This window comes from Staurois parvus, unplaced genomic scaffold (genome assembly GCF_062004578.1).
Source record: "Staurois parvus isolate SC_StPar_1 unplaced genomic scaffold, SC_StPar_1.0 ptg000299l, whole genome shotgun sequence".
In the NCBI taxonomy this organism is placed as follows: Eukaryota; Metazoa; Chordata; class Amphibia; order Anura; family Ranidae; genus Staurois; species Staurois parvus.
The window spans coordinates 15754697-15826785 of record NW_028318095.1 but is presented as its reverse complement, the minus strand read 5'-3'; the positions used below and the strand labels follow the sequence as shown (position 1 = coordinate 15826785).

General features: G+C 42.7%; 3 protein-coding genes across 7 annotated transcripts in view; all 3 read left to right on the top strand.

Moving 5' to 3' along the window:
* Positions 1 to 2061, top strand: part of CMSS1 (cms1 ribosomal small subunit homolog) — a 487925-nt gene extending 485864 nt beyond the window's left edge. For all 4 annotated transcript variants that reach the window (XM_089682959.1, XM_089682960.1, XM_089682961.1 and 1 more), the window contains 2 exons: positions 117 to 205; positions 1866 to 2061. In XM_089682959.1, the coding sequence (XP_089539085.1) occupies positions 117 to 205; positions 1866 to 1949 (173 nt within the window). In that variant the 3' untranslated portion in view covers positions 1950 to 2061. The remainder of the gene's footprint in view (positions 1 to 116; positions 206 to 1865) is intronic.
* Positions 2062 to 18642: 16581 nt separating this feature from the next.
* On the top strand, positions 18643 to 46357 carry LOC149457914 (cell cycle control protein 50C-like). Its single transcript, XM_089682956.1, has 7 exons — positions 18643 to 18955; positions 32026 to 32136; positions 32360 to 32470; positions 36861 to 36957; positions 37524 to 37667; positions 40555 to 40764; positions 41866 to 46357. Exons 1-7 carry the CDS (start codon positions 18749 to 18751, stop codon positions 42057 to 42059), a joined length of 1074 nt encoding a protein of 357 aa, XP_089539082.1. The 5' UTR covers positions 18643 to 18748; the 3' UTR covers positions 42060 to 46357.
* Positions 46358 to 63263: 16906 nt separating this feature from the next.
* The window catches only part of LOC149457913 (uncharacterized), a 29255-nt gene continuing 20429 nt past the window's right edge, over positions 63264 to 72089 (top strand). For both annotated transcript variants that reach the window (XM_089682955.1, XM_089682954.1), the window contains exons 1-2: positions 63264 to 63328; positions 71012 to 71602. In XM_089682955.1, coding sequence (XP_089539081.1) covers positions 71015 to 71602 — 588 coding nt within the window. In that variant the 5' untranslated portion in view covers positions 63264 to 63328; positions 71012 to 71014. The remainder of the gene's footprint in view (positions 63329 to 71011; positions 71603 to 72089) is intronic.

Here is a 72089-nt window from a genome sequence, read left to right as displayed (position 1 = left end):
ATGTTGAGTATACATCTGAGGTTGGGTAGGGTGATGAGCTTAAGAATAAGTGTACTTATCCCTTATTGAGCTCTGCCATCTTTATATACTTATTAACACTCTGTTTTTGTTCATAGAGGGTCTTAGTTTGCAGTCTCTGAAATACATTGTGTTAGATTGGAACTGGAGAGATCAGAAGCTGCGGAGGATGGTGGATATTCCAGAGGTACAGATAGGTTTTATGTGCTTCTTTTGCCTAACTGTATTTTCATGACATTTGCAAGGTTTAGCATAGTTATTTCATAAGTAGTGTAATCAGACAAAGCAGTATGCACCAGGAACCGTATACTTATGGCTTTTCTTGTGTTTGTGTTGTAATCATGGAAGCTGTGGCACAGTGGTTTACACATGTTTAGGCCAGTAGATGGCAAATATTTTTTCAGGTTTGCCCATGCATATTTATGGTCAGCAATAAAAGATCTCGCAGTCAACCCTGATGGTCTAAGACAGGGATCTCCAAACTTGCTAAAGAAAGGGCCAGTTGTCTGTTCTTCAAACTTTAAGGGGGTTGGACTCTGGCCAGTGGGAGCAGAAAATGTCCTGTGTCAGTAGTAGTAAAAAAATTCCCCTTATCGTTGGTGTCAGTGTGAGGACTAGTGCCCCATCGTTGGTGTCAGTGGGATAACTAGTGCCCCATCATTGGTGTCAGTGGGAGGAATAGTGTCCCATCGTTGGTGTCAGTGGGAGGAATAGTGCCCCATCGTTGGTGTCAGTGGGAGGAATAGTGTCCCATCGTTGGTGTCAGTGGGAGGAATAGTGCCCCATCGTTGGTGTCAGTGGGAGTGCCCCATCATTGGTGTCAGTGAGGAATAGTGCCCCATTGTCGATGTCATTGGCAGAAACTATATCCCACTGTTGCTGAGAGTGGGGGCAATAATGCCCCAAGGGCCAGATAAAGGTAAGCAAAGGGCCGCAGCTTGGAGACCGCTGGTCTAGAACATCACCATCACCACAAATTTTACTGTTTCTGTGTAGCAACTACAAAAAACTCACATTTCTACTTGATTCTACAAGTATTTCTCACTTCCTTCTTTACCACACAGCCAAAATTTTGCTCTTCAGATGGGCCAGAATTCATTAAAGCATATTCATACCTCAAAATGGGCCTTTAAACTACTGAATCATGCACAGCCAGTGCAGAATTTTGGGGACTTTGGAGAAGAATGTGTCTTGTGTCCACCTTTTCAGTGAATTAAAGCAGAAGTCTTGCTAGAACACTTCTTACTGGCTCCCTTTGCATGTATAGCTATGTAAGGCATTAAAAATAAGTGCCTATACTATTTAAAATCCAGTAAGACACTGTCTCACCCTGCTCTGCAAATGCTCAGCTGCTCTCTATTTTGTGGCACTATGCTGAAAACCTAGAAGCCGATTTGCTGACAGCCTAAAGATTTACTGCTGCTCAGGGCTCTGGTAACAGCCAGGAGCGGACTGACAACTCATGGGGCCCCCGGGGATTGGGGATCGTGGGGCCCCTGTGTCCTTGCCCAAACTCAAAAAAGCCTATGAAAAATGTACCAGGGGCATCTCATGGGGCCCCCTACTGACCCCAGGCCCTCGGTCAGTCCGCCCCTGGTAACAGCAAAATGGCTGCCTACAGTAAGAAGAAACAGGAGAAATGCTGGAGGCAATTTACAGCACACACTCTTTTTAGAAGTGTTATGTGGAATGTACAATATGTTCCTTACTAAAGAATTATTTTTTTATCAGGTGTTTAAACATTGGCATACAGTGACAGCAGCCGGGTAGCTCCACATTCAGCCTGTTTGAGGTCAAATGTACTGTAGACTTGGACAGCAGTAACATGTGATCTGTTTTCTTTGCAGGTGAAGAAGGAGATGGTGGAACTCCTGGACTCAGGTGTCATCGCTGCCTGCAGAGGGGGTTCTGTGAAGATTGCGCTGTTCTAACTCCCCAATAGAATTTTCTTTTAAAGCACATCTATTTTAAAGAGTGAAATTTTGTGTACATGTCTGTGAAATGTACATGCCAAGATTTATTAATAAATCAGTCCTATTTTAAGCATGTTTAAGTAGTCATTTTGTTGATTTTTGAATTTACTGTGAAACATATGGCTGAGCTAAAAGCATACAGGTGAAACTTGAGCTGTAAGCCATAATCATCACAATTATGACAAATCACGGCTTGAACTATCTTGCTTTGCATGTAATGAGTCTATCTCATATATTAGTTTCACCTTTTAAGTTGCATTACTGAAATAAATGAACCATTTACTCCAGTTGTGTGTTCATTAAAATCACTAAATATATTTTACAGAAAAGTAGCATGTGTACCTAAATCTTTATTGATCTCAACCTGGGATCTTCAGCACAGCAGTACTCAGACTGGGAAGAGTAGGGGCATCACTCTTGTGCAATCAGGACTTGGAAAGTGTTCATTGGCCTAGCACAGAACTAGCTTACACCTCATCAGTGTGTTTCAGCAACTTCATTGTCCAATCAGAGGATGGGGGTAGAGCGGGGGCTAAGAAGGCAGAACTTCAATTACCATTTTTTCCTATAGTTATATATTGGGGGGTAGCAGGGATGCCATAGCCATGATTTCAGTAGGAGAAAGGAGAAGCAATAGATATTTGTGATTCTGAAAATAGCTGAAATTACCTGAGTGTACATCTGACAGAGGTGATGGATTCCCTATTGAATCACTTCACAATATTTCACCGTGATTGCCGTACTTCTATCTTTACGGCCAATTTATAGCTCTTACTCCACTGATATTTTATGGACTTTATATATTCTCACTTTTATGCTGCACTTTACTGTTTCACATTTATTGAATGATTTATTGAACATTTTTTATATTTGATTTTTATATGCTGTACTTGACTGTTCCGCTGATCAATTTTTTTTTTCGCTATATGTCAGATTGACTTTACATTTTTTTTTCACTATAATATTCACTTATTTTTGCACTGCATTTTCTATATATCCCCTAAGTAGTTGTTACCTATACCTTGGTGCTAGCTTCTTTATAGTTCCAGCGCTCGCCTACACTAGATATTTATATTACATTTTTGGTTTCGGGCTTTAATACTGTTTTAAGTCCCTATCAAGTAATGTTTGCTGTCTGTGTACCACTGGATATATTTCCCATCATTTTTCTGTTCTGAAGATGCAACAGGAAGGAATATGAAAAGTGAGGGGAATCCCCATCTTAAACAGCAGTCATCAGAAAATTGGTCTCCTTTAGAGGATTTCCCCTCACCACTTGCTTTAATGACAACTCTATAATTTAGGATTTCCCACTACTTTCTGTCTTGAAGACGGTGGTCACCAGGACCTTTGGAGCGGTGAATCTCCCCAGCAGGGGACACAGACTGCTATAAATATCTGATGGGGCTATAACCCTTCCCTAACCTATCCACAACTAAAAAAAAAAGTTTTGCCTTTACATTAACCAGACGTGAGCTTTGTACCAACTTTCCAGTAAAAATGATTAAGGTGGCTGTAGAGCTCATCCCTTTTATGGTGCTGAGAATATACAGCCCCCTTCCTATTTGTTCCCAGGCTCTCTTGTTCCTTCTGTGTTGAGGGAAACCGCTAATCAAGCACAATCTGTGTTTGATTTGCTTCTGTGGACATCAATAATTCTAGGGCCATGATTCAATGTTAATTCTAATATTAACTGTAACTAAATAACTAACTGTAAAGGTTTTTAACCACTTGAGCCCCAGAGGATTTACCCCCCTTAATGACCAGGCCTTTTTTTGCTGTTTGGCGCTGCACTAATTCAAATGATAAAAAAATCCCAATAAGTGTATATTGATTGCTTTGTGTGAAAGTTATAGCGTCTACAAACTATGGTATAGATACTGTAATTTATGCCTTTTTTTGCTATACAGCACTGCGCTAATTCAAATGATAATTGCACGGTCATGCAATGCTGCACCCAAACGAAATTTACGTCCTTTTTTTCACACAAATAGAGCTTTCTTTTGGTGGTATTTGATCACCTGTGCGCTTTTTATTTTTTGCGCTATAATCAAAAAAAACACGAAAATTTTGAAAAAAAAGAATATTTTCTACTTTCAGCTATAAAAAATATATCGTAAACTCAAAGTTAGTCATAAATTTAAGCCAAAATGTATTCTGCTACATGTTTTTGGTAAAAAAAATCCCGTGCATTAGCGGGCAAACTGGCACTATCTGGGAGGGGCGCTAACACTATCGGAAGTCGCCAGCGACACTGATACAGTGATCAGTAAATATTGGTTCACTGATCAGTGACACTGGTGACAGGGCAGTGAAGGGGTTAACTGGGGGGGGGGCGATCAAGGGGTTAAACGGGATTACTGGTGTACTAGCGGGCAATCTGGCGCTATCTGGAAGGGGCGCTAACACTATCGGAAGTCACCAGCGACACTGATACAGTGATCAGTAAAAATCGGTTCACTGATCAGTGACACTGGTGACAGGGCAGTGAAGGGGTTAACTGGGGGGGCACGATCAAGGGGTTAGATGGGACTACTGGTGTATTAGCGGGCAAACTGGCGCTATCTGGGAGGGGCGCTAACTCTATCGGAAGTCGCCAGCGACACTGATAGTGATCAGTAAAAATCGCTTCACTGATCAGTGACACTGGTGACAGGGCAGTGAAGGGGTTAACTGGGGGGGGGGCGATCAGGGGGTTAAATGTGACCTAGAGTGTTCTAACTGTCAGTGTGTAGTGTTTTACTCACTGTTTAGATGTCTTCTTCTCTGTCTGGAACGGAATGTGTCAATGTAAATGTGTAAATGTCAACACAGGACAGGATAGGACAGGGACCGATCATGTGATTTCAGCCAGAAATCACTGGCTGAAATCTAATGATTGATCCCTCCTGGATCGAATCGTGTCACCCGCGGGTCGGCGGGAGCGCGCGCGCGCGCCCCCTACCCGCGAATGTGTCGGGAGCGCGGAGCACGTTTTAAAACATGCTTTTGCGCTCCACTGCCGCCCTGCACACGTATATACACAGTGGCAGGGCGGCAAGCGGTTAAAAGCTAATCTGTTTGATCTGTTTTCTATGCCATTTCACAGGCACCAACATTTTAGGGCTTGGAATATTTGGAATCAATTTGCTTGAAGCGGCCCTTTTTTATTTTAAGTCAGGTATTATATTGTGTTTGTGTGCACTAAAATGAAATTGGGCAGCACAGCGGCTAAATGGTTAGCACTTCCACTTGGCAATACTAGGGGCATTGGTTTGAAACCCAGGCATTGGTTTGAAACCCAGCCATAGCACTACCTGCCTGGAGTTTGTATGTTCTCCCTGTGCCTGCGTGGGTTTCCTCCGGGTACTCCGGTTTCCTCTGACACTCCAAAGACATGCTGGTAGGTGCATTAGCTCCTGTCTAAATTGGTCCTAGTATGTGTATGTATGAATGTGAGTTAGGGACCTTAGATTGTATGCCCCTTGAGGGTTAGGGACTGATGGGAATGTACAATATATTTGTAAAAGCGCTGCATAAATTGACAGCGCTATATAAGTACCTGAAATAAATAAATAATAAATATTGTATTTTTTCCAGAAAATATGCATTTGATAAACAGCTGCGCATATGTTCTGCAGCATATAAAAAAACCAGGTCCCACTATTTTATTCTACAGGGCCTGTGCTTTCAGTAAATATATAATTGTTTGTAGGGTTTAAGTAATTTTATAAAAAAAATGCTGATTTTAATGTGTGTGAAAAATATAAAAATTGCTCTGGAGGCGAAGTAGTTAGACCATTTACCCTGAAAACAATATTTACATTGCATTAACCATATATAAAAGTATTGCCAATGTTAAAAAGATATTTCCATTCATAACATAAAAAACAGTGCAGCGCTGAAGATAGTAGTAATAAAACAGGAATAAGTCCACTGCAAGTCCAGTTCATAGTAACATATCAGGTGACAAGTGAAAATTCAATGTTGGTGATCCGTGAGGAAGTAGCTGAAAGACGCACTCACCAGAAAGAAGATATATATAAGCAGTATATGATATATCATCTCCATCATATACTGCAGCAATCCTAGTAGGTTCCAGGATATGTGAACCAAAACCGTATTAAGCCTGTATAATAGGCTTAGAAGGAGATCCTAACAGTTTGAAAGGATCCCATAAACTAAAGCCAGGTGACTTGTGGATTGTTAAGAGACATTTATACTATATACTGTATATATAGTACATGGTTGGAGACACAATACAGCTTCTATTTCATGTACAGTTTACAAAACTTGAAGGAAAACCTACCTGGATCCACACCAGACAATGCAAAAATAACTAAATGAGCACTTTGTTTGCAGAACCCTGACTTTGGAATCCAATACCAATACCAAACTGGGAGGAGGAAGATCTTTTGCTGGATCTTTTGCTGCATCCTTAGAAGAGGGACCCACTTTCTGTGACCAGACCAGCTTTGTTTCTTCTGGATTGAGGATCCATGGGCTTTTGATATATACTGCTTATATATATCTTCTTTCTGGTGAGTGCATATTTCAGCCACTTCCTCACGGATCACCAACATTGAATTTCCACTTGTCACCTGATATGTTTCTATGAACTGGACTTTCAGTGGACTTATTCCTGTTTTATTACTACTATCTTTAGCGCTGAACTGTTTTTTATGTTATTCTGTATAAGTATATATCGGTTGCTTAGAGTGCTCAGCTGCTGTTTAGGACCAGCGCTCACTGTTCTTTCCTTTTAGATTATATTTCCATTCAGTTCTAAAAAATTAAAAAAAAAAAACTAACAAGACAGTGTAAGGCCCCATGTACACGGGACACTTCTGAACGATGGAAACTGACTGCTGGAAAACGTAAGTTAAAAACATCTGTTTAGCCGCGTTTGCATAACGCGTTTATGCACATTTATGTTTGCGTTTAGAAGCGTTCTTTAAAGATAAGCACAGGAGAACCTCCCAAGTGTCCAGAATGCACTGAAAAGTGGTAAATTATTAACATTATTATTTTATTTCAGAGAAATACAGAGTAGAAGCAGAGAGAGATGTCTGTGATGAAATTAGCTTAGGTGTGAGTTGCTCATTAACATTTATTTTGTTTCCAAGGGTGGGAAAGGTGTCTGGTGGAGTCATTAAGGCCACCTGGCAGGGGGTGGCCATGAGGATTTTGAGGTGTGAATGGTCATTAACATATCTTTTGTTTCCAAAGGTGGGAGAGGTCTAAAGTGTGAATTGGTCATTACAATGCGTGACAAGCTTGGTAGGAACATCCTGTTTTCAGTGAATCAGCAAACACAAATGCTCCTGTGCTTGGGGATGGACTCCATGCAGGCTACAACCACATTAAGAATGTCCTGGAACATGCACACCTTTCTGCCCTCAATAGACCAGGGAAATCCAAATATACTGAATGAGGAAAGAACAAACAGAGGGTGCACAGGCCTAGTGCATTACCATAAAAAATGTTTAATAAGAAATAAAGTAGGTGAGGCAAGTCCTCGAAACGCGTCAGCCTATTGGATGTCTACACTCCCTATTGTGGACTGTTACTCAGCGCGGTGTTGACCCAGCTGTTCTTTTATGACGTGCCTTGACTGTATTGTCGTTTGTGAGTACAACACCTACTTTATTTCTTATTAAACATTTTTTATGGTAATGCACTAGGTCTGTGCGCCCTCTGTTTGTTCTTTCCTCATCCTGTTTTCAGTGTTTTGTCCATCTGAGTACCGTGAAATTGCTTTGCATGCACTTTTCATGATGAAAAAAGGCTCTGGACAGCATCGGGAACTGGAAGAGTTAAAAAAAAAAATTTCAGACGCAAACGCTTATAAACATGATTTGCCACGTTTAGCCGCGTTTACAAGCATTTTGCGTTTGAAACAATGATAAAAATCAACTGCTGAACGCAAGTTTTCTGCGTTCAAAAAAAAGACTGTAAACTCAAATGCCTGTAAACGAAGATGTGTACATGGACACATAGGAAAACATTAGGGTGAGTTCAGGGGCTGCTGAAAAAAAAACACTGAACAGATCCTAAACGTGAGTTTATCAGCTGCAGTGTACATGAGCCCTAAAACCATCAGAATATAAAACCCCGAATAAGAAATACAGCATAAATTGGTGAATAAAATGGCATTATAGACAAGAAGTAAGTCATCCTGAGATTCTGGCAATAAAATCTGAAACTAGATCTTCACTGGTGTAACATCACAAAGCTGGAAAAAGAAAAGTTAGGCATACTTTTCTAAGTGGGTGTGAAAATAGCATTAAAGCAGATCTGTGTAGTAATATAAGTGGAGGGAGATGAGTACATAAACCATGAACATAAAGTTAACAATTTTGTGAAGAAGCTGTCAAGAAAAGAAGCTTTATGTTATGATGTGATGCCGAACTATGAATGACATTTGCAGGCAAAACCCCAAAGAATTTCCACATTTGTACCACATCTCTTCTGGAAGGAAAAGGGATGAGATTTAATCAGCAATAAATGAAAGGTTTCTTTATAGTGAAGGCAGTAAAAGCATGACGAAATGTGTCCAGGTCTTCAACATGTGCTTAATGATTGTCAGGTTTACAGAGATGTGGCAGAGACCACCCATTCAAGGCTGACCTCAGACAAGCTCAGTTTTTACAAGTCGATTCAATTAATCCAAGGTTTATGAAATGCTTTGAGAAACCTATGTCTTTTAGGAATACAGAAGCACACACAAACTGGATTAGGAATAGTTCCTGCTATTACCCACATATTTGTCAAACCAGATCAGTCTCCTGCTCCCTACAAAGAAAATAATGCAAATGGCTCAATCAATTTAAAAGCAGTGAAAGGTACACATATGAAGGGCTAAGGCTCACATGATCATAAAATCTAAATAAAAGCAGGGGTCCTTGTTGCTAATATTTGCAAATAAGTGGTGTGACCATTTAATTCCTGGAATGCCCGCAGCATGGCACTATGGTGGCGAGTCACACAGCCATCCGCACTCTGGTGTGTTCTAACTTGCACTTGCCTGGGTCACAGACCAGCTGGCTCAGTCTTTATGGAGTAGTAAAAGAAATAACACGTGCGCATTACACTGTTGGTGGAAAAGGAGTGCCAGGAATCTGGAGCAGCAGATTAACATCAAATTTTGAGTGAAAATTGGCAAAAGTGTTAGTGGTGAACATTCCATGAAGAAATCAAGTGCTTTTGAATGGCATAGGTGGTGTAAGGAGGGGGGGGGGATGTCCATGATGGCGCAATAAATGAGCAGCTAAAAATACAAAGGATTGATGCAAATTTGGATAGAGTATGAACCCTTGTATGCTCAGATTGAAAATTGAGTGTGCAAATGATGGCAGAAGAATTGAAAACAGCACAGCAGAATCTAATGAAGGATTTGGCAATGAGAAAAATTTCCGCAAAGATGGTGTCTCAAATATTGACAGAAAATCAGAAAGAAAGTTGTCTTCAATCTTCATCTGATCTTTTGAAGAATGCAGAAGTGTTTGATAATTTTTTTATACAGTATTGTCAGGGCAGGGCTGAGGAATGGACAGGTAGGCCTAGTGGCAGGGTAACGCACTGGCTGACGACAACCACCGCCAACAGACCGAAGTCCCTCAGGGCGCGGAGTCTAAGTCCCAGGCTGCCCTTCACCAGGGTCCCTGATGGTGGGGATGGACTTGACGCAGCCAGGAACCAGGTCGCGGCCCTCGAGACACCCCGGCTGCGGTAATGGCCGCCGCCAATGGCGTGTAGCTGGTGAGAATGACAATAACGTAGTCAGGCAAGCCGGGTCGACAACAACGGGACAAAACGGTACAGAACAGTAGACAGAGAATAACAGGTCACGGGCCGGGTTCAGCAACGGAAGGTCAGATCGAAGGAAAACATAGAGAATGGTCTAGTCACAAGCCGAGTCAAATACCAGAAGAGTCACGAGCGTATACACAGAGCTGTAGCAAGACCAAGACACAAGACACAATTGCAAAGAGCATGTGCGGATCAGGCTTATATGTACTCAGCCACACCCCTCTGGGGGATGGACCTCAGAGACCTGAAGGCATAAAAGATTCCCACCATGCTCAGCAGAAATCCAAGATGGATGCCAGCACATGGAGCAACATAACCTCTGGGAAAAGGTAGGACCTTGACAGTACCTCCCCCTCAAGGGCCCCTCCCCCTCCGCGGCTCAACAAAAGGTTTCTGAGGAAAGCGGGTATGAAAAGCGCGGAGGAGGGCAGGAGCATGGACATCCGCGGAAGGAACCCAGGAACGCTCCTCAGGACCATAACCGCGCCAATGAACCAGGAACTGCAATCGACCCCGCGCCAATCGAGAGTCCAGGATCCGGCTCACCTCATACTCCTCATGACCGTCAACCCGAATATGACAGGGCCGAGGCAGAGAGGTAGTGAAGCGATTGCAGATCAGAGGTTTCAACAGTGATACATGAAAGATATTGGAGATCCGCATCCCAGATGGAAGGGCAAGGGCATAGGCCACCGGATTCACCTTGCGGAGAATGCGAAAAGGACCGACAAAACGGGGAGCTAGTTTGAGTGTGGGCACCCGAAGATTGAGGTTACGAGTAGACAACCACACCCGATCGCCGACCTGGTATGAAGGAGCGGGCAACCGTCTGCGATCAGCCTGGAACTTCTGACGCTGAGCCGACTCCCTCAAAGCCCTCTGGATCTGCCCCCATGAAGAACGCAGGGCAGCAAGATGGTTCTCCACAGCCGGAATGTCCTGTGGTGAGAACCTCTCAGGTAATACCGCGGGTTGGTACCCATAGTTGGCCATGAAGGGAGACATCCCGGAGGAGGAGTTGACTGCTGAGTTCCTGGCAAACTCTGCCCAAGGCAGGAGATCGGCCCAATCATCCTGATGGTCCGAGATATAACACCAAAGGAATTGTTCTAAGGCCTGATTGGAACGCTCTGCAGCCCCATTGGACTGCGGGTGGTAGGCTGAAGAAAAGGAGAGACTAATACCCAACTGGGAGCAGAAGGCGCGCCAGAATCTGGACACGAACTGACTCCCTCGGTCCGAGACAATCACCTTGGGCAACCCATGCAGGCGAAAAATCTCCCTGGAAAAGACCGTGGCCAGTTCTTGCGCTGTTGGTAATTTCCTGAGTGGAATATAATGGCACATTTTGGAAAAACGATCGACGACCATGAGAATGACCGTATGACCCCGAGACACAGGGAGGTCTACAATAAAGTCCATGCCCAGGTGTGACCAAGGACGCTCCCCATTGGGAATGGGTTGCAGAAGACCCATTGGAAGATGCTGTGGAGATTTATTCTGGGCACAGATCGAACATGCCGCTACATAAGAGGCGATGTCGGCACGTAGAGTTGGCCACCAGAACAACCGAGAGACGACCCAAGACAACTGGTTCCTCCCTGGATGCCCAGCAGTTTTGGAGTTATGGTAGGTACGCAGCAGACGGGTGCGTAACCCCTCGGGTACAAAACATCTACCCTCCGGTCTCTCGGGAGGAGCGTCAGTTTGAGACGCCAAAATCTGCTCCCCAAGGGGAGAAGTCAGACTGGTGCGAATGGCAGCCAGGATCTGATCCGGAGGTATGACCGAGGTTGGCTCAGAGTCCTCCCTGGACAACTCACAGTATTGCCGCGATAATGCATCAGCCCTGACATTCTTGGAACCAGGCAAATAGGAGACCACATAGTTGAACCGCGACAAGAACAAGGCCCATCTGGCCTGACGGGGTGTCAATCTTTTGGCCTCCGAAAGATAAGTCAGGTTCTTATGATCGGTAAGAATGAGGACCGGAACCGTGGAGCACTCGAGCAGGTGCCTCCATTCCTTGAGAGCCAGAATGATTGCCAACAACTCCCTATCTCCAATCTGGTAGTTGCACTCTGCAGAGGAAAGCTTCCTGGAGTAGAACCCACAGGGAAGTAGGGGTCCATCGGGCGAGCGACGTTGAGACAGGAGAGCGCCTACTCCCGTCTCGGATGCATCAACCTCAAGGACGAAGGGCAATCCAGGATTGGGATGAGACAGTATCGGAGCCGAAGCGAAGGCGGATTTCAGAGCCTTGAAAGCTACGATGGCCTAGGATGGCCACTCGTGAGGATTACTGCCCTTCTTGGTTAGGTCTGAGAGAGGCTTTGCCAGCGTGGAGAAGTTCCTGATGAACTTCCGAAAGTAGTTGGCAAAACCCAAAAAGCGCTGAATGGGCCGAAGACCATTGGGACGAGGCCACTGCAGAACCGCCGAAACCTTCTGAGGGTCCATGGAGAATCCCTCCGCAGAAATGATGTAGCCTAAAAAGGCAACTTGGGATCGATGGAATTCGCACTTCTCAAGTTTACAAAAAAGTTTGTTCTCACGTAATCGTTGCAGCACCTGCTTGACATCCTGGATATGGGACTCCATGGAGGCAGAGTAAACCAGGATGTCATCCAAGTAAACTACCACGCACTGCTGCAACAAGTCACGAAGGACATCATTTATGAATTCCTGAAAAACTGCGGGCGCGTTACACAGCCCGAAGGGCATCACCAGGTATTCGTAGTGACCAGTTCTGGTGTTAAACGCGGTCTTCCATTCATCCCCCTGTTTAATCCGTACGAGATTGTACGCCGCCCTAAGGTCAAGTTTGGTAAAGACTGTTGCCCCCTTAAGGTGGTCGAACAACTCAGTAATCAAGGGAATCGGGTAGGCATTCTTAGTGGTGATTCGATTAAGACCCCTATAATGAATGCAAGGCCTCAATTCACCACCCTTCTTCTTTACAAAGAAAAAGCCCGCTCCTGCTGGGGAAGTAGACTTACGAATGTGCCCCCGGGAAAGCGCATCTGCAACGTACTCCTCCATGGCCTTATTCTCCGCAACCGAGAGGGGATACACCCTGCCACGCGGAGGAGTGGCACCGGGTTGCAAGGATATGGCGCAGTCGTAAGGACGATGAGCAGGTAAGGCACCAGCATGTACCTTATCAAATACGTCCTGGTACTCCCCATAATCAGTGGGCAACGCAGAGTCCGAGGAGGCACACAACACCTTAACCGGCCCACGGATGCACCCGGCCCCACACTGTGGAGACCATGAGAGAATCTCGGCTGTTTGCCAATTGAAGGTTGGATTGTGCATCTGGAGCCAGGGATACCCCAAAACCACCAAATAGTGCGGAGAAGAAATCACCTGGAAACAGGCCAACTCCCTGTGAACAGCCCCAATAGCTGCTTCAACTGGCACAGTCTCGTGGGTAACCTGCGGTGGTTGCAGGGGCCTGCCATCTATCGCCTCAAGAACCAATGGGGAAACTCGAGCCTGCAGGGGAATGGAGTGCTGGGCAGCAAACGAGCTGTCCATAAACAACCCGCCGGCCCCAGAATCAACCAACGCCTGGGCCGTTACCGAGCCCTCCGCCCAAGAGAGGACAACGGTGATCAGTGGCTTATCTCTGCGGAATGCCGGGGACGAGGAGACTCCACCCAAGATCTGTCCCCGACAGGATCTCAGGTGCGAGCGTTTCCCGGACGGACCGGACAGGACTGCCGAAAGTGCCCACCAAGGCCACAGTACAGACAGCGACCCTCCTGACGCCGAGCGGCCCGCTCTCCCTTGGAAAGGCGAGCAAACCCCAGCTGCATGGGCTCACCACCAGACAATCTATCCCCAGGAGGCGTGGGAGGAGAGGGAGGAACGGGTGGGACAGAAAACGCAGGTGCCAGTCGATTGGAAGGCCTCCGCAGGCGTTCCTTGAGTGAAGGCCTCTCCCTGAGCCTGGTATCAATCAGGATCAGGAAGGAAATTAATGCTTCCAGCTCCACAGGCAATTCCTTGGCTGCGATCTCGTCCTTCAATGCATCAGAAAGACCCTGAGAAAACATAGCCACCAGAGCCTCATTGTTCCAACCCACCTCTGCTGCCAGGGTACGAAACTCTATGGCGTACTCGGCAACGGTCCGTGAACCCTGATGCATAGACATGAGCAGCTTGGCAGCCGATGCGGAGCGAGCCGGTGCGTTGAATACCCTACAGAAGGCATCGACAAAACTGGAAAACTCGTGAATCATTGGGTCATTCCTCTCCCATAAGGAATTCGCCCAGGCCAAGGCCTTGTCTGAGAGTAGCGATATTAGGAAACCCACCTTTGACCTCTCAGTCGGAAAAGCGTGGGGTATTAATTCAAAGTAAATCCCCACCTGGTTGAGAAACCCACGACACTGACTCGGCTCACCCCCAAAGCGCTGTGGAAGAGGGGCTGAACCAGTCATACCACTGGGCACGGGTGCCGCAGCAGCCGCGGTGGTGGGCGCAACAAGCGGAACAGCAGCGGGGGCGACCACCGGAGTGACAACCAGCCTAATAACACCAGGAGTAAGGTGCGCAGTGCGTGCAAGCAGAGTTTGCAACGCCTGAGCAAACTGATCCAACAGGAGATCCTGTTGATCCAGTCTGGCGACCAATATTGGAAGCAAAGGCGTACCTGCACCGTCAGGGTTCATGGCACTTGTGTAATGTCAGGGCAGGGCTGACGAACGGACAGGTAGGCCTAGTGGCAGGGTAACGCACTGGCTGACGACAACCACCACCAACAGACCGAAGTCCCTCAGGGCGCGGAGTCTAAGTCCCAGGCTGCCCTTCACCAGGGCCCCTGATGGTGGGGATGGACTTGACGCAGCCGGGAACCAGGTCGCGGCCCCCGAGACACCCCGGCTGTGGTAATGGCCACCGCCAATGGCGTATAGCTGGTGAGAATGACAATAACATAGTCAGGCAAGCCGGGTCGACAACCAACGGGACAAAACGGTACAGAACAGTAGACAGAGAATAACAGGTCACGGGCCGGGTTCAGCAACGGAAGGTCAGATCGAAGGAAAACACAGAGAGTGGTCTAGTCACAAGCCGAGTCAAATACCAGAAGAGTCACGAGCGTATACACAGAGCTGTAGCAAGACCAAGACACAAGTGCAAAGAGCATGTGCGGATCACAGGCTTATATGTACTCAGCCACACCCCTCTGGGGGATGGACCTCAGAGACCTGAAGGCATAAAAGATTCCCACCATGCTCAGCAGAAATCCAAGATGGATGCCAGCACATGGAGTAACATAACCTCTGGGAAAAGTTAGGACCTTGACAAGTATATTCCGGGAATTAAATTGTCGCACCTTGTGTACTGTTTATAAGGTATATAATATTATCAAAGCACATAGAACATATATTCTTTTGTAGATTCCCATATCCATGGAGGTTTCAGCTGGCTTTAAAACACTTGGCATATACCATACCGACCTTTGTAACATTCAGCTTAAAGTCCCCACTGTGCTCCAGCTTCAGAATGACTGATTCCTTCCTTGCCTGCCAATGTACTTACATATCCTATCACTGATTATCTGATTGACAGTGTCAGCTGTCAGGCCCACTTCCCCCCTTAACACCAATATACAACTTTCCGTCTACTGCCCATCCTCACCCTTTGCACCTTGCACTGTCATTGCTTTTACATGCCACTTGTCTTCATATGCCAAAACGTCTCACATTTCATTCAGGTCCCACTGCCTTCTGTGTCCCTCATCACTTCATGATCTGGTTCCATTGCCTTCACTACCATTCCCCCCTACCCTTCCAAAGAACTAGGCTAGAGTAGAATATCTCAGAGCATTGAGTACATAGCATACATATTAACAGGTCCATAGTTTTGTCTTTCTGTGTCCAAATCACTTCTCCAGACTCTGATCCCAATGCCTTATGGGCTCCCAACACATGATCCACTGACACAGCCTCCTCTTCTGCCATCATCCATAGGTTCTGCTTTCTCACCTCTCTGACACATACCGTATAAGGAGCATCCTTGGGTCCATCGTTCTGCTGGATCACATGTCACTAGAAGCATATGTTTGAGCCTGTGGAATGCCAACCAATTGTGAAGTTGCACACCACATTAAACTTGACCACGTCGCTGGCTTTAACATTTAGACTCGGTATACACTACTGTAATGCAATTTTGACTCGATTTGCAGATCGATTATGTAGTGCTACTTTGTTTGCATTTTGGATGTGGTTTGCGTATTCTATGGGGCCAAGTCGCAATGTAAATTGCACCAAAGTACAGGAACCTTTTCCAAAATTGCACCACACAGAGTCACATTGATGTGAATGAGCACCATTGAAAGTACGATTTCTCTTATGCAATTCTGTGAAACTTAAGTCGCATCTGAAATCACACTAGTGTGAACCAGGCCTAACTGTTCATTAATAGGTCAGTGTATATTAACCATTTTTCACATGATGCAAATATTCATTTCCTCCAGACCAGTGGATTATTCCCATCCTTGTTTTAGGGCTCCTTCACACTAGCTCAAGGGTGTCAAACTGGCGGGCCTCCAGCTGTTGTCAAACTACAAGTCCCAGGAGGCACTGCAAGGCTGACAGTTACAAGCATGACTCCCAAAGGCAGAGGGACTTGTAGTTTCACAACAGCTGGAGGGCCACCAGTTTGACACCACTGCACTAGTTGTTGCAAGTTGATAAATCCTCGTGGTTGAGCCACCCCCACTTCTTTTAGCTGTACAACCACATCAGTTCCTGCCCTCGAGAGCTTACAATCTAAGTTTTCTACATGTATACATACAAATAACTAGTTCAGTCAGCAGCCAATTAACCTACCAGCATGTCTTTGGAGTATGGAAGGAAATACTCAGAGGAAACCCACACATGCACAGGGAGAACATGAAAACTCCATGCAGGTTGTTTCCTGGTTGAGATTTAAACAGAGGATCCTAGTGCTTCATAGTGCCATAGAGCTTCCCGGTACATTCCTTAATTTCTCAATAGGTCTTGCTCAACTATGACAGACATTTGTTGCTAGGGAAGGGTTGTAAAAAATAATCCATCCAAGCTGATCAGTATTGTTTTGCCCTGTGAGATGGCCTCAACGCACCATAGGCACATGCATATCTGTTTACTTGATCGGAACATATATTTATACTTCCATCTTTTGTTAAAAGCCTATGGGGGTAAGGCAAATAGACTGTGCACTTTGCAAAGTACAGTTGTACTCTGCAAGTGCAGTTGCTCCTGAGCTTAGTAAATGAGCAGAAGCTCTGTTGACTTTCATCATCCAATCATGTGCAAGAAAAAAATTCTGTTTTTTTTATTTTCATTGCATGTGATTAGGTATTCTATGCAAAGTGAAGCTTTACTACATTTACTAAGCAACTGCACTTGCAGAGTGCAACTGCATTTGCCTTTAGTAAATCAACCCCTATGTGTGCAAGGACACAGGTTTTATTGAGTTGAGTTCAGTGGCTTTGGCAAAAAAAAACACCAAAATCTCCTAGGAGCAGCAGTGTGCATGAGGCCCTAATAATCTAACGACTAGATCTTGAATGTCTGTAGCTTGGTAGTGATTTTTTTTTTTACTGAAATATATACCACAATAATGATAGCAAAACTTTGAAATTATATAGTCAGCCAGTCAGTTTTATTCACATACTTTTTGTGCTTTTGCTGCTTCTATTCTACTCTTACTGCTCATCACTGTGATTATATGCACCTCCCTGTGAATATTATTTACATTGCATTAACTTAAAGAATTTTTTTACTTTCAAGTAGAAAATGGAAAGTCATCCATGTGGTGTGCTGCAGCTGACCAGTGGGAATCTCTTTGCTTGGGCCAATCAGCTGCTTCAAATGACCCACCAACACTCTCTAAGACTACTAGGTGACACTCAGGCATTTTCCAGTGAAATGTAACCTAAACTCTGAAAACAATCAAAGGAAAATAGGATTCAACATTTGCAGACATGTATTTTCAGACTATGGGGTTGATTTACTAAAGCTGGAAAGTGCATAATCTGATGCAACTCTGCATAGAAACCAATCAATTTTCAGGTTTTCTTGTGAAATTTTAATTGAACATGCTGAAGTTAGAAACTGATTGGTTGCCATTAGTGCTGGGACAAGGTCATCCAGCGCCCAGGGCAAATATGCCAAACTGCCCAGCCTTGTAACAGAAAGAAGGCACCCTCATCCTTACAATAAACCATTGTGCCCAGGGCAGCTGCCCTTCCCACCTATCTCCTGTCATGGCCCTGGCTACCATGCACAACAGCACCAGATTTTGCACTCTTCAGTTTTAGTAAATCTCCCCCTATATGTCTTGACACCATTGACATTGAAGGAAAGTAGGAGTTGTTGGTCAACTGAAAAATCCAACCTGTCCATTAAACTTTTAAAGGTCTACTTAGGTTTTTTTTCTTTGAAGATAATTTAATGTCTATTGGCGGTTTACGATTCCCAGTAAACTGCTTTAAAAGGGGTGTCAGATATGGTTATAAAGGAAATCAAGTGCAGTTCATAGTGGTGTTCTGTAATGGTGTCTGTTATTTCTAGATAACAGGCTTTGAAAAAAATGATCCCATACCTGTATGTTTTTAAACAAGTATGTGCTTCTTTTTTTTTTAGCTACAGTATAATTGGATGTACAGAATGTAAAGTAACAATCATAAATAGCTTTATAAAACAAACACACACACAGTGGTATAGCCTATTGATTGGCCTACACATGAGCAAAGTTCACCAAGCCAGACTGACAATGACTAATAAAGTGTACAGGTAATCTATGCATACAGTGAGAGCACTGCCTGGCCATTGGAGTTAATCAGTAATTCCAGGAAGTTCAGTAAAGATTCACTCCACTTGCATCAAGACAGTGACAGGGACTGAAGAGTAAGCACAGTGTATGATTTTCTCATTTGGGAAATACAAAACCTCAGGAGCTGGTAAAGCATGGGAAAAAAGAAAAAGGAGGAGAAGGATGGCCTCCCAATATCCAGATGTCCAGATAATTCAGCCTTCAAACAGCAGAGGCTACCAGCCTGGAGACCTCTACTAACTGCCGAGTCTGTGCTGAGCACTTTCTTCATCATTGGACTCTTTTGTCTGGCTGTGGGGATCAGCTGGGTTGTAGCAACGGCCAATGTTAAAGAAATATGGGTGAGTGAAATATTCAAATAATTATTATATAAAGACATAATACAGCCAAAGTGAAAATGGGGCTTGTGAAATGCGTAGGGTTTGTTCTCTCAAGAATAAGTATAATGCATGAGGTCATCTTCACCTTGCTATATAAAACTCCATTGTTGCTGATAAACTAGTATACAGGGAACACAAGGTGCTGAGCCATGTGAACACGAAGGTCTAGTATTTGAAGTCTTGCGTATTGTAGAGTATGTGCTGGCTCTCAGACAAGGGAATTTCACAGTAATCACATTTTAGGAAGTCGTAGTACTGCCCAGCAGCACATCTGAACATCTTGTAGAATCAAGGAAGCAATGGATTTATTATAACTCAACCAGTGGGCTTTCTGATGTTCCAATAGTAGAGATATTATTAGATACCCTTAGCACCTCATTAACTGATACCACTTAACACTCACTAAGTGACCAGTACACATTTATTTTTCTGCTAAATTTTTTAGATCATCCAATGACTATAATGGGGTTTTTTTTTAACCCCCTTGGTGCCAGCTCTTTAAGGGGTTTGTGACACCAGGAGGTGGGGTGGGTTTAGGGTTATATGAATGCCATGATTGGCTGTCACAGCGATCACATGATTGGGACTACTTGTGATCCTGACTTTTCTGCGAGGCACCTCTGCCGAGAGGCTGCATATTTGCATACTGTCAGCGTGAACAGGTTAAATAAAATGAAACTTTGTTCATCTATGCCATCAATTTGGATAAAACAGTAGAGTCCTTAGCGGTAAAGAAATACAAAATGTTTAAAAAATGTGGTCAATTTCAGACTGAATTCACAGAATGTTCTCATTTCATATGCATTACAGCCAATCTCTTTATGATAGCTAATGCAGGTTCCTACTGGAATTTGCTTTGTCACTGGTAGAACATTTTGCTTACATGCAAGGCTGGATCTAGCATCTGTGGGTGCAGTAAAAAGAGAGAATTTTTTTTTTTTTTTTAAGTCCGCAAACGTGCAACTATAAACGTAAAAACCCGTAAGTGTTCACAAAAAATGTGCAAGTGCAAAACACCACACGAAAAAGTGCACTTAGGGGTGTGCTGTGTCCTACCCCTAAAGGGGCTTGGACCGCTTACCCTGATCCCCCGGGGCACAAAGCTCCTGACGGGGACAAGGTTCCCAATTGGTCCTCCTGGCCAAAAGGCCTGGTGGACCACCGTTCCTTGTGTCCAGCCGAAGCCAGACACACAGTACTTGGTCAGGGGGCTCTCCCGAAGAAAAGCCCCCTAGGGATCAGGGGAGGAAGGAACCAAAAGGCCACACATCCTCCCCCTAGACTTTAGGGTAGGCCCGAGGACCCACACCCTCCATCCGTGAAAACACACACATAAGCGAAAGAAAAAAGTGACAAACGTGGGAGGTGAAATAAATTAAATAAATAGAAAATAAAAAAGTGGTACCGTGCCAAATTGTGCACAGACCAGGCCCTGAGGCCCGTAGCAAAAATTGCCCTGGTCCTAGCCAAAAGGCCTGGTCCTTAGGGCGCTGTGCAAAAAGAATGTAAAAACAGTGACCATGTGCCATGTTCACACAGTGGGGTCCCACACCCAGGTGTTACTAGTAAAAAGAGAGAATGTCCAACATCATTTTATCCTCTGCTCTACATTTCCATATGGCTGCAATGAAAAGCATATGAATTAGGCCACCGTTTCTCAACCTTTTTTTCAGTTATAGCACCCTTTAAAAGTGTGCAAAATCCAGAGAAACCCAAGTCCTGAACTGCATTTATTGAAGAACATCTGCACTGGATGATGATGTCACCCACTCCTTGGTGTCACATGGGGGAGTTCCCCCTTCACATCAGATTCAACCAATCATTTCAGAGTCAGCTCCTTTTACATCACAGTCCCCCCATTACATCACCACCTGCATATCAGACTTCCCCCCCCCCCCTTCAGAATCTCCCCCTTCCACTGACTCTAGCCGACCCCTCAAGCCTTCTGCACCTCCCTATTGGTTAGTGAGGGCATCCAACTAAGCAATAAGGCAATAGTGAGGTGCAGGAGGGGAGCAGTTTAAACAAGTGCCCAAAAGAGGTCACGGACCACTATTTTATATATCTGAACACATCAATGTTTGGGAATACTAAAATGAACAACACATGCAAGAACCTCGAGGTGCCCAATATGCCATGTAAGTTGCAGTTTTATAGGTTATTAGCAACTGCAGGTTTATTTTAAGATAATGTCACTTAAAGAAAAAAAGCAGTCAGGAAGAATAAAGCGCACGCACCTAGAGGTGAACGCACATTCAGCAGCCTGTAGTTCCTCCATTGCCCTTTTATCCCCAGGACAATATGACTAGGCAAAGCTCCTGCTAGTGTCCAAGCTTGCCCGCACCCTCCCACAGGGCATATATTTCTAATGGCCTATCATTATAAAAGGCTGCCTCAGTGGTCAATAGAAATGTAAAAAACCCTGGATGGAGATTAAAATGTGGAGTTAGCCATAACTTACATAGGGGCAGGTTCTGGGTCTGCCAGTCTCATTCTGGTTTCACTAATCTCTGTCATGGACTAGTGTGCATGCTGTGAGATAAAACATTTCAACTTCACTGGCTGCATGCTTGTTCCAGGTAAGTGACTCACAAAGTAATAAGGCCAGGATCAGGATGACAATCCCATAGACTGAACTCTAGGCAGATGTAAAGACACAAATGAATTTATCCCTGTAATAAATAACATACAAATAAACATACTTATTCACCTCCATGCTGCAGCATCGGTCTGGTGCTGCCGCTGTCCTCCACCAGCTCTAACCCTGAGAATTGAGCGAACTGGAGCAACTCTGTGACTTCAGCAAATGTAATATACCCATCACATATAAAAGGTCATAACCCCTGCTTAACCCTTTAGGATACAAGGAAGAGAATTTTTGGATCCGCCAAACTTTACATTTATTTTCAAGTTAAGAATATGATTGCCTCTTTTTCAAATCTTGGCTCAGATTCCTTGTGTTTTTTTTTCTGTAAGGTTTCTCAAGACTGGTAATAAGGGCTGCTCCTAGCGTATTGATAAATGATGCTGAGCAGACCTCTTTTTTTTTTCTTCTATGTTCAGTCAATGTCTGAAATGAATGGGTTAAATGTGAACTTCAAACACCAACCTCTACTAAGGAGTTTTCAACCACCAAGAAAAGAATTGAAAGAAAGATTGTTTCATGAGTAATTAGAACAGCAGAAGTGTTTCAAAATTTGATGCAGAAGTTTACACCAAACAAATTTAGAGGTGATTCTGTCTCTCCACAAGAGGAGCACTCACCAAAGCAGCAAGAGAGACAACCTTGGATTCCGCTGATTCCAGTGCCTCTGATACAGATTCACCTACAATCTTTTAGAACAGGCGCATAGGGAACAGGAATTGTCAGGAGCGTCCACCGCTCCTGCTCCATCAAAGCTGCTGGTCTCATTCCAGCATCCTGGTTTTGGCTGTTATACATTCTCCCTGTCTGCCTGTCAACTTGCAAGGTGATTTATGCAGCTAGTCTCTAGGTGAAGGCCAAACCTGATTTAGGACAGCCAAGCCTGCAGTCTCTTGCTTGTGATAGCATGTGTAATACATGCTCAAACTCTCTGTCTGTCTGTCCTACTCTGCTGTTTGGATTCCTGTTTTTATGACCTTGGATCGGATATCGACTATTCTCTGAACTCTGCCTACATTTGACTACAGATTGGACCTTGTCTACTCTGAACCTCGTCTGCCTTATCTACACTGTCATTGAAACATTCTGAGAAGAGATAGCATAGGTATGACCTCTAGGAGAAAAGTATCCTGGGCATCAAGTTTGGGGAAGGAAGACCAGATGACATGGGAGCACAGAGAGCACTGGAGCAGCTCTTCAAGAGTAGAAGCAGGCTCTAGTAACAGTAAACAGCAAGGAAGGCGCTTCTAAGTGTAATATGCAGCAGTTTATTGGATCATAAAAGGTAAAAAGCACTTACGAGATAGCAGTCAGATAAAGGCTCATCAGGTGTAATGCCAAGAAAGCACACTAAGCCCACCAGCGGTATTAAGTGTAGTGGAACGCACGGGCAAGATGGCTGCCGTACTTCCAGGAGAGGTGTGGAACGTACACGCCAGACGTAGCGTAAAGGGGGCTGTAATGCGTTTCGGAGCAAGTGCAGACATTTCTTCTTCAGACAAGTCTGCGCATGCTACGAAACACATTAGCGCCACCTTGACGTCACATCCAGCGTGTGCGTTAAAAAATATTGCCATAATTTATCAAAAGCTTATTGTAACACTCCGAACTTTGCAGTATGTTCCCATTCAAATGTTTAGATGGAACTGGGGTTTAAGACACTGGCATGTGAAGGCAGAGTTTAAATAACACCTTCATTTCGAGACCCATTTTTTGGGGGACAAAAATGTGTGATTCCCATGTCTGGGATGCATTCAATATCCATTTACAGTTGTGTTCAAAATAATAGCAGTCAGACATCACTAACCTGATCAATCACTGTTTTTGGTAGAAATGATATTTCTACATGGCAAATAATTTACTAGCAGGTGTAGTAGAGTAATAGAAATCCAACAGACCCAACAGTCATGACATGCATGCTGCTGATTCTGTGTAATTGAATCACTAATTGAAAGGGGCATGTTCAAAATAATAGCAGTGTGGAGTTCTATTAGTGAGGTCATTCATTCTTTGAAAAACAGGTGGCAATTATTGCCCTTATTTAGGGAAGGAAGGCAGCAAATGTTGTACATGCTGGTTACATTTCTCTCTGAAATTCTGAGGAAAATGGGTTGTTCCAGACATTGTTCAGAAGAACAGCGTACCTTGATTAAAAAGTTGATTGGAGAGGGAAAAACATATAAAGAAGTGCAGAAAATGATAGGCTGCTCAGCTAAAATGATCGCAAATGCTTTAAAATGGCAACCAAAACCTGAAAGACGTGGAAGAAAGCGAAAAACTACCATTCGAATGGATAGAATAGCCAAAATGTCAAGGATTCAGCCAACAATCAGATCCAGGAAGATCAAAGAAGGTGTAAAGTTACCTGTGAGTACTGTTACAATTAGAAGATGCCTATGTGAAGCCAAGCTATCTGCAAGAAGCCCCCGCAAAGTCCCACTGTTGAAAAAAAGACATGTGCTGAAGAGGTTACAATTTGCCAAAGAGCACATTGACTGGCCTAAAGAGAAATGGCGCAACATATTGTGGACTGATGAAAGTAAGATTGTTCTTTTTGGGTCTAGTGGCCGGAGACAGTTTGTCAGGCGACCCCCAAACACTGAATTCAGGCCACAGTACACTGTGAAGACAGTGAAGCATGGCTGCGCAAGCATCATGATATGGGGATGTTTCTCATACTACGGTGTTGGGCCTATTTATCGCATACCAGGGATCATGGATCAGTTTGAATACATCAGAATACTTGAAGAGGTCATGCTGCCTTATGCTGAAGAGGAAATGTCTTTGAAATGGGTGTTCCAACAAGACAATGACCCCAAACAAACCAGTAAACGTGCAACACCTTGGTTCCAGACCAACAAGATTGACGTTATGGAGTGGCCAGCCCAATCCCTGGATCTTAATCCAATAGAAAACTTGTGGGGTGACATAAAAAATGCCGTTTCTGAGGCAAAACCAAGAAATAGAGAAGAACTGTGGAATGTAGTCCAATCATCCTGGGCTGGAATACCTGTTCACAGGTGCCAGAAGTTGGTTGATTCCATGCAACACAGATGTACAGCAGTTCTCAGAAACAGTGCTTATACAACTAAATATTAATTAAGTGATTCAAAGGAAAGCAAAATCTTCAAACATTTTTCAGTTTATATAGTGAATGTTTGAGTTTGTAAAGAAGAATACAAACACTGCTATTTTTTTGAACAGTCTAATATTCACTTTTCTTCAATTTTTTTAGAGGAACAACACAAATTTGATATATTTTTCTTCATGTTTTGATTTGGAATAGAATGTGTCGTGTTCCCAATGCATTTGTGTGTATGGAAATAAAAGTTATTAGAAGGATTTTGAGCTTTATTCACTTTTTTCAACACACTGCTATTATTGTGAACACAACTGTATGTTTAAAGGTAACAATTGTAGACATTCTGGTTCTGGGGCAAAATACAATCTCAAGAACCACTCACATGTACTTGATATACTTGATTTATGTCTTGGTTGTCACAAGTTAGCCTGCAGCCTCTTGTGTGTTTATTCTTACCTCCTTGCTGCTCCTGATTCCTTTTACATGTGTGGTTTGTCTGTGTTCACCTATGGGCATCGTCTGCTATCCTCTGGGTTTTATTTCCTTCCCTTCCATCACTTCCTGGCCCGCCTCCTAGTTTGCTTGTCTATATAAGACATGCTCAGTCAAGCCCACTTTGCGTGAGCAACTTCCTAGTTGCTGGAGCTCCTGTGTGTTACTACTGTCTGAATCCTGCATTGACTACTCGTGTACTGACCCTGGCTTCTTTCTCTGACCTTGCTTGTTTTCCACCTGTCCTGACCTCGGCTTGCCTATCTGATTCCATTTGTCTCCTCCCTTTATACTCTGCTCCCGCGAGTGGTCTCCTCAACCTCAGCTGGGCGTACTTTGGGGCCTCGACCTGGTCCCAGCTTGCTGCAAGTCCATTCCCACCATCAGGGGCCCTGGTGAACAAGCAGGCTGGGGCTTAGACTCCGCGCCCTGGGGAACCCCAAGTTGAGGATCAATAAGAGCAGGTGCTGACAGTTTGCTCAGGCCCTGAGCTCCTCGGAGACACCGCAGCCTCTCCTGAAGCAAGTCTATCAAGAACAAATTATGCACTGTCTGCAAGAACTCTCCTCCCGGTTGGATCAGCTGCAGGTTGTGTCCACTTCCTCACCCTCTGGTTTCGGTTCCTGCTCCGGTTCCTGCTGCTCCAACCCCCGCTGTTCCTCCAGTGGAACACAGTCGTTCAAAACTCCAGCTGCCTCCACTGCCTCGCTTCTCTGGTGATCCCAAAGTTTGTCAGGGCTTCATCAATCAGTGCTCAATTCACTTCGAGCTAGCAGCCCACCATTTTTCTACTGACCGTTCCAAGGTGGCGTACATGATTTCCCTCCTTTCTGGTGAAGCACTGGCTTGGGCCTCGCCACTGTGGGAGTGTCAAGATCCAACTGTTTTCAGCCTCTCAGCCATCCTGCAACCTTTCCGTAAAACCTTTGATGTGCCCGGCAGGACTTCATCTGCCGCAGGAGCTCTTCTTCAGCTTGGTCAAGGTAGCATGTCTGTTGGACAATATACAGTTCAGTTTTGCACCTTCGCTTCGGAATTGGCATGGAATAATGAGGCCCTCTCTGCAACCTTTTGGCAGGGTCTAGCAGACAGTATTAAGGACGAACTAGCTGCAAGAACCATACCCACCTCCCTGGATGACTTGATTGCTCTTAGCATCCAAATCGATATCCACTTCCAGGAGCAAGATCAGGAAAGGGCTCGTCCACATCACCCCCCAGTGGGTTCTTTTGCTCCTGTTTTCCAGAAAGTCCCTGATCAACTTACCTCTGCAACTGTACCGACATCAGAAGAGCCTATGCAGTTAGTCCGAACACGCCTCACTCCACAAGAGCGATCGCATCGCCTAAGATTTGGTCTATGCCTTTACTGTGGGGCTGAAGGTCATATAATTAAGTCCTGTTCTGTCCGTCCGGGAAACTCGGGTCTAGGTCACTCTGAGGGAGGTGATCTAGACCAGAACCTGAATTCCGCCATGTTCCCTCGATTTGTCGTACCTGTCTCCATTCAATGGGCTCTGAACTTGTACCAGGTTTCTGCTTATGTGGACTCTGGGGCAGCCGGGAACTTCATCGAGCAATCTTTGGCCACTGAATTGGGCATTCCTCTTGTCCCCTTGATGACACCCCAATCAGTACTCTACCTTGGCCTTAGGACCTCTACGCTTTCGAACCACTTCCATAACTATGCATGTTGGCGCTCTTCATCGTGAGGAAATCTCTTTCATGATCCTCCCTAAGTCTTCTAGTCCCATCATTCTTGAACTTCCATAGTTGCAGAAAGACTCACCCAATCTTGACTGGAACTCTGGCCAAGTATTGTCTTGGGGGTCAAAATGCAATCGGACTTGTCTCCTTAAGGTGCTCCCACCTTGCACTGTACCTGTGACTGAGGCCACCATCTCTCCAATCCTCCCTCAACATTGCCAGGTCTTACAAGATGTTTCTTGTAGTAAAGCTGGTCCCCTGCCTACTCTTATTGCGGGCCACCTTCTAGTGCTGTCCACCTCTAGTCCCTTGCCCTCTTTGCTGCCCAAACCATCGGTCCCTTTACATTCTGTGCAGCTCGAAGCTCCTATTTCACTACTTTCTGGATGGGTGGAGACCCCAACATCTGTGACCTCTGTACCATCTGAGTTCCGAGCTTCATGTGCCCTGACTGTTGAGACCCCAAAACTCCCTTCAGCTGCTTTGGACCCAGCCGTGGTTTCCACATTAGTAGCTACTGTGCCTTCTGTCCCCTGTCCCACCCCTATACACCCTACTGTGTCCTCTGTCCCCTGTACTGCCCCCATACACCCTACAGTGCCCTCTGTCCCCTGTATTACCTCAGGTTCTGGTTCTGCACAACCTGTCTTGCCACTGTACAAATCAAAGCCTTCACGCCTACTCCTCTGTGCTTCCTGGCAGCCTCCTCACCAGACCCTTCATCCTGGTTATTGGTGTCTGCTCCAGCCCAGCTTCCTGTCTTATGTTCTCCCATTCTTGCCCCTTCTGAGGCAAATATTTGCATGAATTTACATCTGTCAGCTTCCAAGTACAAGGTAGCTGCAGACTGTCATCGCTGGGTGAGTCCCAAATTTTTCCCTGGTGACAAGGTTTGGCTCTCTACCAAGAATATCCGTCTACGAGTACCATCTATGAAAGTTGCTCCTTGTTTTATTGGTCCATTTACCATCCTCTGCCAGGTCAATCCTGTTGCTTTCTGTTTCAATATTTTTATTAAGAGAGTTTTGTTTTAAGAATACAACAAGCTCAAGATACGCCCACGCAGGGGCAGAGCAGAACAATAACACATAATTAGATACATCCTGCTGACTTGTATTAGCCAAATAGCGGAATGTCCAATGACATCAAGGAGGGACGGCAAAAAGCAGAACCAAATAATAGCAGCAGCAATCCATCACATTACTGGAAAAAGAAGAGGAAAGAAGAAGAGAAAAAAAAAAGAATCAGAAAGAAAACATGGCGGAAAGGAAAACTAGAAGAGTCACGGATCCAGGGCTAGCACAGGCAGCGACTATAAGAGGCCATAACTGGTAGGAGGCAGGGATGGCAAGGAATAACGTATCCAAGGTTCCCAAACCTTAAGGAGTCTTGGATGAGAATCATGAAGAATGCTAGACATCTGTTCATTGATCAACATAGCATTTATCCGGGTCTTCACCCCCTGGAAGACAACCAAAGGGGTTCTCCAAGCTTAAGCTATAGCACGTTTGGCTGAAATAAATAGGTAGGATGTCAATTTCTGCTGAGACCTGGACAGACCCAAAATTGGGCAGTGCAGGAGTGCCACCCTTGCATCCCTATGGAACGTAGTATGAAATAGCGTTTGTAGCAAACCAAAAACCCTAGACCAGAAGCCTATCAATCGCAGGCATGACCACCAAATGTGCAATACGTCCCCATGTAGACCACAGTTCCGGAAACACTTATCTCCGCCAGTCGGATTAAAGTGAGCAGTCTGAGCCGGGACCCAGTACCACCGCAGGAGAACTTTGTAGGCTACCTCCAGAGTGACTGTATTGAATGAACATTTTTCCACCATCCCCCAGGCCCTACGCCAATCCTCCGCCGCAATCGAGACACCCAGATCTCGCTCCCATTGAGAGACATAAGACAGGGGTGGTGAGGAGGACCTACTGTTAAGGGAGGCATAAATTACAGAAATGAGACCAGGGGACCCTGGGGAATGCTGACAGACGTGTTCAAAGGGCGTTTTGCGGTAAGGATATGTAGAGGTACGACAGAAGAATATGACCCAGTGGCGCAACTGCAAATATCGATAATATTCCCGTGGTGGGACCCCCCTTGATTCTCGAAGAGATTCCCATGATGGAAACATACGAGCGTTCAGAAAATCATGTACAATGACAAAGCCATGGGAGGTCCACCAAGAGAAAGAAGAGGGATGTTCTAGGCCTGGCAGAAATAGAGGATTATGTGTAATCAGCAAAAGAGGTAGAAACGATGATATCAAATTACCCGAATATTTAACAGAATCCCAGGTTCGTAAACTGTGAAGCATGATAGGGCTCAAATCCGGAGGGCGCAACTTAGGTGGGAGCAAAAGCAATGTAGTTAAAGAAAGGGGAGCACAGTTGGGTAATTCCAAGAGTACCCATTTTGGGATATCTGTCTTGGCATGAAGCATAGACAGCTGGGAAATCTGAGCCGCCAAGTAGTATCTAGAAACATGCGGTACTCCCAAACCTCCCTGTAATCTATGAGTATACAGAGTGTCTCTAAGCACTCTGGGATGTTTATGAGCCCAAATGACATGGAGAATCTGGCTTTGCAGTACACAAAGAAAAGACGCAGGAACCTGAATAGGGACAGTGCAGAAAAAGTACAGGATCTTTGGCAAGATAGTCATCTTGAGAGCATGTATCCGGCCAATCCAAGATAAAGACGGAAACTGCCAAGAATGAAGCAGGGAAGTAACAGAGCGCAATAAGGGGAGATAATTGGCTGAAAATAAGGCAGAGTAGGAGGAAGTAAGTGTAACGCCAAGATAAACCAGGAAATGGGATGCCCAATGGTAGGGAAATTGTGTCTGCAACCGTTCAACCAGGTTGGCAGGGAGCGTAATATTCAATGCCGTGGTTTTAAACAAAGTAATGCGAAGGCCAGATATAGTCGAAAAACGGTCCAATATGACCTGGTGGTTGGGGAGAGTGATGAGAGGATTGGTTAAAATCCTGTTGCTTTCAAACTTCACCTCCCTTCACATTTGATAATCCCTAATGTTTTCCATGATTCTCTTCTAAGACTGTATATCATCAACAGGTTTTCCCATCATCATCGTCACCCTTCCCCAATAGCGAGTACTTCGGATCAGTATGAAGTCAAGTAAATCTTGGATTCTAAATTCATCAGAGGGAAGCTCTTGTATCTAATTGACTGGAAGGGATATGGTCCTGAGGAGAGGTGTTGGATTTCTCTTACTGATGTTTCTGTACCCCGTCTGCTGGAAATTTTTCATCAGAAGTTTCCCCTTAAGCCTGGCCCTAGGAAAGTGGGGAGACCTCGTAAGATGGGGGGGTACTGTCACAAGTTAGCCTGCAGCCTCTTGTGTGTTTATTCTTACCTCCTGTCTGCTCCTGATTCCTTTTTCATGTGTGGTTTGTCTGTGCTCACCTATGGGCGTCGTCTGCTATCCTCTGGGTTTTATTTTTTTCCCTTCCATCACTTCCTGGCCAACCTCCTAGTTTGCTTGTCTATATAACACATGCTCAGTCCAGCCCACTTTGCCTCAGCAACTTCCTAGTTGCTGGAGCTCCTGTGTGTTACTACTGTCTGAATCCTACATTGACTACTCGTGTACCGACCCCGGCTTCGTACTCTGACCTGCTGACTTGCTTGTTTTCCACCTGTCCTGACCTCAGCTTGCCTATCGGATTCCATTTGTCTCCTCCCTTTATACTCTGCTCCTGCGAGCGGTCTCCTCAAACTCAACTGGGCGTACCTGGGTGCCGCAACCTGGTCCCAGCTTGCTGCAAGTCCATTCCCACCATCAGGGGCCCTGGTGAACAAACAGGCTGGGGCTTAGACTCCACGCCCTGGAGAACCCCAAGTTGAGGATCAATAAGAGCTCACTACCACAGGTGCTGACATTGGTCTGTCCTTTTGGTTTAATCTACAAAGTGAAAACCGCACAGAAGATAAAAGGTAGGATTGCCTACCATCATTTCTCAATATATCAGAAACAGCCATTATTACCAGTCTTGATACACACAACAAAATACACAGGGAACCTGTGCTAAGCCATTCTTGCCTTGAGGAGAGTATGGAAAGAGACCTATGTAAGTACAGGGAGAACATACAAACTCCTTGCAGATAGTGTCTTGGTTGGAATTTGAACTGAGGACCTCAGTGGTGCAAGGCAGAAGTACTAACCACTATGCTTGATAACCTGGATACTTTGCACATTCTTTGTGACACAGATACTGATGTTTGCACCTTGAAGTAGTACTTGATAGCTCATATACTCCAGGGTTACATTTTATTCTAGAATTACTCAATATTTCTGTGAATTTTTTAAAATGATTTTTTCTTTAACCTCCTTAGTGGTATTCCCGAGTGTAGCTCGGGGTAAAATTTCAGTACCAAGAGCGGTAACCCCGAGCTACACTCAGGCTTACCATGTGGCGTTGCTCAAGGAGTCCCTGCAGCACTTACCTTGTCCTTCGCTCCCGCAATGTGTCCCTACTGCTTTGTCCTGTCCCCTGTCTGCATTTTGACTGTTCTTTCTGCCTGGAAACTTAGAAAAGTCCATGGCGTCCAAAAAGCGTCCCTTTATGTCAAAAGCGGTTGTAGACCAGCTAGAGAACAGCGATAGTAAATCAGAACTACTTGCAGAATTGAGTGATAATGATTTGTGGGGAAATTCGTCATCAGACACTGAAAACGATTTTGCGACTTTGCTCAGCGATGTGCGAATTTGCCTCTGTATTTCAAATTTCAGTGTTTTTGGTTTGATTATATTATTGAATTAAATATATTATTATTATATTATTATTTTTTATGATTATTAAATTATAATTTATGATTTCGTGTTTCAAGTTTTATCATATCCGGAATGTTTACTAGACTCTTGTTCGGACAGATTTCAGTGAGTTATTCCTAAAAATTACAGCCTACAATAAAAAACTACATATTTCCATGCAAAAAAATGGTACCGCTTTCAGCACAAAAAATCGGAAAGAATCATACCGCCAAGGAGGTTAAGAAATTAAAAATATTTTTGCTTATGATGTAAGGTTAAACTTGACATCAGTCTATTGGTTAAGCCTCTGCTATTCTCTGTTCACAGATAAATTATTCAGATTATTGTTCAGAATGTACAACACTAAGAATTAATTCCTCTAATTCAGAGAAGCCATGCAGCTGTACTGTCAACTTCAGTGTGAAAGAGAACTTCAAGGTAAGTAAATACAGCATATCTGGCACAGAAAGCATAATACAGCACAAAAAAAAGATAATTAGCAAAGAGCAAAGAAAACAGAGATTGCAAATGTAATTGGTATATATTTCTACTTTCACTCACATATATAATTACCCACAATCAGACATAGAAGCAAGGCTTTAATGCCAAAGTCCAATGCAAATGTTCATCATTTTAACATAGGATGTTTCTTTTTCTGCAGGGGGATGTCTTCATGTACTACGGACTCAGCAATTTTTTCCAGAATCATCGCCGATATGTAATATCCAAATATGATACCCAATTACTTGGGAGAAATGTAACCAATTCTGAGGTTGGTTTCCTTATAAGGATTGTTTATCATCTGAAGACGTATAAAAAGAAAAGGCACATAGTGTAGTAGTAGTTTTCAGACCTCAAACCAGCCCCCCTAAAACTGCCCTTCAGACCACAGTTTAGCACCCTCTTTTCACCTCTTTTTAGACATCAAATTCTCCCTCCTTAAAGGGCTGATCCTAAGGGGAAGTTCTGCTTTACTCCCTTCTCCTCTTTTATTTTTGGCACTTTTTAAGTGGGGGGGTTGACAGGTACCCACATCCACTTTCTGTTGAATTGCTTTGATGGATCCAACCGGAAGTGGGTCTCCTCCCCCTCCTCCTTGGCCGTAACCTTCAGCGACACATCACAGGTCCCAGGAGGCTTCAGAACCTTTCACAAAGTGCTGCAGGAAGTCAGCTGTGAGGCCACAAGAAACCAAAGTGAACATGCAGGCACTGGAAACCCGAAGACCGGCAAATGATCAGTCCGGGTAAGGACGGCACTGGATCCCTGGACAGGTGAGTATTCTTTTACAGTATTTGTGTCTGATGACTTTTAATTTTTTTTAAACAGAACAAAGACCCTTAGACTCCTGATAAGCACCCCATTTAAAAACATTGTAACCCCCAGATCAGCACCCCCTTTAAACTTCTCTTCAGACCCCAGATCAGTCCCAGTATCAGTCCCAGTTTAAACTTATGACCAGTGAACTTCTGACCAGCCCCCTAAACTTTACTTTAAACCCAGATTAGCCCCTCTTCAGACCCCATATTACCCCTCCACAACCCCTTCAAACCTCAGACCAGAACAACAACTCAAAGTACACTGAGGAAGTCGATACCCAGACTCCCTTGCTGGTTCTGTGTCACCTGATAGTTTTGTTTACATGACCAGAAACAGGAAGTAAGACTCATAAAAAAAAGGTCCACTTCATTGAATAAATGAACATCCAATCTTCACTCAGTGTGCTGTGTGATTTTCCACACGTTCAATATGTGCTTGAAAGGTGCTCTGTGACCCACTACCTTCAACAGGCAAACTTACCAAATCACATAGCATCTCTATACATCTCTTTAGATCAGCATATAAAGCTCAAGATTTCTGTTAAGTGGTTATCAATTCATTTCTTCCAGCTCCCTCCAATCCGATGACCAGCTCCATTCAAAGTTCCAAATTATAGCTTGCAAAGAAAAAACACTGAATAGTGTAATACCATACACACAATTATATTTATTAAAACATAAAGTCACTCATAAACTCAGAAGGGCAAATAGCATATCTCAAAAGTGATTGGATCTCCACTGCCCCCAACACATGCCATTGCCATTTAATACGTAGATCAAAGCGGTTCTCGTAGACAGGGTTTTCCTTCAAACTTGGCTTCTCTGAAAGCTTGCACACACACTGTTTAGGCCACTCCTTGACATTTTTTGTCCAGCAGGAACTTTCTCAAGAGGATGGGTAAACGGTCATCTGTGCTATCTTGTGTAGAGCTCCAAGCCTTTCTTCTCTAATCGGGGAGTTGAATGTTAGAATAAACCTTCTAAAAATTAACACCATCAATAATTACTAATAAAACAATATAAATCCAATTCTATGTTTAATCTGTAGGGATTCCGGGGGTTAGGTTTATAAATCCACTCCTTTTTTGGACACTTCCCTCACGCTATTGGATCCTCTCAAATGTAGCAGGACCATATCCACTGCCCAAAACTGTAATCCTGTAGGATCTTTATTATGTGCCTTCTTAAAGTGCAAGGAAACACTATGATGCTTATAACATTTAATATATTATTAATGTGCATGGCCAGTCTCTTCTTACGAGGTCTCTTGGTCCATCCTACATACTTAAACCACATGGGCATTGTAGAACATACATTACATATGTGGTGTTACAACTTACAGTATACAATGCTAATCATTGATGCCTTCCTACTGTCGTGGCTGCGATCCTGCAAAAAGCCCCTGCTCTTTCCCGGGCTTTCTAATTTATATGGCTCCTTGCAGACTCCTTCTGCCTCCAGCTGCATTGGAACTTGTAGTTTTCTCTCTATGCAGATATATTGGCACTATTTATATTACAAACTACATATCCCAGCATTAATTTTTCTCCCTTTGTAATTCAGAAGCACAGTATGTCAACAAACTTCATCTTGTGGCAGAAAGAAGGAAACTTTCTCAGGCAACTTTCACAGTAACAACTCAATGTTCTACATAACTCAGTAACAGCATACCTGGTTACATATACAACATTTTAAAAAAATGCTTTTGGCTGCAGTTAAACTTCAAGAAGTAACTCATAAAGCTGTTTGTGCAATGACATCTACAGGAGCAACACGCTGTAAAAGTGTGATTATTACTCAGCACTCCTCGCCTCACATCCTGAGTCACGTTATAGTGATATCTATTAATAGACACGCTGAAGATAAGTTTTCTTGGAAAATGATATACTGGAAATCGCAATACCAGAGATTTTACATTTGGACAGCTTAAAGTGATATCAAAGGCTGTTTTTATGTTAAAGGGTCACCTTTAGTAACATGTTACATGTTACACCCATATGTAGGGTGTTACATGTTACTAGACAGCACCTGCCCACACCACCCGATGATCCCCTGCTTCACACCCGATCTGCCCACACAGCCAGGTCATTCATTTACACATATCTGTGAATGAATGAACTACAAGTCCTGTTTTCCACCACGGAAGATGACTTGTAGTTCTCAATGAACTGCAAGGGCATAATCCATTGACACTTCCAACAGCTTTCAAACAGAGATACGGGCTGAAAGTTGTAGGCAGTGTCTGCAGGAGCCTTGCATTGCACCTGCAATCTGCTGATTGACATCCATTATCTCCAATCACATGTTAAACAGGTTTCAGAATATAGTTATATTAAGAATACAGCTGATGAAATGTAAAGCTTGACCTTTTTTAAGTATTAAAATTGCTTCTGTGAAAACTGAATATTCAGATGGAGTCTGCAAATTTAAATAAATGCGGACTCCTAGCCCAATCAGAGGACGATGTGTCCACGTAAAACCCTCCCGCGACCACTTTATACTCACCTTTCCAGCGCTTCCCTGCAGGGCTTTTCTCTGTTGCAGTCAACAATAAAATACCTAGTGTCAGTTGGTGTTGGAGCTCAGAGGAAGGGCTAACATCATCCATCATGTAGGAGTACTGAATGGAGCACTGATGGGCAGAAATAAAGAAAGGTATATGCAGCTGAAAAGAAGATGGAGGCAACCGATCTTTTTACTTTGCCCTGCATGAAAAAAGGAGAAGGTCACTTAAAATTAAAATAAATTAAAACACAATTGCTTTGTTGCCATGAAGGCACCTCTGCCCCAGGCTATCCATTGCCTGGCACTGTTTGGACCCAATGTCCACTGTATAAATAGCTTTGACTGGAAGCTCCAATTTGTGACTGCCAAGTTCTCAAGGCCAATTGTGTGCTCTGTGCACTGGAAGATCATACTATAAAGTTATATAGCTACATGACAATACTAATATGTTAGGGTGGTGACATTGGGAGTTTGCCCCCTAGATGTCAGGGACTACCAGCCATTAAAGTAGTTCTCCACATTTCGGTTCCCAAACAATAACCATTTTATTCTCGGTACAAACAGACACTGATGGCCCAGTCTCTCTCCTCTGAATGCATTAGCATTTTAAGATAGGAATGCAGAACATGGTTCATTTCTCACCAGCCACTCGTGTACATACCTCCCTAACATATGACATTTGAACATTAGTACTACTCTGCATTCATAATTCATTTAATTCCATAGCCATACATCATAGTAAGCCATCACACTCCTCGGAATGCAAGGCCTTGCCCTTGCAACTCCCTGGGCCAGGTCACTAATCTAACCCCGAGTTAGCAAACTCTAATATGGAGACAAGCCACAAAGTGAGGGACACGAAGTGCATCTGTCCTCCCACCTTCCAGAACTGCCGTCTCTCACCACAGTCATCTGCTTCCTACCCCGGCGGGTCTCCATACAGCATACTAAAAGAGTGTCCCAATCTTGAAGATTAAAATGTGTGTTTTTCCAAATGTACTGAACCACAAAGGTTAATATAATAGAAATGTCTGCTACAGCACAAGGTTGTTTAACCCAGAGAGTTGAATGTCTTCACTCCCAAAATTAAGGTTGTTCTGATGCACCAAGGTTACACTTGCTCATGACTGCCTACATGTTTGCCACATTAAAATAGTTGGTATAAAAATACATCTATTACAGTTTTCAGTCATTTATTTTAGATGAGTAAAAGTGTGAAAACACATAGATATAGAAACCTAAACTGTAGACTGGAACTTTTTCATAAAATAAAACTGATTTGTAATTTAATGCCAATAGGAATCATTTTAGACAAACCTTTGTATTTATTTTTTTCAGAGCATCAAGAAACTCAGTTATTGTGCTCCATTTACAGTTTACACTAATGGAACCCCAATGGCTCCCTGTGGTGCTATTGCAAACAGTATGTTTAATGGTGAGCTGAAACATTATTAGAAAATATACTTAGATCAGCCTTTCTCAACCTTTTTACCCCAGAGAAGCCCTTGAAATAATTTTCAGTTTTCAGGGAACCCCTGCTCAAATTAATTTATTGGGAATCAGTGGGAATAATGCCCCCTTACATTCAAAGTAAAAATGCTATCCTTACAGATGGCTACAAAGATCATTGGTGTCATGTCACTGGCTCTGCCAAGTGGGTTTAAATCCAAAACTTTGCAGGCACCATCAGTTGGGAGATCAAGGAACTCCTAGCAACTCCTAGAGGAGCCCTAAGATTTCATGGAACCCTGGTTGAGAATGGCTGATTTAGATCAGGTCAATTATTTGTTTGTTATACTGATATAGTACACACTACTGGCACTAACCCAGGAAAATCTGTACCTATTTCAATGGCCATCTCATAGTGTTTCCATCTCTCTCTCTCTCTTTCTCTCGTACACGCACCACATTCTTTCTATCTCCATCCACTTGACACTTTCACACTTTATATTTTTGAGAGTGTTTGCACATGTTTCAGCACATGCTGTTTATCATCCTCAGACACAATATCACTATTGTATCATCCTGATTCTTCTACCAAGATCACAGTCCCTCTGTTCAGGACAGGAAACACATGGTGGTCTGATAAAAATGTGAAGTTCAGTAACCCCAAACCAACAGACAACCTAATACAGGCATTTGCAGGTAAAGTATACAAACCACACAGCAGAGCCACTGGATCTATTCAGGAATGTCTAAGAAGCTGAGAAGACCAAAGATGAGTTGTTACCATAACCTTGAGCATGTGGAACTTCCCTTTTTCAGTCAGCATTGACTACTTTTAATCCTTTTGCTGCTATCTTAGTAAAAAGATTGGAAAGCATATCATATTTACTTGTTTTAAACTAATTTTGTACATTTGTTTAATCACTTCATGATTTCCATGCCTAAGCAAATGATGTCATATACCCCAGGAGTCTACAGGAGGGGCTTTCTCAGCTAAGCACACCCTCCTGCTTGTAGGCTTGAACTAAGGGCAGATGGATTCCAGGAACTACTTGAATCATCTGCCCTTACTCAAGATGGCCATGGCCAGAAATGCTAGGGGGTCTTTTTCTCATTTTTTCTGCAAAATAAAGCATGGAGACATGGATGAATGGGGGAGTTTGCTTTGAATATTAAAAATGAATGAAATAGCACTTTTGGTTTGTAATGCTCAGATACAGTGAAGTTATACTATAAATACTAAGACTTCAGCCTAGCACTCTATTGTATAAAAATATTATATTTCCCCCATCCCCCTTACACAATAGCAGATAGTTTATTGTAGGCAGAATAAATACTGTTAATTGTGGTGTGGCCTGCCACTTCCTGATTCTTCTCTTAGGTGGGGGTGACAAAGGGATCGGCCACCCGCTGCTTTCTGGGATGTCCACATCACACATCTCAGGAGCCAGTGTTTTAATGAGGGATGATGTATTGTGCGATTTTCATCTATTATGGATGAAGTATTTGGGACCTGGCAGAAACTTGTTATTATATCTGCTCATGTGCGAGATCCAGTGGTGTGCATGGACATGGAAATCAGGAAGACAAACATGTCAAGATGTCTGCACAGAAGCAGAGCGCCATGACGCAAGGGGAACTACAGAAGGAAAGACAATGCTGGACTCCATGGACTTATAATTAACATAGAATTATATATATATATATATATAATAATATATAGATATATTATATAATTAACATAGAGAGATAGAATTTAGTTTCACCTAGGTAGTTAGTTTCTCTTTAAATGATTTAGCAGTTCTTTAAAAGGTGATTGTAACTGGTTCCAGAATAAGTTCTCCAGCTACAAAGCGTAGTCCTCCTTTGGGACCATGTTTTATGTTACACCTATATTTTGTGGTTGCATTCTCAAAATCCTTCCATCCTCAAACCACCCCCCACTTACCTACATCTGATATTTGAATTTAACACAATTGTGCGTGGCTCCACCTGGACAGCCGTATCAATCATTGAACGGGATCTGTGAATGGGAAGTCTACAGGTTCCATCTGCCTCTGTGGAGACAGCTCACACCAGCACAAGTAGAGTGACATCACCACACTTGTAGTTCATTGCCTACTTATTTTAGCCGTATTACAGAAGGTCCATTTTTCTGTTTTGACCTGGAGCTGGGAGTAAACCGTGCAGGAGCCTACACACTGCACCCACAATGCACTGATCATTGTTGAAATACTCGGCAGGCTTGAACACAAAAATGTAATAAATGCAAGTTTTGTTGTTTTTTTATTAACGTGGGTGCAATTATTACATTTTTGCAAAAGGTGGACTTTATTACACCAGCATCTCTTTCTGTATTCCTAAACCCAGAATGAGCTTGAACTTAAAATGTATCTCTAGCCAAAAAAGTCTTCGGTAGAGTGAAAAAGGGTTCAAGCCTCTGTCAGTTTTGCTGCTCTCTGTGGCCCTGTTGTGGTCTGCTCAAGTGCTGTGAGAGAACCATACACAATATGGCACAGAGTGCCTCCTCACTGCGCATGCAGCCACAAGGATGGAAGAATGCAGGAGGTGGGATTTGCAGCGTTGCAAAAAAAAGTGTTGTCTGGCTCCCTATGATAGGCAGTGATATACAGCAGCAAGAATGGGTGGATTACAATAGTTTATGCATTACTTACAAATAAACAAACACTCTTGGCAGGTATATAGTTCTCCATTCATTTAAGTTTCCAGCAGTGTATTTAAATATTTCTGAGATGAGGTTGCTGTATTAGAGAAAATGTTGTAAGAAAGATATGTAAAGCCAAAGCCCCTTTTCTCTGTTCTTGCTGGAATAGTTGCCCATCTGGAAGACTTCCCTTAACTTACTGTTCCAAAGAAAGGAGATCTTTTCAAGGTAAGGGGATATACCCTCTTAGGCCTAGTATACATGGGTGGCCAGGGGGTAGTAGAAACAGGCGGCTGAACTACCCCTTGACTATCTGCCTAAAAACATGCAGCACTCAGGGCTGTACACATTAACCCCCCTGTAGTGTTCGGCTGACAATACTTCCAGTCAATGCAACCCATTCACGTTGTGTTGCAACTGTGTATACTGCATTTGGCTGTGGCATGGTTGTTCAGCCTCTTTAGGGTTAAAAAAGGCGGTGAGGAGGTGACATATCACCCGCAGCCACCTATTACCAGCCCCTCAACCGTGGATCACTTTTCAGAGGGGCGGCAAGGGTTGCCGCACATGTGAGTAAGGTCTTAGACAGGTGTCATCAGAAAGTGTGTTTCCATCTGAAGCTTTTCACTTGCCTTCTGTTCCAGTTTCAACTAAAAACGATTTTGGATTTCCCATCACTTTCTGTACCAGAGAGAGTGGCTATTAAGACAAACACAGTCAATCTCTCCAGACACAGACTGCCAAAAATAAAACATTAAAAAGGATTTGGCTTCACATAAACTTCAAAATGTTACAGTTGTGACATTTGTGCAGAATGTGCAAATCATTACACCAAATGGCAAAAAAATGATTTGCAAGAAACCTCTGCCTAGGTACATTGTTATTGGTATAGTTGGTTTAATTACTTTTCTTTTATTGCAGGAAGTGCCAGGCCTCCCTACTGGCAAAAGCCTGCTTACGAACTTGATCCCTCTGACCCCAACAACAACGCGTACAAAAATGATGACTTTATAAACTGGATGAGAGTGGCCGCATTCCCGTCCTTCAGAAAACTCTATGGTCGTCTTTCCCGTGTACAAACGTTTTCTAATGGCCTCCCTGCTGGGAATTATACCTACGTCGTAGAATATAGTATCCTTTCTTTGAATGACTCTTAGGTGTGAGCTTTATAAAATAACACTGCAGGAAAAGAGCCGCTGTACCAATATGCAGTTACATTCTTTCTTTGAACACGTATGAACTTGTTAGCTGTAGGTTATTGGTAGAAAAATCATCTAGTGATTTTTCTTTAAATAAAAACAAACAGCTGATATCTGTGCTGGCTCCCGGCCTGCTACACCCAAAGAGAGTGAAGCCCAAGGAAATTCATTAAAATCAATTTCTGTGAAAGAGGTTAAAGCGCTTGAAGGGTTTTCCTCTGATCATTAGAGGACCTTTAAAGCAGTTGTTCAAAAACAGTGTACAGAAACAGTTATGGTAGAACAGTTGTGTCGTGGAGGAGCATGTGCGCTCTTTAATCCAGCCCCCCCCCATGGTGAACTATCCTATTCTCTCTCATGTGTATGGGGACCCCATCCTGGCTTAACTGTTACTTGTTGACAGTCTTCTGCACACCTGCTTTAGGCCCTGAACCAATGGACCCTGCTTTGTCCCTTGGTCAGCCATTCCTTGAAGATAGCTTGAAGGTAGTAGTGGGGTGGGCATGTTTGCTATAAAGATCATTATTGTGGTGTGTGATGTCAAGTCTGGAACAGTGGGTACAGGTTTGAACCTCCAGTCCTTGGCTTATATTTTAGGGACCCAGGTGTGTCAATTTTCAGTGCTGCTTCACAGACTGTTATCCTTTCCACCTAATAAATCAGCCATTTTCAGCTAGGGTTCCTCCAGAGGTTGCTAGTGGTTCCTTGAGCTGTGGCTGATGACCTGGATAATTTCAGAACCAAAGCCACTTGCCAATGTCAGCAGCATGGCATCAATTAACTTTTCAGCTGACTGTAAGGGTGGCATTCATCCTAAATACCACCATTGTAAAGGGTATATTTGCTACTAACCTCCCATGAAATTATTTCAGTAAGGCTTCCCCCAGACCTGAAAATTAATTGTTAATCTGGGGTAAAAAAGGTTGAGAAAGGCTGTGATAGATGTTACTTTGCTACAGCTCTAGAATGGAGGTGCTGCTTTCTCTTACTAGCATAACTTGGAATAAATTATGTTCTTAACCTGCACTCTTAGATTTTCCAGTGTCAAAGTTTGGTGGAAGAAAATACGCAATTCTTTCAACACTCTCTTGGTGTGGAGGAAGCAACATGTTCCTGGGAATTGCATACACAGTGACTGGAGCTGCCATCATTTTAACAGCCTTTGTCATGCTGGCTTTGCATTTGAAGCAAAGACCAAAGAAGAAAAAGCCATTTTTTGAGAGATAGAACTGTGCAAAACAATTATAACACCAGTCATTATGCCATTTTATACATATGTTTTAAGGGAACCCACAGTTAGAAAGATGCATGGCTGCCATTGCTGACCTCCTTCTGAAAATGGTAATTGGCTAGTTATCTGCAACTTTAATGCATTTTTACAGTGTGAGACTTTTCTAGCCAGTATGAAGGCAGAAATCCTGATATGACTTGTTATGAGTTAGTCACTAAAAGTATCAAGGCCAAAGGGTGAACGTAACAGCCAGGCAACTAGTTATTTCAGAATAGAGAAAGAAAAGTAATGCAGCCTCCTTATGTTTCTCATTACATGTTTTCGCTAAAGTAAAATACACCCAAAATCAATTAAAGGTGGACACCAGAAGGCTGCCAGCTTCATATTTTTCCTGGGAACTGAACTGGTAATATTGGTCCAAAGTAGTTTGTGTCTACACCCCTAATAACGAGGCCATACTTAATTATTTTTTCTAGTTAAATGGAGGATCCATTAGGAAGGTGTTTCACTGTCATTTATAGTGGCAATCAGGCAAAATCAGTTATAGTGAGGTGGAGATATTATCTTACCCAAGTCCCCAAGAGATGTCTGAAACCAGCATGTGATTCATCTTGTCAAAAATCACTTGAATCTCAAATCAATTGAAATGTCACTTTTTGTTAGAATTGGCCTTTTGGCATCATTTTCAGTATGTATTGCAAGAAAAGACATGGGACCTTCCATAAATAGTATAGTTTAAAGCTGAATGTATAGTGAGAATGAGATTATGAATTTTAGATATTGAAAATGGACCAATATTTTTAAAAGGTTATCAGCCGAATAGACATGATGGCATGACTGTTTCCTTCTGATGTTTTATTTATTTTCATGAAAATAAAAGGAATAAAAAATGTAAAAAGGACATTCAACATGCAGAACGCAGCTGTAGCTTGCTGCTGGATGGAAGGTGACACTGTCCACCGTCAGCAACTGACAATTTAATCTTCTTCCTGACAACTAGTGTGCAATGAATTGCCAGATATTTTATAGCAAAGTGCAGAAGTTGTTTTTATTAGCGGTCACATTCAGTTAAAGCCTGCACAATTCAGGGGATCAACAGGTGTCCATTCATCAGGGCTACAAGACAACATTAATATAATATTCAGATCATAATTTATGTTGGTGTGCAATCATCATGCTGGATGGAGTTGAAAATATGGATAGTGAATAAAGTATACAGGTAAAAAATGTCTACATCTTAATCATACTGGAATTATCCTTATGAAATTTGAATATTCTCATACAAATGCGCTGTGCACCAATCTTATAGTGGGCCCCAATGGACTGGTGGGCCTGGGGCAGCTGCCTCTTTTGCCTATATTGTTAATGGAGTTCTATTGTGCCCCACCTAGATATGCTCATTACCCCCATTAACCCCTTCGTGCCTAAGGGTAATGCAAATCTTAACGCCTAAGGACAATTTTGCAACTCTGATATGTGTTAGCAAAACTGTACACAACTACTTTGTAAATCGAGGTGAATTATTCCTTGTTTTATTCAGGACATATTAGGCTTTCATTTGGTGTAAATGGTAATGGATATCTCCTGATTTTTTTTTTTTATTACCAAAGGAAAACTGTCCCAAAATAGTAAAAAAAAAATTTTTTTTAAATTTAGCTGTATATTTCTTGCTACTGCCATCACATACCACTAAAGAACCCAATATAATTTCTCCCGCTCCTGATGATCGCAGTGATACCACATGTGTGTATGTTCATTGTTGTTTGTACCTATAGTACAGCCTAGAAACAATAGTGCACAATTTGTTTTTGTTTTTTTTTTTATCCTGCCACTAACTGATACTAATTTAAAAGAAAAACCCTGACCCAAAAACTAAACCTGGCACAGACCTAGATCAAACCTTGATCTAGGAATTTTTATTTATTTTTTTAATTTATTTATTTTGTACACACACTTGTTTTTTTTCTCTCTCTGAAAGGACAGAGAGAGATTCAATGTATCTCTCTCCTCCAGTCAGAGAGAGAAACAAGGGGGGTGGACTTTACAGTGACTGATCACTGCGATAACCAATCAGAGGCTATCACAGCAATCAGTTGACCCCGAATCGGGAATTCTGGGTCCCGATCTTTAGAACGGGACCCGAAGCTCTCAGTGACACCCCGATATTTGTGCTAGGAGCACATGGCACACTCCCAGCAAAAAGACAAGTACGCAAATTACGAGCACCAAGGAGAAAAAAAACCAGTTCTGTGAGGCTGCTAATTTGCATGCGGTCAAAGTAAAGGCGTTAAAATTATATAATTAGGGAGCCTCCATCTTATTGCCTTTGTTTTGCATCATAAACATACTCCTATAAAATGCCCTATCCCTCTAAAATGCACTGTTGTATAAACACGTAAAATGTCCTGGGGCATTTTACAGAAGGTGAGATGAAACTGCTTTGACAGAATAAACTCCTGCTTTTTTATGTCTAGAACAGATATAATGAATTCTTCACTTTTAAATGAAGGTTTTACTTTTTATTCATTTATTATAAATGCAGGTTTTGAAGATGATCAACCTGAGCACACACAATATAGCGTTAGGGCTCATTCTTACCTTTCTTTAGCTTAAGTTGTATTAAGGCAAGCCAATTGATTTGAATGCTTCCTGCAGCTAATCTTCCCCGCATTACTGATTTATCATACCTTTTTCTGCACTGTGTCTTTGTGGATGGCAGCCATATTGGTGAAGCAGCTTTGCATCCTCATGGTAGAGTTATCCTATTGATGAGTGGTGAACTGATGGCTGGTGGACTAATGATCAGGCAGAGGAGGTGGAGGAAGCACAGATCTGTAAGATGGCAGAAGCAGGAAGATTTTTGCACTACTGGTCTTCAGGTACAGGTTCCTCTCCAGCAAGGAGAGCCTTCAGCATCACATTAATGACACCACCAAATTACACTCCAACCTTTGTGAGATTAGCAGTCATAGATCTCACACTGCGGATATGGAACTATGAAGGTTCAGGAGAGCCTAGATACAGTGAGTGCATGAATTCAGAGCAAAGTAAATATTTTTCAGGGTAAATCTTAGTCACAATTAACATTTTTATAAGATAGCAAGTCTTTATTTAGTAAACGCAGGTCCATTTTTTTAAGGGTGCAGATGATCATTTTGGAAAAATATTGTATATAAATGTCTTTATTGTAAAGATGGTTGAAAGTTGTTTACATTAAGATCATATCAAAAGACAACAAACAACCTTTGTGCCTGGAAGAAAAGAGGTTTATTTTTGTATGATGTACAAGGGTTCTCTGCAGTAAAAGCTGTAGAATAGCTTTCCCCAGGAGCTAATGTTCGCTACCTCCGTAGATTGCTTCAAACAATGGATGGATTTGTTTCCAAATGCACCTACTTGTAACTGGCTGCAAATAGTCAAAATAAATAACACTGTAGGGTGTTGATCCAGGGGAATGGCCTTTGGGGATCAGTAAGGGATTTTTTTCCCTGATACCACAAATTGTACAACACTTTTCCCTAACTCTGAATGAACTGTGGTTTTAGGGTTCTGAGATTGCAAGGTGTTTTTATTTTAATTAATTTATAGCTTTTGCTTGAACTCAATAGCCATGTGTATTTTTTCAATCTAACATAAAATGCCCCTTCATGGACCTTTGCTTTTCAGATAAAATCAAATTGCATGGCCGAATGGATTCTGACATCATTACAAACCAGTGAGTGAGGATGAATAAATGCTGTGTAGCATGTACTGCCCCAGCAGAAAACCAGGTGTAGTTTATCATACCTAATTAACCTTTACAATGAAGCAGATCCTGGGAAGAAGACAACTGTTTTCTTAACAGAGCATACAATTGTCCCTGACAGGAGAGCTTTGTGTTACACACTTTATTAACTTTTTATGATCTGTACAAATTGTAACAGCTGTGCGCTGCCCAGGGTTTAAAGATCATTGCTGAATTTTGATCCACGTTGTTTACTTATGCTGGTAACTGTATACTACTAGGTCACCATCAACATACTGTATCCACTTGACCTCCACAAGATTTTACCCCCTTCATGACCAGGGCATTTTTTTTGCTATTCAGCATTGCGCTACTTTAACTGCATGGTCATGCAACACTGTAGTCACATGAAATTTCTATAATTTTTTTCATAGAAATATAGAACCTTCTTTTGGTGGTCTTTGGTCACCACTGTTTTTTTATTTTCTATTATATAAATGAAAATAACTATATTTTCTGCTTTCTATTATAAGACATAAAAAAAATCAATAAAATGTCTTCATAAAATTAGGCCAAAATGTATTCTGTTACATATCTTTGGTAAAAAAAAAGAATCCCAAAAAGTGTATAGTAATTGGTATGTGTGAAAGTTATAGCGTCTACAAACAATGGTATACGTACTGGAATTTTATGCAGCTATGACACTATACTGGTAATGGAGGTGATCAGTGACTTATAGTGGGACTGTGATAGTGTGGTGGACAATCTGGCGCTAGCTGACACTGGCTGGGAGATACACTAACTGACACTGACATCAATAGTGACACTAATACAATGAACAGTGCTAATAATGTACATTGTCATTGTACTAGTGACACTGGCTGTGAAGGGGTTAACATCTAGGGGCAATCAAAGGGTTAACTGTTTGCTTAACAATATGTAATAGGTGTAATATGTGCTGCTTTTACTAATAGACATGGCTGTTTTTTTTCTCCCTGCTTTGCAGGAAGAAGAAACAGCCACATCACTGTTCTGTGCACAGAGCCATGTGTTGTTTGTAAACATATTGTATTTCAAAATTTTTCAAACATTTTTGTAGATTAATTTTGTTGATCTGGAGAAATAAGGCTACATTCACACAGCGCCATGGGTGCAGATAGTTTGCAGCAATCAGAAACAGCTAAACACTGCCTCTGGATGCAGCATACTCTGTGCTATTGCACCATAGAAATTGGTCAGTTAGCTGCAGCCAGAACTCCAATAAAACACCAACTCCAAACGCAGGCGGGTTTATTTGAGGCTTTGGTCGTATATAACTACTTATCTGAGCAGCAGCAGCGGTGTCAGCCATTACCGTAATTTGCACAAGTATTAATCTGACAGCTGCTGCTGTTCACACACAGTATGTTCAGGCTGCAATTAGAACCTGTTGATTCTCACCGATGGATACCCCTGTGTGACCATGTGAATGTAACCTGTATCACTGTCCTTTCTCAGAACCATTTCTGAATAGGAGGGTCAGACTTAAAGTGGTTCTAAATCCCAAACGTTTTTTACCCTAATGCATTCCCTGCATTGAAGTGTCACTAAACCCACAACAGGAAAATCAGTCTGTATATGCAGGAAAGCATGCTTGTTATACTCACTGTGGAACCTAAGGGGTTAATCCTCTGCATTGTGTAAAAATGCTGTTTGATCCTGACTTCTCCGATCCTCCTCTTCTTCCACTGTCCCCCTGTTATCTCCTGATAAGACATATCACGTCTTATCAGGAGATAAGACACATGCTGCACATGCTCAGTTTGGTGTGTATTGCTAGAGAGGTTTTACTTTCCTTGGGAGAGTGCATGTGATCAGCGCAGGGCCAATCAGCACTGTCCAGACAGAGGTCAGGGGTTCTGCATCCTCCTAGAGAAAATTGAAAACTCTTCCTACAAGCTTTACATGTGCTCAGCTGGACACTGATAGAAGTCACAAGACTGCTATATACTTCTGATGAGAAAAGGTATTTAGCAGTTTATATTTACTAATATAATTGCATTTCCATGTTCTTTGTACTGTGGGAGACCAGATATAGTGAATGCAGGTTCCGGGGTTTGGTAACTCTTTAATCTTTAGTGTTTCGGGCAATATTATCTGCTCATATTCAGCCAAATGCTTCAGAACTCATTGGACGCCGCTTCACAGTGCAGATGGACAATGACCCAAAGCATACTGCAAAAGCAACCAAATAATTGTTTAAGGGAAAGAAGTGGAATGTTATGCAAAGTCAATCACCTGACCTGAATCCGATTGAGCATGCATTTCACTTGCTGAAGACAAAAGTGAATGGAAAATGCCCCAAGAACAAGCAGCAACTGAAGACAGTTGCAGTAGAGGCCTGGCAGAGCATCACCAGGGATGAAACCAACGTCTGGTGATGTCTTTGCGTTCCAGACTTCAGGCTGTAATTGACTGCAAAGGATTTGCAACCAAGTATTAAAAAGTGAAACTTTGATTTATGAATATTATTCTGTCCCATTACTTTTGGTCCCTTAACAAGTGGGAGGCACATATGCAAACTGTTGCAATTCCTACACCGTTCACCTGATTTGGATGTAAATACTCTCAAATTAAAGCTGACAGTCTGCAGTTAAAGCACATCTTGTTCGTTTCATTTCAAAGCCATTGTGGGGGTGTACAGAGCCAAAAATGTTAGAATTGTGTCCATGTCCCAATATTTATGGACCTAACTGTATATACTGCTATTTGTAAACGCTATAACTTTCACGTAAACCAGTTAATTTACACGTATTAGGATTTTTTTTTAGCAAAGACATGTAACAGAATACATTTTGGCCTAAATTTATGAATAAATTAGATTTTTCAAATTTTTTTTCTGAACATGTTTAATAGCAAAAAGTACAAAATATTGTTCTTTTCTCAAAAAATTAAAAATGCAGAGGCGATCAAATACCACCGAAAGAAAGCTCAATTCATGGGAAAAAAAGGACATAAATTTAATTTGGGTGCAGCGTTGCATGATCACGCAATTCTCAGGTAAAATAACGCAGTGCCATAACGCAAAAAATGGCCTGGTCAGGAAGGAGGGTAAGTCTTCTGGAGGGCAACTGGTTATTTTGATTTACATGAAAGTTATAGCATCTACAAATGGTGGTGTATATATACTGGAATTTTTTTTTTCCCTGTTTTTTTAATACTAGTAATGGCGGCGGTCAGCGACTTATAGTGGGACTGTGGTGGGCATTTTGACACTGCATGGGAACTGACTGCCACTGACATCCCAATGATACTAATACAGTGATCAGTGCTAATTTAAAAGAACTGATACTGTATTAATAACAATGGCCAGGAAGGGGTTAATATCTGGGGCGATAAAAGGGTTAACAGTGTGCTGTGTGCTGTTTTACTAGGGAGACATGCTGCTGTGTATTTCTCTGCTGTGCAGTGAAATACACAGCAGCATGTCCTTGCTGGCAGGAGAGAGACCTGTGTTGTTTACACACAGGTCTCTCCCCTGTCAGCTTTGCCCGACAACCGCTGGGTGCCGGCAGAGAATCTCCGTCTGGAACCCGATGATTGAATGATTGACATCCCTAGCCACCAATGGCGGCACGCCCCCTACCTGGAAATGCAATCACACACACACACACACACACACATATATATAATTATATATATACAGGTGAAATGCGAAAAATTAGAATATCGTACAAAAGTTAGTTAGCCGTTATTTGTCATAAATGTGATGATTATGGCTTACAGCTCATGAAAACCCCAAATCCACAATCTCAGAAAATTTGAATATTGTGAAAAGGTGCAATATTCTCGGCTCAAAGTGTCCCACTCTAATCAGCTAATTAAGCCATAACACCTGCAAAGGGTTCCTGAGCCTTTAAATGGTCTCTCAGTCTGGTTCAGTAGGAATCACAATCATGGGAAAGACTGCTGACCTGACAGTTGTGCAGAAAACCATAATTGACACCCTCCATAAGGAGGGAAAGCCTCAAATGGTAATTGCAAAAGAAGTTGGATGTTCCCAAAGTGCTGTATCAAAGCACATTAATAGAAAGTTATGTGGAAGGGAAAAGTGTGGAAGAAAAAGGTGCACAAGCAGCAGGGATGACCGCAGCCTGGAGAGGATTGTCAGAAAAAGGCCATTCAAAAATGTTGGGGACTTTCACAAGGAGTGGACTGAGGCTGGAGTCAGTGCATCAAGAGCCACCACACACAGATGGATCCTGGACTTGGGCTTCAAATGTCGTATTCCTCTTGTCAAGCCGCTTCTGAACAACAAACAACGTCAGAAGCATCTTAGCTGGGATAAAGAAAAACAGACCTGGTCTGTTGCTCAGTGGTCCAAAGTCCTCTTTTCTGATGAAAGCAACATTTGTATCTCATTTGGAAACCAAGGACCCAGAGTATGGAGGAAGAATGGAGAGGCACACACTGCAAGATGCTTGAAGTCCAGTGTGAAGTTTCCACAGTCTGTGTTGATTTGGGGAGCCATGTCATCTGCTGGTGTTGGTCCACTGTGCTTCATTAAGTCCATGGTCAACGCAGCCGTCTACCAGGAGATTTTGGAGCACTTCATGCTTCCTTCCGCAGACGAGCTTTATGGGGATGCTGACTTTATTTTCCAGCAGGACTTGGCACCTGCCCACACTGCCAAAAGCACCAAAACCTGGTTCAATGCCCGTGGGATTACTGTGCTTGATTGGCCAGCAAACTCGCCTGACCTGAACCCCATAGAGAATCTATGGGGCATTGCCAAGAGAAAGATGAGAGACATGAGACTGAACAATGCAGAAGAGCTGAAGGCCTCTATTGAAGCATCCTGGTCTTCCATAACACCTCAGCAGTGCCACAGGCTGATAGCTTCTATGCCACGCCGCATTGAGGCAGTAATTGCTGCAAAAGGGGCCCAAACCAAGTACTGAGTACATATGCATGCTTATACTTTTCAGAGGTCCGATATTGTTCTATGTACAATCCTTGTTTTATTGATTGCATGTAATATTCAAATTTTCTGAGATTGTGGATTTTGGGTTTTCATGATCTGTAAGCCATAATCATCACAATTATGACAAATCACGGCTTGAACTATCTTGCTTTGCATGTAATGAGTCTATCTCATACATTAGTTTCACCTTTTAAGTTGCATTACTGAAATAAATGAACTTTTGCACGATATTCTAATGTTTCGAGTTTCACCTGTGTATATATATATATATATATATATATATATATATATATACACACTTGATTTTATGCAGCCCTGCCACTATAAGGCATCAGGATAGAGGTTAAGCAGACTGAGAGCCACAGAGAAGGCATAGGGCCAAAATAAACACAATATATAAATGCCTGCTTTAGAAAATATCTGTGCGCAAATCAACCACCTTATGCTAGGGATACATGACATTTGACTTGTATGTTAGTATGCAATGCCTCCAGGCTTTAATTTTTACTGTTTCAGAGAGTTAAACCGGCTGCATATTGAAATCAGCAGTTTTTAATATCATTAATTTACAAGAGTACAAAAAGAACTGGTGTTGCAACTATATAATATACAATATATTACATTATTTTATTGCTAAAGGGTGGAGTATTCCTGTAATGATTCTTGATTCCATTTAAGTCACCATATAGCCTCTGATTCCAGTTTATTTATATGAGGACATTTGTTGATAGCCATGAGCAGTTTTCTTAAATGTGTATATATGGTGGATGAGGCCATAGCAGCTCATACTGTTTTGCCTCATTTGCACACTTTTGGTAAATGCCTTTGATGTGTTCCAGTCCTCCAGAGGGCTCTCCCACCTTCAGCAGCAGTCAGCCAACAAGGATGATGTGGTTTGGCATTTCTCATACATAAACATAGCATCTAGCTGGAGCTGTCAATTTCATTGTGTTGGAAGGAGAGGAGAGAGAACAGGGCTAAAACACAATTGAAAAAAAGAATTTCTGCTTAATAGCTCTGCTTAGAAGTGGGATCCTTTACTCTGATTAGTACAGTCCGACCACTGATATAGTAGACTAGCAGTTGTCTATTTGGGAATGTGTGTTTTCCGGGACAATTTACCAGTGTCACCACAGGGAATGACAGTTTAGGCAGGGATAAGATTAGGGACTGTAAATAAGGAGAGAGAAGAAAGAAAAGTACAGGGACAAAGGATAGCTCCTTGAGACATACCGGCCTTTGTGTATTGAATCCCCCCAAAAAATGCAGCTGGAGGGGATGCTGAGAATATGCCCAGGTCTAGTCTAGTCTTGGTATGGAGGCTTCCCGTCACACGCACAGTTCCCTGCACACTAATAATTCAGGGTCAGTCTAGGGGATGACTTTATTTTTGTATTTTTTTTTAGAATTCATTGACAAATAAGTAGAAAAAGAGAGGGGTTTAGGGTCAAAGGATACTATAAAATGGAATTAGCACTCAATGGGAGTACAAACCTCTTAGTAGAAAAAATAAACAATTCTTTCAAGAGCAGGTGCATGCTACATAACTAAATCAGGTCTTACTTACAATGTCCTGGGAGCTGTCTGCCACCCAGCATCCACAGGTAAGTCCTCAGTGAGGGAGATTAAAGATCCTTCTCCAGACCAGGACTTCAGGACAATACCTTCCAGGAAAAAAGTCCATTAGACATCTCCTCCAGGCCCTCAGTCCAGCTCCTGCTGAGGCCAGACTGCAATGTCTTTTCAGTAGCTCTCTCCCAGGGGCAGCAGCCCCAGGGGTACTGGAGCCTTCCTTGGAGTGGAAACAACACTCTGCTCAGGCCATTCTAACATTTTCCACCTCCCCATCCACCTTCTGGACTCATCCTTTCTGGGAGTATCTGGAGCATCATAAATATTCATGCTGGCTATATGACTTTCCCTGCCCTGCATTCTGGAAGCTTCTTTCGTAAGCAGATGAGAGAAATCAAAGTCCCAGCTCAGGAAACCCTGAACAGACAAAACCCATAGATCACTGCTCCATGCACAACAGTGAAACGAAAAACTAAATTTATCCTAGCAGCCTAAATAGAGGAGGACGCTACAAAAACAAAATAAGTGCCCAACCATTTTAGAAGTACACATATACATTATAGTACAGCAACGATGGTAAGCACACAAGAAAAATGAACAGACTTACTAAACTACATGGTATCTCTGTTCTGTTTCAAATGCCACTTTATGCATTGACATACCTTCTTAGACCTTGTCTGTCCGGACAGTATGGTCACCTGCTGACTTGGCACCATCCACAGACATCTCAACCTCTAAAAAAAAAAAACAAAACAGAAGTAGAATCCCCACCCAACTATTTTATTTCACATAATTGCTGTACAGAGGATTTTTTTCTAGTCTTTTTAAGTGTAAGAAGACAATGGGGTTGATTTACTAAAACTGGAGAGTGCAAAATCTGGTGCAGCTGTACATGGTAGCCAATCAGCTTCTAACTTCAGCTTGTTCAATTAACCTCCTTGGCGGTGTTCCCGAGTGTAGCTCGGGGTAGAATTTCTATACCAAGAACGGTAACCCCGAGCTACACTCGGGCTTACCATGCAGCGTTCTCTGGGGGTCCCTGCAGCACTTACCTTGTCCTTCGCTCCCACGATGGGTCCCCTGCAGTGTCCCCGTCCATCTCCTCCGGCGGATGCCGGCATCTGGCTTCCGTGTTCCGGTCCCCGTGACGTCGGAACGTTCGGGCGGCGGAACCGGCGGGAAATTTGAAATTTTTAAAAAATGACATTTTTGCTGTCATTGCTGTTTCACTGCATTTCACATACATTTTGTCCCCACTGCTTTGTCCTGCGCCCTGCCTGCATTTTGACTGTTCTTTCTTCCTGGAAACTTAGAAAAGTCCATGGCGGCCAAAAAGCATCCCTTTACGTCAAAAGCGGTTTTAGAAGAGCGATAGTAAATTAGAACCACTTGCAGAATTGAGTGATAATGATTTGTGGGGAAATTCGTCATCAGACACTGAAAACGATTTTGCGACTTTGCTCAGCGATGTGCGAATTTGCCTCTGTATTTCAAATTTCAGTGTTTTTGATTTGATTATATTATTGAATTAAATTTATTATTATATTATTATTTTTTATGATTATTTATTAAATTATAATTTATGATTTCGTGTTTCAAGTTTTATCATATCCGGAATGTTTAATAGACTCTTTTTCGGATAGATTTCAGTGAGTTATTCCTAAAAATTACAGCCTACAATTAAAAACTACATATTTCCATGCAAAAAAATGGTACCGCTTTCAGCACAAAATTCCTGACATGATCATACCGCCAGGGAGGTTAAGCTTTGACAATAAATCCTGGAACCTGATTGGTTTCCATGCAGAGCTGCACTAGAACTAACACCTGAGGGAACTTGGAAGAAACAGGGAGGGTCTAACTAGGATGGAACTAACTAGCATTAAACAGGAGGGAAGGACAGAGGCATATACCAAACAACATAGTAAATAAAATGTAGTGGCTCAAAACCTCCTCTAGATATCAGCATCCTATAGAACAATAGTAACCGGATGATGCAATTCAGTACAATACAGACAAAATGTAAATAAGTGAGACAGAACAATCTCAGTGTGTGCTATTACAAAGCAACTAAATTGTTGAACGCAAACATTTTTATGTTACAGATACTTGTGTTGCAATTTAGGCCAATGTACAATATTACCCAACATTTGTTGCAAGCTGCATATTTTGTGTTCTGTTGTAATGACCCAAATAATTAAAGTAGAATTCCAGCTAAGTCTTAACTAACCTGATGCTCTTTCATACATGCAGAATTTGTATATATCTTTTGGACGTGTCCTGATAGAGTATGCTGGTCCCAGATCCTTCAATTTATATTCGAGATAACAGCTACTTGAGTGCCCCAAGTTATGCTGTATTACTTTGTGGGACTTGTGGAACCCCTGGCCCCAAGAAGGACCGCTAAAATATTGCTTGGAGTAGTACTGATTTATGGAAGGAAAACAGCTGTATTAAAATAGAAATCTTCTTTACCCCCAACTTTAGCCACTTGGAAATCTTTGGTGAATTCTGCTCTTCCATTATACAGGGTCACTTACAAAAGTAGAGGGTGTCCATCAAAATTCAATAAAGTTTGGTCAATGTGGCTGGAAATCCCCAACACAGTAGCTTAATTGTTGTTGGTACATAGTCTTTCTGTATTCTGTACAACAACTACATCAGTATTTAGTAGAGATACATTCTTCAACCAGTAGATGGCAGTGTTTAGAAATTTGTATCTGCATCTATGGTACAGTATACTCCATGACTTTTCTCTAATATAAAGTTTCCTGTTTGCAGTGAAGTTGAAAAGCACATGTGGACTGTGCACTGCCTGTTCTGTAGGGCTTTATACAGAATTTCTAACAGTTGTTCATATACCTGTTAGCCTGGAAATAGTTTTTCAGACTTGGTGAACCCCCAACTCGGATTTATTCCTGATATGTGGAGTGCGCCTCTTGCTGTTCTAAGGCCTCATACTTAACAATTGTATATATCACCTGCGTTATTGACCTGGGCCTACATATGGGTCCGTCCACTGCTGTAATCTCTATACATATTGCTGATTGATAGTTTATTTGGTTTTATGAACAACTCTTAATTTTTTTTTAGAGTTTTTATTTTGTGGGTGCTTTTGCACTGAATTGTTTTGTGCATTTTATAAAACTCAATAAAATACAAATTGTGAAAAAAACACGTAACTAGCCATAAAATGTCTCCTCTCCTGTGAAGACTGAGATTGAGTTCTGAAGTCACTTTTGCAGCAGTTGTTTTCTTATTCCGGTCACAATCCTGCAGAATGTTCTTTTGTATCTTTCGGTCAGCTGACCAATTCGACCGCACTTATACTTATCAGGCGACGTTTTCCCGGAAACTATATGTTGTCATACCCTTTATTACTGTACCTCGTGTCACGGGCACCAGCTAAGCAGCACCAACATTTTGCCCTCTTTGAAGCTCAGTAAGTTCTGACATGGCTCCATATTAAAAGCAGCGCACACAATGAATGACGAAAGTGAGGCTTTTCCCCTCTTAGCTAGGTGTCTCATCACACAGCGGAAGCAAAATAATGTTACATAATTTCCACTTTGGCGACATGTTTCATGTTCACTTTGTCACCTGCTGATCATGTAGTGTTTCCATATTTTTGTGCAGTCCTTGCAGGGAACAGGAGTCCTATACAAGATAATCTGGAACATCCCTTTTACTGAAAGAGTAAAGACAGGCACTGTGGGGTTGATTTACTAAAGGCTGTGCACTTTGCAAGTGCAGTGTGCTCCAGAGCTTAGTAAATGAGGGGAAACTCTGATGACTGGCATCACCTAATCATGTGCAAGCAAAAATGCTATAATTTTCCTTGCATGTGATTGGCTATCCTTTGCTAAGTGAACCTTCATCTCATTTACTAAGCTCTGGAGCAAATGCCCTACAAAGTTCAACTACACTTGCAAAGTGCACAGTCTATTTGCTTTTAGTAAATCAACCCCTTTGATTCTTACAGTGCTGGATGTATTCCCTTATAGGAAAGCCCACAAATTGGGCTTCGGCTTGGGGTACAGCCAGATTTAAAAAGAACACAGAATGGGACTGAGTGCTTTATGCAATTGGTCAACTGGGGGATTTGAAAACTTTTTTTTAATGTTTTGGTGATATTTTATCTGCTTCCCCCCTGCTCTATAGTAGAAATACTGCTACAGGGTGGCAGGGGTGCGCAAAAACACGTATATATACATGATTTTGCGTTTCCGGGTAGGGGGCGCGTGCACTTTAGCCGCTATTTGCAGCCTTTCAATCACCGGGTCCCGGCCGGTGGTTACTTGCTTCCGGTGATCGAGGAACATTACCGACGGAGGGAGAGAACTATATGTAAACAATACAGATCTCTCCCGTCCGCTCCTGCACACTGCTTTGTATGGCTGTGCATAGCACAGCCATATAAAGCAGTGTGCTTACAGTTGAAAGCACTAACACAACCCACAGTACAACGGCACGCAGTTAACCCTTTGATCGCCCCACGTTAACCCCTTCCTACCCAGTGCCATTAGTATAGTGTCAGTGCTTTTTATTAGTCGCTAGTAAAAATAAAATTAAAAAAACCCCAGTATATATACTGCCATTTGTAAACGCTATAACTTTCACGTAAACCAATTAATTTACACATATTGGGATTTTTTTTGGGATTTGTTTTAGCAAAGATGTAGCAGAATACATTTTGGCCTAAATTATATCGAAATTAGATTTTTAAAATAAAAAATCAATAAAATCAATAAAAACTTTTAAATAAAAGTCAAAAATATTGTTTTTATTCTCAAAGTTCTTTTTTTTTATAGCGCAAAAAATAAAAAACCGCAAAGGTGATCAAATCCCTCCAAAAGAAAGCTCTATTTGCCATTCGCGGCCACGGCTGTCAATCACTGGGTTGATTGCCAAGCATCTCAGACAGGGAGAACTGTTTGTAAACAAGACAGTTCTCCTCCTTGTCAGCTTGTGCACACTGCTTTGCATGGCTGTGCTTACAGTAAAGCACGCGGACACGGCACATAGTAAAGCAGCACACAGTTAACCCTTTGATCACCCTCATGTTAACCCCCTTCCTGCCCAGTGTCATTAGTACAGTGTCAGTGCTTTTTTTTTAGCACTGATTCCTGTATTGGTCTCACTGGGGATGTCAGTGACACCAAGTCAGTTCCCCCCAGGGTCAGAATGCCCGCCACAATCCCGCAGTCCCGCTATAGTCACTGATCGCCGTCATTACTAGTAAATGTTTTTTTTAAATCCCAGTATATATACCGTCTTTTGTAAACGCTATAAAATTAAACTTAAACCAATTAATTTACACATATTGGGATTTTTTCTTAGCAAAGACATGTCGCAGAATACATTTTGGCCTAAATTTATGAAGAAATTTGATTTGTTAATTTTTTTTACTAGACATGTTTAATAGCAAAAAGTAAATATATTGTTATTTTTTTCTCAAAATTGTCGGTCTTTTTTTTTATAGCGCAAGGAATTAAAACGCAGAGGCAATCAAATACCACCAAAAGAAAGCTCAATTCGTGGGAAAAAAAGGACATAATTTCATTTGGGTGCAGTGTTGCATGACCGCGCAATTGTCAGTTAAAGTAATGCAGCACCGTAACGCAAAAAATGGCCTATTCATGAAGGGGGGTAAATCCTCAGGAGGGCAAGTGGTTAAAATAAGTAATATAGATACACAAGTGCTATATATTTTTTTTTTAAAAGATAGTTGCTGCTTTATTTACAGTATAAACCCTGCAGAATGAATAGGAATGTGACACTTCTAGGAGTGTTGGATCCTAATATCCTCCAGCCCACGCAGTTGTCACACTGCTTCTGCTTTCAGCCCCTGGGGTCAGTGTGGCTTGGATGGGAGCTGTGGACACTCCCAAGTCTCTCTGCTTGCACACACTCCCTGCAAAGTTGTACACTATTAATGATTAAGCTGAAGTCTCTCTTAGTGGCATATTACGTGGCATACGTGTGCTGTGTGTAAAGCATGTAGGCTTAGGTCCTGCTAACTATAGCCCTGTCCCACTATTTGCAGTGTGCAATCTCAAGACATGCTAAGTGCACGACCAGATCTTTTACAATCCTAGCAACACCCTGCCAATGGTCACTAGAACAAAAAAAAAGGCCAATCTTCCCAACAGAGACACAGACAGCAACAGGGTACTCCGGTTTCCTCCCACACTCCAAAGACAGGAAGGTAGGCTAATTGGCTCCTGTCTAAATTGTCCCTAGTATGTGTATGTATGAATGTGAGTTAGGGACCTTAGATTGTACTCCCCTTGAGGGTTAGGGACTGATGTGAATGTACAATATATATGTAAAGTGCTGCATAAATTGACGGCGCTATATAAGTACCTGAAATAAATAAATATTAAAAGCCTATCAGAGGTTCCTAACTGTTACGCACACAATTTTAAAAAAATGTGTGGACTGACCCTAAAGAATGGTGGAATTTGTTTCTAACTCCCATTTATGAAGCTATATTATGTGTAATGCAGCTCTGGTTATAAAGCACACATGAAGGGACATATAAAGCTAACAGAATGTAAAGTCATTTTCTATACCAGTAAGGCATACTGCCATCCTCAGAGATGCAACTACAGTGACATCTAGTGAAAAAATGAGGAACTACTTCGCTAACAAAAAGCACCAAAGCTGCATCACTAATGTGGGGGTGCATTTATTTTCTTTATTATTGGTACTTGTATAGTGCCATGAATTTACGCAGCACTTTACATATATTTTGTTCATTCACATCAGTCCCTGCCCTCAGTGAGCTTACAATCTAAGGTCCCTAATTCACTCTAAGGCCCCTAAACTACCAGCATGCCTTCTGCCATAAGCTTTACTTAACCGTTTCCCCATAACCCTAAAGCAGAACTACTGCTACATGGCGGCAGGGCTGCACAAAATCACGTATATATACGTGACTTTGCATTTCCGGGTAGGAGGCGCACACGCCATTGGCAGCTACAGCTGTCGATCACCGGGTCCCGGACGGAGATTCCTCTCCGGCACCTAGCAATCGCCGAGGAACAGTGACGAGAGAGGTTTGTATGTAAACAATACAGATCTCTCCTATCAGCACCAGCATGCTGCTTTGTAGTGCTCTGCATAGCAGAGCACTACAAAGCAGTGTGCTTACACAGTAAAAAATACACAGCACAGTTAACCCTTTGATCGCCCCACATGTTAACCTCTTCCTGCTCAGTGCCATTAGTACAGTGTCATTGCTTTTTATTAACACTGATCACTGTATTAGTGTCAGTGGCAGTTAGTCAGTTCCACCCCAGTGTCAGAATGCCCCCCACAGTCCCGCTATAAGTCGCTGATCGCCACCATTACTAGTATAAAAATAAATAAATAAAAATCCCAGTATATATATACTGCCAGTTGTAGATGATAGAACTTTCACGTAAACTAATTTACACATATTGGAATTTATTTTTTAGCAAAGACATGTAGCAGAATACACTTTGGCTTAAATTTATGAAGAAATTTAATTTTTTTAATTTTTGTATTTGACATGTTTTATAACAAAAAGTCAAAAATATTTTTTTTTTCAAAATTGTCGGTCTTTTTTTGTTTATAGCGCACAAAATAAAAACCACAGAGGTGATCAAATACCACCAAAAGAAAGCTCCATTTGTGGGAAACAGAGGACATAAATTTCATTTGGGTGCAGCATTGTATGACCGCGCAATTGTCAGTTAAAATAACACAGCGCCATATCGTAAAAAAAGGCCTGGTTAAGAAGGGGGTGTCATGTAAAACACATGACTGTCATATGCTTTTAAGTGTTCTTTGTATATTGTCTCTGCTCCTCCCTTTCCTCTGGTTTAGTTCATGCTGTATAGCTAGCCCACCCCTTTTCTCAGTAAGGTATTTCAGCTTCAAACCTCATGTCATGAAGCAGATCACACTATGATCTTTTGACCTATCCGATGTTCATTGTTGTAAGATTCTCTCCGTTTATGGAATAAACTTCACAAGATCTATAAGATGTCTTCTGGATTGAGTCACTGCCTGTGTTATTCAACTAAGATTGGAGTTATCACTATCTTATCACAACTGTAAATTACAGAGATCACACTATCAATGCTTAGATTGGAGAGACAGAACAGGGGGTAAATCCTCTGGAGGGCAAGTGGTTAAATTAGAACTAAAAAAAAAAACCCTTTTTCCCATTTTGGATAGGGTAAGGGAGGGTTATACCTCTGACAGTTTTTTTTTGTGCCATTGGGGTGATTTCCATTCACTTCTTGTCCCATACCCAAAACAGGAAGTGAGAGGAAGTTCCTCCAAAGTTAGGGAATCCCAAGGTGTCACCAGAACTAGTGTCAATTGGAAGATTTCCCCTCTATGATTCTTCTGGTGTCAATCCAAAGTTTAGGATTTTCTTTTACTTTTGTTATTCTGACTCAGATTGTTGTGATAGCGATTTATCCCTTGTGAGACCTCTCTGCCTAGCCTGTATAAGCGGATATAATCACTGTGGACAATCCTTATCAGATAGCTTGAACTCACCAATACTGTGTTCATCCAGAAGTTGCTTTATTCTGTACATGTGACAACAGGATACAGCAGAATGAATGGTTTCCAGTATTATGCGGTCAAAAGATGATACTTTCTGTAGCGTACTATGCAGAATACATGTCTCCCTGTTACATGTGGTCTGTTAGCTGCCTCCATGACACAGGAAGTGCTGAACTCAAGAAGAAGGGAGGAGCTTCATATACAAAGGAATTGTGTCATAGATCTCAGGGAGGCAACATGAAAAACAAATGCATTACCAAATAAGACCACTGGATGGCAGCATTAGTAATTATAGAAATGTCCATAGGAAATGGTACAAAAAAATAAACTATATGAATTCTCATGAACATTAACATAAATATTAACTGTGTAACAGCATATTTGTTCAATGTTAAACAGGACAAATAGGGTGATATTGCAGCAATTAAAACTGACAAGGGTTCGAATCCCTCTCCATTCTATCCAAAGCAAAAACGTTTTGCTTTTAGTTCTACTGTAAAAGCAAATCACAAGGAGCAAAAATTGCAATCACCCAGCTAGAATGAGTAAGCTGTGCTAAAACAGCCCTGAAATGTTTAAATTGTGATGGTCAGATGAATGTGCTGTCAGAGTCAGTGTTACTTATGGGAAAAGAAGAATATTATAAATCTGAAAGCAAAAGATTGAGTTGCTAAAATAGTCCATCCAATACTGTTTTATTGCTCCAGAATGTAACCCAGTTCATCCATTTTAGTTTCCCATCATCAGCTTGTGAAACAACATACGCTTTGGGAGTAAATTTACTAAAACTGGAGAGTGCAAAATCTGGTGCAGCTGCGTATGGTAGCCAATCAGCTTCTAACTTCAACTTGTTCAATTAAGCTTTGACAATAAAACCCGGATGCTGATTGGTTTCTATGCAGAGCTGCATCAGATTTTGCAACTCCCCGGTTTTAGTAAATCATCCCCTGTAAGTCAAAGCTCAGGTCCCTCTACCTTTGGAGCCTAGGGGAATCTACATTCAATGCGGCTTGCATAGAACTTACATCCGTTGTTGGTGCTCAGAAAGCTAAATGTCCATATAGTTCAGTGGTCCAGAATGAAACTTTGCCTCTGTGCAGGGTACGTGCTAAGGGTTTATTGTCAGGGTTCTGTTAAATTTGAATATACTATAAAATTAAAGCTGAACTCTGGCATCAGCAAATATTGACTAATACAAGAGTCATGTGTATCCTTCCTTGAATCTTTGTATTTATTCCAGATCTATGCAGTAATTCAGTGTTCAACTTTGTCTCTGCACAGGAGCTTCCTGTAATATAGACTGGTCACTGCTACTCTCTCTCCTGCATTGTGACTGGTCTTGTCTCCGCCCCCTCCCATTGTTTTTTGCAGGCAGCCTATAGTGGGTGGAGACTGGGGGTCCAATCCTACATCTCTCTTCTGTGTACAGCACTGTGATGGTATCATTGCTACTTTTACAAGGTAATATATGGGTTTGCAAAGGCATTTGGTGCACACAGAGTGGATTTATATCCTTTTTGGCTATTATTGAATATATTCAAATAAAAGCTTTTCTGCCCAGTGTTCAAAGAATATTTGTTCTAGGCAAAAACAAAACATTGTAATTCTTATTTTTTTTTAGGATATAGTACAGATAGGTTAAATCGCTGTCAGTTTGATGTTTTGCTATCCATGTAACAGCAGGGAAATGTATCTGCCACCCAGTCTATTTCACTATTCCAATGCTCGTGTGTGTGAAGAAGGTTCGATGGGTCTGTAAAGAAAATGGAAAAAAAAATTATTTTAGTGCTTCGAAGAAAAAAAGCTGAATTTTCAGCTGTTAGTGAACTCAGCTTTTGGTTGCTAGGGATGTGGCATCCTTAGCAACGGCGTCCTTAGTAACCAATGCCACGCCCCCTGCAGCACTCGTCTGCTAGCTCGTGCCAGGGTTCTGGCCGCAGACTGGAGCTCCATATTTGACATAAAACATGTGACCTCCAGTCCACTTTTTTTTACATGAACTTTAATGTAACAAAAAAAAACAATGGCCGCAGGCTGGAGCTCCACTCTACAGGAAACATGTGACCTCCACTGCACTTTTTAAAAAATAAACTTTAATGTTACAAACAACCAATGGCTGCAGACTGGAGCTCCACTCGACAGGAAACATGTGACCTTCACGTCCTCGAGATGTGTTTATTGGTTGTTACACATCTTTTTCAAAAATGGTGGAGTGGAGGTCACATGTTTCCTATCGCGTGGAGCTCCAGTCTGCGGCAATTGGTTATTTGTAATATTAAAGTTCTTTTTTGAAAAAAAAAGGTGGAGTGGAGGTCACATGTTTCCTGTCGAAGTGGAGCTCCAGTCTGCAACCAGACGCTCTTGCTAACCAGTGAAGTGATTGTGTCATGTGACCTCCTGGAGCGGAAGGGGAAGGTACGCGGGAGGATTCAACTGGGAGCTGGACATTTTTTAAACGGGTGAGGAGTGTGATGGTGTACGTGTCCCGATTGTTTACGTTCTTTCTCCCGGCTTTGTCTGACGTTCAGTAGTCTGGGGTCATTCATTTGCTGACAATGGACTGAAGAGTAGTAGGAGGATACAGCCGACACCAAGTGTATTCTGTCTTGGGTGTGTGACCCCACTGGGGAAGAATGTTCCCTCACTTCCTGTCCCTGTGACACCCCTTTCCAGAGATGTGGTTGTCCCCTGTACAGGATGGCACACAGCCATAAAGACACTGTCAGGAGCTTTACATTGCCTCAGAAATGTCATATATTGCACCTTACTGGTCCCCAGATGTGATGGCTGCATTAGTTTTCTTTTAACAGGTTTATCCTGATCCTTTATTATCCCTGGGAATATCACCCCTCTCACCCTGCCTACATGCCCTGCTTCATGAGATGTATAGACAGCAATGGTTGTCACCCAGGCTGGACTTCAAACAAGTCTGCCCCTGTATCTGCCTATGACACGGTGGAATGATGGGATCAGTAGTTCACACAATGAAGACAAGCTTTGTGCATTCTAGGCTCCATTCACATGTCTGTGTTGCAGTGATGTGTGCTCTGTGTTAGTGCTCTGCAGTGTGCTATTCATTTTAAAATTGCATCACAAAAAAGCTCTGACGTGTCGCAGTGCGCTATGACCCACGGGAACACCCTGACGTGTCGCAGTGCACTATGACCCACGGGAACACCCTGACGTGTCGCAGTGCACTATGACCCACGGGAACACCCTGACGTGTCGCAGTGCACTATGACCCACGGGAACACCCTGACGTGTCGCAGTGCACTATGACCCACGGGAACACCCTGACGTGTCGCAGTGCACTATGACCCACTGGAACACCCTGACGTGTCGCAGTGCGCTATGACCCACGGGAACACCCTGACGTGTCGCAGTGCACTATGACCCACGGGGACACCCTGACGTGTCGCAGGAAAAGGTGTACGTTCATCTTCTGATGTTTTGTTGTGTCACCAGCTCTTTGCATCCGAATGGACGGAGGCTTAAAGTGCTTCTAAAGGCTCAAGGTGTTTTACCTTCATGCATTCTATACAGATGACATTCTATATCCTTCTATGCATGAAGGTAAAACACCTTCTGTGTGTAGCTGCCCTCAACACTTAGCTGAGCCCCATCCAGATCCAGCCATGTCCATGAGAGCCTCAGTTCTCCGGGTACGCTCACTCTGATTGGTTGAGGCATCAGTGGGAGCTATTGGTGGGGAAGTGGCGGACCTGCATGAAGCCATGGGATGACCATCATTTAAAAGCTCCTGGCTGTTCTAGCCCTGGAGGGTCTAGAGTAGGGTTTCTCAACCCTTTGTCAGTCAAGGCACCCTTTAAAATGGACAGTCCCAAGGCACCCTATTCTAAAATGTGAAAAATGATTCTAATAGTGTTATATAACGCAGCAACATCCATACACGTAGGACACCAAACATTAGAGGTGACTTATTCTTCCAAAGCAAATACACTTTTGCACAATGGTACTGACTAGTATTCCAATGTTTCTCTTCTCCCTCAGTTTTTCTCCATCACTGTGCTAATGTGACCCCAGCACTGATGGAGAGGGGCAGGGGGAGGGTCAAACTAGGATGCTGTGCAGACAGGTGACATCCTTCTTATCAACTGATGATGTCATTGGTTGTCAGGAGGCCGGTGACTAGAAGGTCGTAATGGTGCACAATGAAAACCTGTGGCTTTGTATAACTAAAAGGCAGGATTGTTTCACCCGCTGGCTTGTATACAAGTTTAGGACAATTTTTGGACATTTTGCCAAGGCACCCCTGAAGAAACCTCAAGGCCCCCTGGTTGAGAAAGGCCGGTATAGAGGATTGCTGAAAAGCAGAAGAAGAGGTAGAAAAGGGGACATAAGGTTGACAGAATAGCGGACTGAGTCCCAGATTTGTAACCCTAAGTTCACACCTATGCGGCCGTGCGGGCCACGTTTTCCTCGGACACGAGAGCCCATTCATTTGAATGGACTCCCATGCCCATGACACGCAAGGAAATACAGTTGTGTCCAAAATTATTCAACCCCCACTGAAATTGAGTGTTTTGGCCAGTTTGACATTGCTTTTGATCATTCAGTCATCTTGCTTACATTTACATTAAAGAGGCACTTGTAGGTCAGACAAATATAACATAACAGTTATAATGAAATAACCACAAATGTCTTTTCTGTGCTCACAGCATTATCAGTTTTATTCAACCCCCAAGTGACATTCAATCTTAGTACTTAGTACAGCATCCTTTTACAGTTATAACAGCTTTTAAACGTGAAGCATAGCTTGACACAAGTGTCTTGCAGCGATCTACGGGTATCTTCGCCCATTCTTCATGGGCAAAGGCCTCCAGTTCAGTCACATTCTTAGGCTTGCGCACTGCAACTGCTTTCTTTAAGTCCCACCAGAGGTTCTCAATCGGATTTAAGTCTGGTGACTGCGATGGCCACTCCAAAATGTTCCAGCCTTTCCTCTGCAACCATGCTCTAGTGGACTTGGAGGTATGCTTGGGATCATTGTCCTGTTGAAAGGTCCAACGTCTCCCAAGCCTCAGGTGTGTGACGGACTGCATCACGTTTCCATCCAATATCTCCTGGTACTGAAGAGAATTCATGGTACCTTGCACACGCTGAAGCTTCCCTGTACCTGCAGAAGCAAAACAGCCCCAAAGCATGATTGACCCTCCACCATGCTTCACAGTAGGCAAGGTGTTCTTTTCATCATAGGCCTTGTTCTTCCTCCTCCAAACATAGCGTTGATCCATGGGCCCAAACAGTTCTAATTTTGTTTCATCAGTCCACAGAACACTATCCCACAACTTTTGTGGTTTGTCCACATGGCTTTTGGCATACTGCAGTCGACTCTTCTTATTCTTTGGAGACAGCAAGGGGGTACGCCTGGGAGTTCTGGCACGGAGGCCTTCATTACGCAGTGTGCGTCTTATTGTCTGGGCTGAAACTTCTGTACCCACATCTGACAAATCTTTTCTCAGTTCCTCAGCAGTCACACGGGGACTTCTCTCCACTCTACGCTTCAGGTAGCGCACAGCAGTCGAAGTCAGCATCTTCTTTCTGCCACGACCAGGTAGCGTTTCAACAGTGCCCTTTGCCTTGAATTTGCGAATGATGCTTCCTAAGGTGTCTCTTGGTATGTTTAACATCTTTGCAATCTTCTTATAGCCATTGCCCTTCCTGTGAAGAGAAATCACCTCTTCTCTTGTCTTCCTGGACCATTCTCTTGCCTTCACCATGTTTGTAACCACACCAGTAAATGTCTAGAAGGAGCTGAGTATCACAGTCATTTTAAAGCTGCCTAATTGGTGCTTATTATGCTTGATTGCTGCTCGGTGACATCCACAGGTGTTTTCAATACCTGATGGAAAGCACCTGTATGAACCTCTGTTCTTCAGAGTGGTAGTCTTTAAGGGGTTGAATAATTGTGGCAATGAAGAAACCACATAAGAACCATTTACTACTGTATTACATAAACAATTGATGTCATTTTAGTTGCATTTGGGTAGTTACAACGTCCTTGTAGGATTTGATTCTGAATACAATTCCAAATGTACACTATAGTCCCTAAACCCCTTTACAGCATTGGGGGTTGAATAATTTTGGACACAACTGTAAGTCCCTGCACTACTTTGGAAAATGCAGTCCGCACGGCAATCTCGGTTCCCAATACGGTTGTGTTTCCCAGTGCGGGCGGAGTGCCATTAGAACTAATGGCACCCACCCGCAGGTCCACATGTCTCTGCGGGTGGTGCGGCTGCACGGATTTTTGTGTGGATCCGCAGCGGCACACTCGTAGATGTGAACTGGAGGTAAGCTATGAATCATAAGGGGGTTGAGGTATGAGGGGCAGAGCCACAAAAGAGCCGTCATGGGGATTGGTACACAACTGGGAAGCTCCAAGAGTACCCAAAGGGGACATCTTTGGTGGCACAAAGCAGGGTGAGTTGGGAAATTGGTGCCGCTATGTAGCATTTTGACATATTGGGGACCTCCAAGTCTACCCCACGGTCTTGTGGGTATATAAGGTAAGATGTGATACTCTGGGGCGCTTCTAGGCCCAAATAAAGGAGAGGATTGTATTCTGCATAAGACACAAAAGATGTCCTGCAGTGATATAAGACTTTATGCGGTATGGTTATTTTAACTGCTTGAATGCAACCGATCCACGATGAAGAGGGGAGTGTGGTCAGCTTTTAATAGGAAAGCAGAGGCACTGGCAGGTACACCAGTTATTTCACACAAAGGGAGCAATACAAAGAGAACAGAATACCTTTTCATACAGGTAAATGGTACTTATCACAAATATGAAATGTTGCGTTTGCATATTCTTTACCCACTTCACAGCCGCGCTGTAGCTGAATGATGGGTACACGGTTGTCCAGTTCTGGGAGGGCGTCATATGATGTCTTCCCATAACGTACACCCCCAGTGGTCTCCATGATCGCTGTGTCTTACGGACACAGCTGATCACATGATGAGGTAGAAGGCCAATCACAGCAGCCTTTTACCACATGATCAGCTGTGTCCAATGACACAGCAGATCACCAAGTAAATACAGTTGCCGGTTATCGGCAGCGCTTTCCTCATATTGTCACAGCGTGAGGAAAGTACTGCCGATAACCGGTAAATGTCACAGAGCAGATCGGCACTGATGATCAGTGCCGAAAGTCAGCACCACCCGTCAGTGTTGCCCATCAGTGCCGCCTATCTGTGCCCATTATTGCTGCATATCAGTGCAGCATCATCAGTGCCTCCTCATCAATGCCCACCAGTGCCACCTCATCAGTGCAGCCTATCAGTTTTGCCTATCCGTGCCACCTCATCAGTGCCCATAAATGCTACCTATCAGTGCAGCCTCATCAACGCACATCAGTGAAGGACAAAAATTACCTGTTTGCAAAATTTTATAATAGAAACAAAGAAAAGCTTATTTTTTATTTTAATTTTTTGCTCTTTTTTTTGTTTACAATGCAAAAAATAAAACACCTAGTGGTGATTAAATACCACCAAAAGAAAGCTCTATTTGTATGAAAAAAATGATAAAATCTGGGAAGCACAGTGGCTAAATGGTTAGCACTTCCGCCTGGCAGTACTAGGGTCGTTGGTTCGAATCCCAGCCATGGCACCTCCTGCCTGGAGTTTGCATGTTCTCCCTGTGCATGCGTGGGTTTCCTCCGGGTGCTCCGTTTTCCTCCCTCACTCCAAAGACAAGCTGGTAGGTTAATTGATTCCTGTGTAAAATTGTCCCTTGTATATGAATGTGAGTTAGAGACCTTAGATTGTACGCCCCTTGAGGGTTAGGGACTGATGTACAATATCTATGTAAAGCGCTGTGTAAATTGACAGTGCTATATCAGTACCTGAAATAAATAAATAAAATAAATAAAAATTTCATATGGGTACAGTGTTGCATGACTGCACAATTGTCATTCATAGTGTGAAAACGCTAAAAATTGGCCTGGGCATGAAGGGGGTAAAAGTGCCGGTAGGCAAGTGGTTAATGCATTCTTTGCATTAGGCCCCTTTCACACGTGCAGACCAATGGGGTCTGCCTGTCCCTTTTTCAGGTGAACCCAGTCGGTCCATCCATAGACTTCTATGAACCGGTGGGTGTCAGTGGCCTGTTGTCCGCTGGCATCTGATCCTATCCTGTATGCCAAGAATAGACAGATGGGGATCTGTTCCCCATCCGTCCAGCAGATCAGAATGGATGACAATTGGGTGGAAATGGACAGACGGTCCGTTTCCATCCAACTGTCCCATTGAATTCAGCGGGCAGTGTCTGTGTCCGCTCTGCAGCAGCAGAGTTGACAAAGACCTGTCATCCGCCTGCTCAGCGGAGAGATCCCCCACTGAGCAGGCAGATCACGCTGATGGACCCGCCCCATCTGAAAGAGGCCCCTAAGGTGAAAAAATTCCAATACTAGTACCTCTCACCCCTGTCCCTACACCTACCTGAGTTTTGTATCAATCCAGAGCTGTGCCCAGCTGCAGGTCCTCTTTCCGCTCTCTCCCTGCTCTCACAGGCTTTCATGAGAGCAGCGGGAGCCTTTGGGTCCCCCCAGACTGATAATGCTACTGCCCAAAGGTGCCCCCTGTGTTCCTTCATCCAGAATGGAGTCACTAATACAGGAGGTGCATTACTGGTCAGATCACCAGGTGAAAACAGGACAAAAAAATCCTAAAAAAAAAGAAAACTAATGCAGCCAAAACATCTAATGATCGGTAAGCCAGGTTTAATACGACCTTAAATGCACACATAGCCTTGAATAAAGAAGAAAAGTTGCTGCATCCCAGAGCGCCCAGTGTATGAATGATGGCCATCAGTCAGAAAAGAAGAATCACTACAAACAGCAGACTGAGATTGAGCTCTGCAGTCACTTTTGCAACAGTTGTTTTCTTATTCCAGCTCACAGTCCTGCACAATGTCCTTTTGTCTCTTTCGGTCAGTTGACTGTCGACTGCACATATGCTTATCAGGTGATGTTTTCCCGGAAACTGTTACATCATCATAACTTTGCTACTGTACCTCGCAACATGGCAAATAGGCAACTTCAGTTACAGAGACACCAGCTAAGTGGCATCAACAATTTGCCCTCTTTGAAGCTCAGTAAGCTCTGACATGACTGCGTATTACTAGCCGTGCTTGCAGTGAATGATGAAAGTGTGGCTTCCCACCTATTAGCTAGGTGTCTCATCACACAGCGGAAGCAAAAGTATGCACAGTGACCACAGAGCTCGCTGGAGGCATGGTTCTGATGACTGCGCTGTAGCCGTCATTCTGCTATAGCCCGCTTGTCAAGTGGTTAAAGGAGAAAACATTTTTTAAAAAAGCGTTGGCTTTGATAGTAAATTGGTAATGTATCTTAGCTTTGTTATTTTGTTTGTGCTGTGTTATTATTGAATGCTGAGATTGTTTATTGATGTTTTAACCTTTGATGGATATGTTTTGATTATGCTGTTATCCTTATATGTGCGTAACGCTGTTATCATACCATACATTATGCTAAAACTTTCTTAATGAAAAAAAAATGAGCTAGTGCTTAAAGAGTATGTATAGCCAACATTTCATATTCCTGACCTGATAAGGGCCTGCTGTAAAATGTACCTGTACGTGAAAGTCTGTTCTCTTTGTATTGCTTCCTTTGTGTGAAATCCCTGGTGTTCCTGCGAAGTCCCTTTGCTTTCCTATTCAAAAACTGACCATACTAAGCATGAGAGCACAGCGTGGTCGATTCTCTAGCTGTGCTGGGAACTTAGCCTTCTCTCCTCCAATGATCAGACTTCTGCTTTTGGGTTGACATCAGGACAGAAGTAAAGGGGAAATGTTGACACTAGTTCTCGTGACAACCAGGAATTTCTTCTTGCTTCTTGTTTTGGCTACAGAACAGTAAGTGAAGGGAAATCTCCCTTATGTAACACACATGACAAAAACAACTGATGGGTTATAACCCTCCCCTCTATCCAAATTTTTTTTAAAGTTCTGCCTTTAGTTACACTTTAACTTTCTGGGGTCTTTGTATTGTTAAGTGAGTGCATGTTTTCTGGCACATAGTCAGCTACAGTCTACATTGGTTGTTCTGCCCTTGTCAAACGCAGGATAGCCCTTTCTAAAAATAAATCTTTGTGTTTTGTAGGTGATGGCTCTTCCAGACACCAAAAGGAGGTCGTCTGGCTGGAAAGGCTCCAAAACTGCCTTTCAGGAAGAGGATGCCATAAACCTTCTAAAGGAATTTGCAGACTTGAAGCGTAAAGAGAGGGAAAATGACCCTGAAGTGAAACGTGTAAAGAACAAATATAAACTCAGGGCCTCAGCTTATCCATCTCCTGGGAATATTTTACACACTGGACGCCAACTTACACGCACTCCTGGCGCTGGGGTTCTGCCTCTTCTCCCCTCACAGAAATTTGAGCCTCAAAAACCCAGAGATGATTCTTTTAATCAATCAACATCTCTTCCAGTGAAAGAAATGGACAACCTAGTCCTCTCTGGCAAGCAGCTGCCACGCACTCCTTTATCTACTAAGCCTGAACAATGGCATGTACTGAGGGAGATTCAACCCAATGTCAAGAATGTCAGCAGCTTCCAGAGACTGTCCCAGGCTGTCAACAACATGGTTCTATATAACACAACTGAAATTATAAGTAATGTAGAGGAAGTACAAATATCCAACCCTTTGAAGGACCTAGAGAATGAGATTCCGATGTCTGAGATCAGTGCACACAAAGTGAGTTTTTCATTGACTTTACATGTACATATGCAAACAAATAACACAGTGATAGTGAAAAGAGTGGTGCACACACTTATCAGTGATAAACTAATATGATAATGTTAAATAACATATATCTAATCCAAACAATATGCCAAAAAAAACCCCAAAAAATCATTAATGTGTAGGAGAGAACTGTTCAAAGTTATCTCCTACACAATGATTTTTTGTGGATTTGAGTGGCAGCAAGGGATTGTATGACATTGATATTTATATTTATTAGTATTTATAAATATTTATTTTTAACAGTTTTACATTTTTAATTACATTTTAATTAAGTACACTTACATTTTTAATTAAGTTTTTGCACCTAGCGCGATATTTTGTGTTTCACTATAGATTTTTGAAACACATACTTATTTATTTTATATGTACATAGGCTGCTAAGGTAACTCAACATTTTGACAGATTTAATAATGTGAGTCAAAGGATCAACTATATAAAT

Coding starts and splice junctions, on each gene's coding strand:
- LOC149457914 (XM_089682956.1), top strand. CDS start 18,749: ATGGGAAAAAAGAAAAAGGAGGAGAAGGATGGCCTCCCAATATCCAGA. Junction 32,137..32,359: donor GTGTGAAAGAGAACTTCAAG/GTAAGTAAATAC, acceptor CTTTTTCTGCAG/GGGGATGTCTTCATGTACTA. Junction 32,471..36,860: donor GAAATGTAACCAATTCTGAG/GTTGGTTTCCTT, acceptor TATTTTTTTCAG/AGCATCAAGAAACTCAGTTA.